Source organism: Neltuma alba, unplaced genomic scaffold, assembly GCF_004799145.2.
Source record: "Neltuma alba isolate B1F8T4 unplaced genomic scaffold, ASM479914v2 tig00010901_pilon, whole genome shotgun sequence".
Lineage (NCBI taxonomy): Eukaryota > Viridiplantae > Streptophyta > Magnoliopsida > Fabales > Fabaceae > Neltuma > Neltuma alba.
In genome coordinates this window covers 920720-992808 of record NW_021635684.1, presented here as the reverse complement: position 1 = coordinate 992808, position 72089 = coordinate 920720, and the positions used below count along the sequence as shown (strand labels likewise).

General features: G+C 32.8%; 2 protein-coding genes across 2 annotated transcripts; one reads left to right on the top strand and one right to left on the bottom strand.

The window, feature by feature from the left end:
- Positions 1 to 22391: 22391 nt before the first annotated feature.
- Positions 22392 to 28777, top strand: LOC114759826 (U-box domain-containing protein 4-like). The gene is made up of 5 exons (XM_028949072.1): positions 22392 to 22483; positions 25018 to 25301; positions 26598 to 26714; positions 26828 to 28606; positions 28696 to 28777. Exons 2-5 carry the CDS (start codon positions 25026 to 25028, stop codon positions 28747 to 28749), a joined length of 2226 nt encoding a protein of 741 aa, XP_028804905.1. The 5' UTR covers positions 22392 to 22483; positions 25018 to 25025; the 3' UTR covers positions 28750 to 28777.
- Positions 28778 to 29516: 739 nt separating this feature from the next.
- On the bottom strand, positions 29517 to 35502 carry LOC114759816 (peroxidase 4). Its single transcript, XM_028949064.1, has 4 exons — positions 35235 to 35502; positions 33708 to 33899; positions 32404 to 32569; positions 29517 to 30091 (listed from the first exon to the last, which is right to left on the bottom strand). Exons 1-4 carry the CDS (start codon positions 35457 to 35459, stop codon positions 29691 to 29693), a joined length of 984 nt encoding a protein of 327 aa, XP_028804897.1. The 5' UTR covers positions 35460 to 35502; the 3' UTR covers positions 29517 to 29690.
- Between the last annotated feature and the right edge of the window lie 36587 nt (positions 35503 to 72089).

Sequence of the window (72089 nt, the reverse complement as noted above, 5' to 3'; positions counted from 1 at the left end):
CAAAACTTACGTGTTGATGACACATTTTATTTCACCACTTGGGGGATAACCCAATGAATCAAACCGGTAAAAGACATTATCTATGGGGCAAGGAACGCACAACAACCATTGTCCACTGAAATATAAAAAGAAGCAAAACCAATAAAGATTCTTTAAAAATTAAATATATGGATATAACCTACTTACTTTTCAATGATTAGGGTAAAATAACAAGGTAAATGAGTGTCTCCAATGGTATTATCTATGTATTTCATCCGCCTATCAATAGTATTCCTTAAAGGTTGCAAAGTAGAAGGACACATGAATCCATACAAGTGTCCCTTTCTCGTAGAAGCGCACAAGATGTGAAAGTAGCCATCATCAATTTGATATAAGACAAAAATTAGTTCATACATATAAGTAAAAAATGAGTAATCAGAAAATATAAATCATAAAATAGAATCACATTATTACTAGTTGAATCCATGCAATGTCTAACTGATCTAGAGATAGAAAGTTCTTGAGATCCTTCAGGTCCAATCCAAAATAATATGTCATTTGTTCCCCCATAATCCCAATAGGTATTTTTATGTTGACTTTGTTAACAGTCACATCCTGCCAATTTCAATCTCGGGAATGTGAATAATAAATTAGACAGAGGGTCAAGTAGTGAAGTAGACTAAGAGGTGAAACAACTTTTGAGTTGAGATCCAACTCTTGTCTAGACTGATATTTTTGAAATTATCGGTCCAGAAAGGGCAAAATTGAAAATTTTGAGAAAAATTCTATAAAAAAATTCATGAAAAATAGTAAAAAAGGTAAATTTGAGGTTTTAGAATCTTATTTGAGGCCCTAGAGGTGGAAATAACACAAATAAATTATTATAGAATTTTCTATAAATAGAGTTTTTTGGAAAAAATAAAAAAAAATTAGCCCGAAACAATTATTTTAAATATGTACAGGCCTCAATAATTCTGGGAAAAAATATGTCACATCCTGAAAATTTCATCTGGACACAGGGAGTTAAAAATTGGGATGAGGGCTAATATAGAAAGTAGACAGAGGGATGAAACAATTTTTGACATGAAACCCCAATAGGACTTGGGCTGGCAATTTTAGAATCATCAGTCTAGGAAGGGTAAAATGGAAAAATTTGAGAAAAATTATAGAAAATTCTTGAAAAATGATAAAAATATAATTTAGAGGTTTTGGAACCTTAATTGAGGCCCTACAGATGAAAATCATGAGGAAATGAATTATTACAGAATTTCCCAAATACGAAGGTTTTTTGACAAAATAGTGAAAAATCAAAGAAAAATAATTTTTTTAATTAGTTAGAGGCGTTAATAATTCCATAAAAAATATGTATTAATTGTATAAATATTTTTGAGAATTTATAAAATTATTTTTAGGCCTTGGAAGCATAAGAATTAATTTTAGAAAATTTTGCAGTTACACTGATAAATGCCTAATCTAGAAAAATTCAAAATAAATAGTTAGAAATTGAGAAAAATTCTAAAAAATTTTAGATCATATTCTTATATGAAAAGGGATTTTTTATGAATAGAAATGAATTTTTGGAGGCGTAGAAAGATTATAGAATGTTACTAGTTAATAGTAATCGGTAAAGTTTCAAAATGGTTTGAGATTGTGATTTAGTTTATGGGCCATCTTTTTAGGCCATTCTAAACCATTTGTGGGCCCACATTGGGCCCAAAGAAGGCCTAAATTCGTGCAGTTTTTGGACCCTTCAAATTAATTAAGATAAAACCTATTTTTCACATAATTATCCTGGAATATTCTAGTGGATGGACACTTGGATGGATCTGAATTTTTTTGCATTTAATGGTAACCAAGTAACCCCCCTTAGGCAGCATTTTAGGCATCCAAACATGAGGGAAAATGGCAGAAAATTTTGCCTATAAATCCCCCCTCAAATTACCTAAAAATGGTGGGAAAATTGGAAAACTAAGGGGAGGTTCTGCTCAACTATTTTCCAGACCTGTAAACTGAAAATTGTGAGGTTATTTGGGCAAGAAATCAACAAGCTTTTGTCAAAGAATCATCAAGGTATGTTTAAGCCTTGCTATAGCTAAGATTAAAGCTTGTTTTGGTTAGATTTTTGCATGAAAACTCAAGGAAAAATGCTGCACAATTTCGGTTTTAATACTTGAACATTAGGGAATGATAGAAACCTTAAAAAATGATGTGGGATAAGTATATTTAAGTGGTGTATGGATTGACTTTTGGAAGAAAACCAACTTAGGGTTCAATATACATTAATTTGGCCAAAGAGACTTGTTGGTGCAGGAGCTTGTTTTAGAATGATTTGATGATTCCAATGGGTTTAAAATGTGTTTTTGGTATGGGGATATGCTAAAGAGAAGCGTTTAAAATCATTGGAATTAAAAATAAAATTTTTGAAAAACCTATACCCCTATTCGGCCAAAACAGTTTGAAGGGGAAGGAGTTTGATTTTTATAAATCTAATTGAATATTTAAATTTTACATGAAAAATTGTGTAGAAGTGAGCCAAGAGATTATTGAATTCAAAGGAGGAACAATTTTGTTAAAAAATAAAAAAGGGAGAATTTAGTAGGTTTATAGTTAAGTAATGTATTCAAGTTGTATAATTGCTAATGTGGATTGCAATTATACTTGAATTAGTAGGTTTTGTAGGAAGAAAACAAGTAGAGGCTAATTACATCAAAGAGACTGAAAATATGCAAGTATTGAAAGGTAACATTGAATTATAATTTGATTGTTTATCTTACTTGTTTAATGTGTTGTGTTAATTGCTTTGTATTGAGAAATCTATATGGTGGAATGGTTGATTTAATGATGATTGATGTGATTTGGCCAAATACATGACGACATGTTAAGGTGAAAGTGTGTTGGATTCCTCTCTTAATTGAATAGCATGAAATCACATGATTTAAGGATGTCTTGAAGTGCTATTGCATAACACATTATGTCTTGCTTGATGAACATGAGAATTGTAGTTCATTGTTACTGATATTTATATGAAATCTCATTCCCTCCTATGTTAAATTATTTCTCAAATAGGAAGTGGCTTATCCATGGACAAGGGCAAGGAATTAGTGTTGGGATAAAGGAGCAATATGAATTATGTAATGTTATATGATGCTATATAATATTTTGATAACTTTACAATGATGTTGTAATGGATTTTGGACTATTATTGCCTTGTATCTATGTTTATATAATTTGCTTTGATGTTAAAAAATATAGACCATGAAATGCTCAAATGGTATGACACATGGAAAAAGGAAAGGTGATTCAAGAAATAAAGGATTAGGGGATGAAAGTGCCTAAAACAGGGGCAAACTTGTGCCACATAAAATAATAAGCAAATGGATGAATTTGGACTTAAAATTTGGTAGGCTTATAGATCTCATTTTTAGCTTTAAAAAAAGTGGTAGATCACTAAATTTGGAATTTTGTGCTAAGAGATATGTCCATCTAAAGCTGAGCTAAAATATTGAAAATTCAAAAATTGATCAAATAAGCAGTGTAACTTGTCAAATTTTTTGGTTCTATTTTAGATGGATATGAGGCTAATGAGTTCCCCCCCCCTCTTATAGAAGGCATAACAAGCTTCAAATAGAAATTGAAACCACTCAATTTTAATTTTCTTACATTTAGTTATGAATTTTTAAAGTTGACCTAAAATTCTATGAACAGTGTACGAAAATCCGAAAATAAAAATTTTAAAGTTGAAATTTTTCCATCCTTAAGCTTTGGAAAATGACTTTAAATGGTTCCAATAGATATACAATAAGGTAATAAATGAGGTGTGACAAATATTAGAAAATTATTTAATGATTTATTTGAGTTTATGAAATTATTTTCAGGCCCTGGATGTGAAAGGATTATTTTTATAATATTTATTTCTGAAATCTTATTGATAAAGCCTAATTTTAGAAAAAATTCAAAATAAATAGTTAAAGGTTGAGATAAATTTCAAAAAATTTTAGGGGCCTTTCCTATAATAAAGTATATTTTTTATGGGAAGAAATTAATTTTTGGAGATCCAAAAATATTTTTGAAAATTAGAAGGCAATTTTAGTTGATACGGCAAAATCGAGTGAAAAAATATTTGGACATGCGACATGATATTTCTTCCTTCTTTCTCCAGCCCATTGAACATTAATTTGGGCAAGGAATGAACAGTAATTTTGTGGCTCAAGTGCTGCACATGATTATGGAATAAAATAATGCAAAATATTATATGGTTTTATCTAAAACCTTATTCTTTAAGGGACACTTGTATACTCTCATATTGTTGTAGCATCTAAGGTGTCCACATGGCCATAACATTTCAGATTTTTAAAAGACACATGAAAGTAAGAGAAGGCCACATTGAGATCTATAAATACCCCTTTTTCTACCTTTAGTTTTCGGTTTTTAAAACACTTGAAGGGGGAGATTTTTCTACAGAAAACTGACTTTAGCAGGCCAACTTCACACAAATTTTAGCTAAAAATTATCAAGCAAGAATCAAGGATTAATCAAGGTATGTTCAAGCTTTAATTTGGCTATGATTCTAGCTTTGTTTCAAGTGGAACTTGTGGCAAAATTCCCACAGTATCTTGATGTCCAGATTTTTGAAATAATGAGGAATATTTAGGGAAGGATAGAGACCATGATTTAGAGCTTGGAATAGCTTGTTTGGTTGATGTTTGGATTGATTTTTGGAAGAAATTTCAAGTTTCCCTAATTATACAATGGTTCGGCTAGTATGAAATTTGAAGGTTAGAGATTGTTTCAATGTAATTTACTAATTTCAATGAGTTTAAAAGGTGTTTTTGCATAGAGAAACACCAAGAAAAGTATTTAAAATCATTGCAATCAAAAATAAAAATTTTAAAATATAATACCCTACTACTCAGCCAACATCATTTGAAGCAGAAGGAATGTGATTTTGTTAAATATGATTTGATATTTGGATTCTACATGAAAAATTGTGTAGGAATGGATTAAGAGATTGATGGAAACAAAAAGAAAATAATTATGTCAAAAATAAAGGAAAAAGAATTTAATTGAGTTTTAATGTTGCACAAAAGTGTTATTACTTGGATTATTGATAATTTGGCATGTGTTTATGCTTCGATTGATAGGCATTTGTGCAAAATATGGCAAAAAGGGGCATCAAGTCTTAACAGAGGCCGAAATTATGGATTTAAAGAGGTAGCATGGAATTTATAATTTTGATGTTAACTTGCTTCGTTGTTACATGATATGATTCCTTGATTTTATGCCACATGGTATTTGAAATTATTTGATGGTAATGTGGTTGATTTGTTTGCATGGTATGCCTTGGCATAATGCATTAATATATTGATTTGGAATGATTTGATATGGTCTTTATATGGCAAAGAGGTAAAGAAATGTTTTATGAATTGATTGTGACATATCTTGCATGTTTAACATTATTATTGTAATTTCTTTGCTACTGAGATTTCTATAAAATTTCATTCCTCTCTTTGTTCAAATAACACCAATAGGACAAGCAAGTAGTGTGGATAAAGGCAAGGAAGTGGTACCTTCATGAAGAAAATTTTATGAATTTTATTTAGAATTATCTTGGACTTTATGTACAAGTTTGTAATATTTTTGAATATATATTTGAATAACTTTTAAAGCTTATAAATTATGAAGAATGAATCATTATATGCAGTGATATATGGCTGAAGCATGTTGGAATGATTGTGGCTTTATTTGGTTAAGTTTTGGCTTGAAAAGGATAAAAGTTGACTTTTTAAGGTCAAAATTTGACCATGTGAGATTTTGAGCAAATGATGGATCTTGGATTTGAAACTTAACAGTCCAATAGATCATGTTTTTAGCTTTAAAACAAATAGTATTTTATAAAATTTGGAGTTTTGTACAAAGAGTTATGCCTTTTTAAAGTTGGGTATAAATCCTGAAAAATTAGAAAAATGACTAAATGAACTATTTGATGTAAAAACTGGGCATAAATTAGCTGGATTCGTACTCTAATTATACTTTTTTCCTTGAAGATCTGATTACAAGCTCTGAGTAGGACTTACAGCCATATCATTTTGCTTTTTTTAGAATTAGTTATGATTTTTTAAAGTTCGAAAAAATTATGGATTTTCATGAATAGACACCTGAGAGAGAAGTTTTAAAAGCTCAAAATTTTCTAACTTAAGGACCTAAGAAATGGTTCTAATTGCTCCCACTTGATATAAAATTAAGTATTAAAGTAAGGTGTGACATTAACTGATTTGTAAATATCATACAGTTGTGCCAAACAGGGAAATTTAGCAATATCTTTAACGTCCTAATAAAAAAATAGAATAAAGATAAGTAATATAAGAAGTATATGAAAGAAAAATAAGAAAATGATGGTGTGTTTTGTACCATTAGAGATATGACGTCAATGAGTCTTTCAGGCCATAAAATAAAATATCTTTTTGCTTGGCCTAGCTTGCCAACTTTGTCACTAGGGAACAGTACGTTTACATCTACCTCATCCTCTCAAACAACTGTAACCGTCACCTTGACCAAGTTTGCTTGAATTTTTTGATGATGAATTTTAAACTCTTATGTGTATTTAATGCATTGGCAACAACACGCATATTTGGGTCATCTAAATAGAGAACACAAGGTTCTCTATCATTTGGTGTGGGACTAGGATTAAATAGAGCTGACGGCACTTGTGGATTAAAGCTCCCTTTTGTGCTTCTATAGGCTGGGCAATTATGAGTACATGGCACAAATGAAAGAATAGAATTAAATCGAAACAATGTTGGTAAAATTCAAAACAATTTAATCTAGCAAATTAAGCAATTTAGAAAATTTAGAAATAAGGAACATAAATTAAAACTTTTTACAAGAAATAAAAGATTATCTAATATTAATTAAGTTGATATCTTATAACTTGATCTCAAACATTTTACAACTGTACTTCATTATTCAACTTAAATAAAAGTATAAGAAGTTAATATTTTGAATATATTTTTATTGGTTACTGCAATTTATCACCCAAAATTTTTTTTACAATAAATAAAAACATGTTTATTTCTATTTAAACCCACCAATTTATTTAAATCTAACCATTATTAATTGTTTCTAGTTCAATATATAGTTCATACACATAGGCATTTCATCAAACACCTAAAGTACAACAATAAAATTTTTAAAACCACTCCTTCTTCATAATTCATGGCTATAATAATTTTAAAAAAACCAAATAACATAAAATTGCAAAACTCAATTCCATTCCATTGCTTATACATAGAGGCATTTCATCAATCATCTAAATTGCAATACAGTCAGAAAACTCCTAATTCTAACGGGTTCAACTACTGCAGCAATACAAGTTATATATACCATCAATCCTTCAACCTAGAAAATATATCTAGCTTACCTTTGAAGTGAAGAATGAAAATGAAGGAGGAGGGGACGCACAACACGGTGAGCTGCAGACTACCCACGAAGAGCTGATCTATAGCAGCAAGCTAGAACTACCCATGGCAAGCTAATCTAGGAGGAGACAAGGGAAGAAAATGTGAGCAAGCAAGGAGGAAAGAGAGGAAGAAAATGTGAAATGGGGGAGGAGAGAGTGTCAACCTCAAGCTAGAAATGGGGTAGGGGGGACTGTAAATCGACCGCGAGCTGGAAGGTGGAAGCTAAAAGTGGGACCGCGAGCTGAATGTGGAAGTTGGAAATGGGGCCGCGAGCTAAAGGTAGAAGCTGGGAATTGGGGGGGGGAGGATAGAGCATGAAACGAAGGGAAGGGGGACAGCTGAAGGTGGAAGCTGGAAATGGGGGGAGGAGTGGGACAGAGTGCGAAATGGGGGGGGGGAGCTGTAACATTCCTTTTTTTTTTTCTTTTCTTTATCTTATTACAGGATTTAGGTTATATGGGTGAGATTAATTTATAATATTTAACATTAAAGCTTATTGAATAAATTGTAAATCATAATTTTTGTGATATACATATAAATTAAATAAATAAATAAATAAAAATTATATTTAAAAATTTATTTTTTTATATAAAAAAATAAACCAAAAAAAATTATATATATAATAAAAAGGCAAGTGCGTAGCACGTTGGCCACCCACTGCCAGCGGGAAGGAGGGGGTTGGGCTGTGGCCTTCTTTTAATTGAAAAAAAAAATTGGCATTTCAAGTGGGGGTCACGTGTACCCCCAATTTCAAATGCTTCCCCCTCCCCTTTATGCCTCGCGTCGTATTCCTTTGGTCCGTCGTCCTGTTCGTCCGCCGCGACAGTGAGTGACTGTGAGAGGTAGTTTGAGTGTGTGAGAAAGGAAGGGCTCTACTTGGGTACATATAAGATATTTAGGTAAGCTATTTTTATCCTATTATTTTTATTTAGCTTTTTCTTTTTATTTCTGTAAGTTTATGGCAGAAAATAAAGTTTATTAGGGCTTGTTAGATTTTTAATTTTTAAGGTTTCTAATTTAGTATTAGGATATTAATGGAGCTTATGTTGTTAGAATAAGAGTCTTATGACTTAGATTTTAGTTGGATGGTTGATTTGAGACAATATAAGTTAAGGTTTGGTTGGGAAATTGTGATTTGTGTTAATGATGATATTAATTTCGAAATTATCTCTTAGTTGAGTTCATTTGAGGTTATATTGAGGATCCAATGCTTAAACTTTGAGGATTGTTGTTGAAATAGTAATGTTGATGATTCTTGGAGAGACTTTAATTAGTGGAAGTTGGGTGTTTGGAGGAAATTGAGGAAAATATTATGAGTTATTGATTCTAATGAATGGGAAATGATTAATGGAAGAAGGGAATAGGATTTTAATAATGATTGAAGGTATAGTTGATATATGGTTATTTTTCTAAGAGTTAAAGTAAGCACATTTTGGAGATTTTTAGATGATTTGAGGGGATTATTCCTATTAATAATGTGAATGAGAGAAATAGAGTTGGGAAGTACTAGAAATTGTCACTTGGAAGAATAGATGAATTATTATTTTTCCTAAAGATAAAATTTTTTAGGTAAGCCAATTATGGGGATTCAGTTAATAAACTATTTTAATGCTATATTAATTAGTCTTTTTATATTAATATATGTTTATCAATTTATTATTGTAGAGCGAGCTTGGTTTGGGCTCTTGGATTTGAATCCTCCTACTTTTAGTTCTTGTGTCAAGAACTTGAGGTAACCACTTTCTAATTGGTTATTTAACATTTTTCAGGCGAGGGTTCTGGTGTTGGTCCCAAGGGGAAGTTGTCCGAGACTTGAGTTTTCCTTTCCACTCTGTATAGCCTCTATTTTGGTATACATGATTCGATTGATGTATATTGTCAAACTTTAGGGCCTTTTTGTTATACTTAACATAATCATAGCCTTTCCGTTGCATTCTAGACTTGTACTACTGGGCGGAGCCCTTTTTGGACATATATGATTGTTATTTTGATTGCAATTGATAATGGATAGTAGTGGTAGTTATTTTGGTGGACTTCAACTGCCCTAGCCCATTTGCAATTGGTCTTAATTGCATTTGAGATTCCAGATTATTGCTGATGGATTTGATATATACATGAAAAATCAAATGTTGATCCTTTCTTATTTGATTAACTATCTTTACTATTCTAGAACAGTAGCTACTACTCTGTTAAAGATTTGGATTGTTATTGACTATGGTAGATTTCTATTTGATTGGGCTTGTCCTTCCTATCATGGTTAGATTTTTAAAGTAATTATCGTTTTGAAAATGTTTATTTACCATGAATTACGGGAGTTGTTACAAACTTGGTATCCAGAGCCTCATGTTTTCTGGTTTTCTTGTTTCATTTTCATTTTGGCATATAGTTGCATTGACAATATACATTGATCATACATGTGCTTCCCCTTTATTATTAGACTTTTTCTAAGTTTCTCAAAGCCTTATCATTTCTTGGTTGGTTGCATCCTTTAGGAGGGGAGAGATGGTAGATACACGTAGGACACAGCCGACTAATAATAATAGCAACCTGGACCAACCTCAAGAGCCCCTGGACAATGAAGCATTCTTAAGGGAGCTAAGGACATTGGTAGTGCAGATCAGTCAGCAAGTTTAGAGATATGAGCAACAACTGAATGAAATGAGATAGGATGAGGAGCCTGTCCAAGAAAATGGGCATATCAATGCTAATGAATCAAGTGGCCATCGTTCCAAAGAAGGTCACCACATTGTTATGGAAACTGGGGATAGCAGTCAGCATGAACAAAAGAAGAAGCAACCTATTAGTGATGTATGGAGGAATTTCAATAGGTGTGATCCGCCAACATTTAATGGCAACTTTAATCCTTCTAAGAGTGAAGCTTGGATTGATTGTTTGGAAACTATCTTCACCTTGGTACCATGCACCTCACATCAAAGGGTGCAAGTGGCGATTGTACAACTTGTTGATGCTGCTAAGAGATGGTGGGGGAGTGTTAGACCATCTGATGGCACTTTCCCTACATGGGAGGTGTTTAAGGAGATGTTCTTTCAGCACTATTTTCCTTCAGCCCTTTAATCACTGAAGGAGACAGAGTTCTATGCTTTTCAGCAAGACAACATGGATGTGGTTGCTTTCATTGCTAAATTTCTAGAGTTGATTAAGTATACTGCTTATGGACAATCTGAAAAGAATAGCAAGTGGATGGCAGACAGGTTATTACAGAAGGTTAGACCGGAGTTTAGACAACAGCTAGTGCCACTCCAGATTGATTCTTTCGATGACATGTGTACTCGACTTTGCCTCCTTGATGCTGAGATTAAGGGTTATGGCTATGAAATTGAGCCAAAGAGGGACTCCCAGGACCGTTTCTCTTCCTTTATGAGGCCTAGTGGTGGGATTGGCAAGAGAAGTGGGTTCAATCCAGGAAGCTCTAGCAAGAAGAGCCGCTTCCAGAACAGACAGTCACAGAGGCCCCCACTTCCAAGGGGTAATACTAGTAGGAGCCAGTCATCATTCAAAGGCTCTACTGCTTCTGCACCTAGCACTGCCCGTTCTCCAGCATGTTCCAAGTGTGGCAAGCATCATCAGGGCAAGTGTTAGACTTGCTTTACTTGTGGCAAGGTAGGACATATCTCTCGCTATTGCACTGAAAACAAGCAGAGTGCACCAGAGACCCGATCTACTATTCCCGGCCGTGTGTTTGCGTTTACTTAAGAGGAGGCCGGTGCATCTCCCAACCTTATTAGAGGTATAATTTCTCTCCAAGGTCACAATATACATGCATTATTTGATTCTGGTACTACACATTCTTTTATTGCTTTTGAATGTGCTAAGCGATTGAACTTGCATGTTTATGATTTGCCTTTTGATATGAATGTTTTGACACCTGCTGGATCTTCTGTAAAAACTTCAAATGCATGCTTGAATCTTGTGCTGGAGTTTGAGAGTCACAAGACAAAGATTGACTTGATTTGTTTGCCCCTTAAGGGTCTTGATGTGATTGTGGGTATGGATTGGCTAACAGCTAATAGTGCCACGCTTGATTGTAAAGCAAAAACTGTTTCTTTGCCTATGTATTGCATGCCTATTGAGGTGCCTAGTGGCCCTCCTCTGTTATCAGCTGTTCAAGTTGAAAGTTGTATAAAGCAAGGATGTCAAGCCTTTATGGTCTTCTTTTCTATGCAAGCTGAGATAGAAGAAGGGATTGATGAAATTGAGATTGTGAATGAGTTTCCTAAAGTATTTCCTAAGGAAGTGTCAGGATTACCCCTTGAGCGGGAAGTAGAGTTTTCTATTGATTTGCCCCCTGGGACAAAGCCTATCTCTAAGGCTCCCTATCGACTGGCTCCTGCTGAATTGGCAGAACTAAAGAAGCAGCTTGAAGAATTACTTGAGAAAGGATTCATCAGACCAAGTGTGTTGCCATGGGGATCACCGGTGCTATTTGTGAAGAAAAAGGATGGAACCTTGTGGTTATGTATTGATTATCGACAATTAAACAAAGTCACCATCAAGAATAAATACCTACTACCAAGAATTGATGATTTGTTAGATCAGTTGGTGGGGTCAACAGTATTCTCTAAGATTGACTTGAGGTCAGGATACCATCAATTAAGAGTTAAAGCAGAAGATGTTCCTAAGACTGCTTTTCGTACTCTGTATGGTCACTATGAGTTTCTTGTGATGCCATTTGGCTTAACTAATGCTCCAGCTGCATTCATGGATTATATGAACAGGATCTTCAGACCCTATTTGGATAAGTTTGTGGTGGTGTTTATAGATGACATTCTCATCTACTCACGGAACGAATAAGAACACTGTGAGCACCTTAGAATAGTGTTGCAAGTATTGAGGGAGCACAAGCTCTATGCTAAATTGAGCAAGTGCGAGTTTTGGCTCAAGGAAGTGAAGTTTTTGGGGCATGTTGTTTCAGCTGAAGGGGTTGCAGTAGACCCTACAAAAGTTGATGCAGTTCTTAAGTGGGAGCAACCAAAGTCAGTGACTAAAGTGAGAAGTTTCCTGGGTCTAGCTGGTTACTATAGAAGGTTCGTACAAGGATTCTCTCAGTTGGCTATGCCACTTACTAAGTTGACCAAGAAAGACCAACCATTCATTTAGACAGAGAAGTGTGAAGCTGCCTTTCAAGAGTTGAAAAAGAAGTTGACTTCTGCACCAGTATTGGTTATTCCTGATCTCGCATTGTCATACACCCTTTACACTGATACTTCTTTAAAAGGTTTAGGGTGTGTATTAATGCAAGAAGGGAAGGTTGTTGCTTATGCTTCCAGACAGTTGAGACCACATGAGGAAAATTACCCAACTCATGACTTAGAGTTAGCAGCAGTGGTATTTGCATTGAAGATATGGAGACACTACTTATATGGTTCACAATTTGATGTTTTTAGTGACCATAAGAGTTTGAACACTACAACAAGATATAGCTTTTACCTCCCTTCTTCTCGTCTGTTTTAGAGAATAGAGGAGAAAAGTTTGTATTCTCTTCTGTTTTGAAAAACAGACGAGAATATATGAGAATATCTGAATATTCTCGTCTGTTTTTTTAGATTCAGATGAGAATGAGTGATCTTCTCGTCTGTTTTTGGAGACGGACGAGAATACCCCCAATATTCTCATCTGTTTTTGGAAAACAGACGGGAAGCATTAATTTTTTAAAAAAATTATTTTTTAAACCCTAACTATGAAAGACACCCTCTCTCTCTACGCTTTCCTTTTGCTGCAACACTGCCTCTGCACTTTCCGTCTTGCTCAACTTTTCTCTCTAGCACCCACACAAACTGCTTGTCCTCCCTTGGCCCCATGGCCCCATGACACATGGTGTTCAAGACGATTCTCCATGAGATTTTCTCCTCCATAGCTCGACGTCATTCACTATGTTCACTATGAGCGTCGTTTTCTTCTCCAACTTGAACGTCTTCTGCTTATTCAGAGCTAGATGTCTTCTTGCTTGCATCTCCTAAGTCGTCTTCTTGCTCACATCTTCGATTATCACTTTACGTCTATGGGTAGCTTTTTTGTTGTCACCTTCTCTTTCTGTGTTTTGTTTTTCATCTTCTTTTAATTTTGGAAACTGCTGATGGGGTCTAAACAACTGAACCCCAAAAATTTTGACTCAAATTTGTCAGCCACTAAGCTCTTCAGCCTTCGCATCAAACTTCACCGCTTTATCTTCTTTTTTATTGAATGTTTCTCAATGTGAGTGTTGCAGAGTTTAATTTTTCCTTCCTCTTTCCCTGTGAAGTGACAGCCATCTGTCAAGTAAGAGAGCAGTTAAAGTGTAAAGTTAACTGAAATTTATTGGTTGTTCAGAGAGGAAGAAGGATTTGAGTTTTCTTTTGCTTTGATTTTAATTTAAATCTTGTTAAAGATGAGAATCAAAAAGCTCTGCAATCACGAAGCTCTGTAATCTCTCTAACTTTGTATTCCCATACTGAGAACAAGTGAGATAACTTTGATTTATGTTGCTTTGGTGCTAGGTGGACGATGCATGTTGAATATGGACCACCATTGTGTTTGGTAGTTAAGTATGTTGGTGGTGTAAACTAGAAGTATTTTCTTCTGTTCTCGGTATGGGCACCCTAATAAATTCGTTACTTTGTGTCAATTAAAATGAGTAGCTAGGATTTCTTAACTGTATTGATCATATTCTGTCTTTAACATTTTGTAAGACTGAGGCATTAATCATGCGATTTCTTTTTAAGTAAAACAGTTGTTGTAGTTATGTGCGTGGAACCTTTATCATAAAACTTCTGGCTCTTACATAGAAAGTGAAATTTACTTGTGAAAATAAGGGGTCGGTAACTTGAAATGGACTTGCTGTTCAAGTGTACCAATTTGAAGACTCCACCATGTGTTCTTTGATTCTGCTTATAGTTCTATTGTAGATTCTGATTTTACACCATGACAATGCTTTAGTGATGCCTACAAAATGTGCATACAGTTTAGGACAATTGCTATTATATATGTGCTTTTGTGTGCCATCAGGATAAAAATTCTGTAGTTTTAGTTTCATGACAGCAGTCTTGCTTTTATAGAGTTAATCATGCTGACTTATTTGAAACTGACAATAACAGAACCAATTGCAAAATTTTTCATCATCTGCAAAATGATAGAAATGATTTTGTGACCCTCAGGAAATTTGTAGTCTTAACTCTTTGACTCGTTGAAAAAGCAAGTTGACTTTTTTGCACTTTTCAAATGCCTTTTTAAATGTCAATCTGTATGTTTGTTTTTTGGAGTTAAATATTAACATTACTCTTGTGAAATTGTGGGGAAAACTTATTTTTAGTCTTTTTTTTTTCTTTTTAACTTAATGTCAGTGACTAGATTCACTTTGACAATTTTTTTCTTCAACAGAAAATGACATCATTCTAATGAATAGTAGGGTTTTTGAGTTCTCTAGGATTATGTATAACTCATCGGTCTAGCGACATTATTATGGATTCACAAGCAACATTAAAAAAATATGGACTTGCATCTGACAAGATGAAGGCCCATGCATTAGGATTAACTTGTTTATTTTTGCTGCCTACAAAATTGCATTACAATACCAAGGCATGAGATCTTTCCAAGTGGTTATTGGTCATGCTAATTAATGGGATGTCTAAATCTGTGGCCCTGTACCCCTATAGATGCCATTGAAATTGAATCTTTCATGAATGGGCAAGATAATAAGTATGATATAGAATGTGATGTTGATTATGACAGTGGTTTATGCTGTTTCAGGGAAGATTAATCAAAGGTGCCTTTTTTGTCCATGAAAAGAGCCCATCGATCTGTTGAGCAATTCTGGGATGGCAAAATCTGAGCAGTAAGTTGAGTGGCCAATCAGATAATTAGATGGAATAGGTGAAGACCAATCTATCTTTCAAATGTTGGGGTGCTGGGAAAGTGAGATTTGTTTACTCTGTTTAATTAGTCAGCAAAATCGTGTCTTGAAACCGCTATTTGATCCTTCATATCAATAGTTTTATTGACTGTTGGATGGTTGATGAGTTCAATCGTTCAACTTGATTTTACTTGTACTGGTATATTTTTGTTACTGTTGTACTTGTAATAGCACTTCTATGTTATTTTAACATGGTTTGACATTATTATGATTTTTAAGTATTTATATAACACTTGTTAATGTACATGTTGTGATTTGTATTATTATGACTTTATTTATAATTCTTTTTTGAGGGGGTATTTATGTAATAATAAGTTAGGCATTTTTATTGGGTTGGAGTGATTTTAAATCACTTCCAATCCAACAAAAAATGCCCCCCCTTTTTTTAAAAAAAAAAAGCACCACTTTTCACCTCTGTTTTCTAGAAACAGACATGAAAAGTTGGCACTTTTCACTTCTGTTTTTCAAAACAGACGTGAAAATTCCCATTTTTCATGTCTGTTCAAAACAGACGTGAAAAGTGGTTTGTTATTTACGTCACTTGATTTTATGTCCTCTAAAAAACAGACATAAAAAAGCCTTTAAAACAGAAGTAAAAAGTATCTTTTGTGGTAGTGGAAGTATCTGGTGGATCAAAAGGAGCTTAATAATCGACAGAGAAGGTGGATGGAGTTTTTAAAAGACTATGACTTCCAATTGAAATATCATCCTGGTAAAGCGAATGTTGTCGCTGATGCTTTGAGTAGAAAAACTGTTCATGTATTTCAACTAAGTCTCTATGAGAACCATTTGTTAGAAAGGGTGAAGGACACTGATGTGCTAGCTGATACGGATACAATCTTGCAGGCCATGCGGATTGAGAATGAATTCTGGAAGGAGCTCAAGATAGCTCAGTTAGAGGATGACTATTTATTGAAGGTTAGGGAAGAACTAGAAGAAGGAGAAGTAAGTGATTTTGAAGTTGGCAAAGATGGAATTTTGAGATTCAAAGAGAGAGTATGTATCCCTAATGATGGAAAATCCAAGCAATACATCTTAGAGGAAGCTCATCGAAGTAGGTACACCATACATCCAGGAATCACTAAGATGTACAATGATCTAAAGCAGAACTATTGGTGGCTTGGAATGAAGAAAGATGTGACAGAATTTGTCTCCCGTTGTTTGACTTGCCAAAAGGTCAAAATTGAGTATCAGAAGCCACTAGGGCTACTTCAAAATTTAGAGATACCGAAATGGAAATGGGATAGTATATCTATGGATTTTGTTATGGGGCTACCGAGAACACCTAGTAATTATGATGCCATTTGGGTGATTGTTGATCGTTTGATCAAGTCTGCTCACTTCTTGCCTATACAAGCTACTTATACAATGGAACAATATGCTCAATTATATGTGAAGGAGATTGTCAGATTGCACGATGTGCCAGAGAGCATTATCTCCGATAGGGATCCAAGGTTCACGTCAGGTTTTTGGAGAGCCTTACACCAAGCTATGGGTTCTAGATTGAAATATAGTACAGCCTATCATCCACAAACCGATGGACAAACGGAGAGAACAATCCAAACCTTAGAAGACATGTTGAGGGCATGTGCCATTGAATTGAAGGGTAGCTGGGACAGTCACTTGCCATTGGCTAAGTTTGCATATAATAATAGCTATCACTCGAGCATACATATGGCACCTTACGAGGCATTGTACGACAGAAAGTGTAGATCACCATTGTGTTGGACAGAATTGAGTGAAAGAACTATCATCAACCCTGATTACGTTGACTGCACTACAGAAAATATTGAAATGATTAAAAAGAAGTTGTTGGCAGCTCAGAGTAGACAGAAGAGCTATGCGGATAAACGACGGAGACCCTTGGAATTTTGTGTTGGTGATCATATATTTCTACGTGTCACTCCAATGACAGGCATTGGAAGGTCTATCAAAGCCAAGAAATTGAGTCCAAGATTCATGGGTCCATATGAGATTCTTGCAAGAGTTGGTGAAGTAGCATACCAGATTGCATTGCCACCACAGCTAGACAGGGTTCATAATGTGTTTCATGTGTCGCAATTGAAGAAGTATCAACCTAATCCCTCACACATCATTGAGCCTGCAGAGGTTGAACTCCGTGAGAATTTGACTTACAGGACAGAACCAGAGCGAATTACCGATGTGAAGGAGAAACAACTAAGAAATAAGACAATTCAACTTGTGAAAGTCATCTGGAAGGGTATGGCTCCTGGTGATGCTACTTGGGAAACAAAAGAAAAGATGTGACAATCTTATCCTCATCTTTTTAATTAGGTACGTAGAATTCCTACTAAACTGAATTTTGAGGACAAAATTCCTATTTAGGAGGGGAGAGTTGTAACATTCCTTTTTTTTTTCTTTCTTTATCTTATTATAGGATTTAGGTTATATGAGTGAGATTAATTCATAATATTTAACATTAAAGCTTATTGAATAAATTGTAAATCATAATTTTTGTGATATACATATAAATTATTAAAAAAATAAATAAATAAAAATTATATTTAAAAATTTATTTTTTTATATAAAAAAATAAACCAAAAAAAATTATATATATATATATATAATAAAAAGGCAAGTGCGTGGCACGTGGGCCACCCACTGCCAGCGGGAAGGAGGGGGTTGGGCCGTGGCCTTCTTTTAATTAAAAAAAAAACATTGGCATTTCAAGTGGGGGTCACGTGTACCCCCACTTTCAAATGCTTCCCCCTCCCCTTTATGCCTCGCGTCGTATTCCTTTGGTCCGTCGTCCTGTTCGTCCGCCGCGACAGTGAGTGACTGTGAGAGGTAGTTTGAGTGTGTGAGAAAGGAAGGGCTCTACTTGGGTACATATAAGATATTTAGGTAAGCTATTTTTATCCTATTATTTTTATTTAGCTTTTTCTTTTTATTTCTGTAAGTTTATGGCAAAAAATAAAGTTTATTAGGGCTTGTTAGATTTTTAATTTTTAAGGTTTCTAATTTAGTATTAGGATATTAATGGAGCTTATGTTGTTAGAATAAGAGTCTTATGACTTAGATTTTAGTTGGATGGTTGATTTGAGACAATATAAGTTAGGGTTTGGTTGGGAAATTGTGATTTGTGTTAATGATGATATTAATTTCGAAATTATCTCTTAGTTGAGTTCATTTGAGGTTATATTGAGGATTCAATGCTTAAACTTTGAGGATTGTTGTTGAAATAGTAATGTTGATGATTCTTGGAGAGACTTTAATTAGTGGAAGTTGGGTATTTGGAGGAAATTGAGGAAAATATTATAAGTTATTGATTCTAATGAATGGGAAATGATTAATGGAAGAAGGGAATAGGATTTTAATAATGATTGAAGGCATAGTTGATATATGGTTATTTTTCTAAGAGTTAAAGTAAGCACTTTTTGGAGATTTTTAGATGATTTGAGGGGACTATTCCTATTAATAATGTGAATGAGAGAAATAGAGTTGGGAAGTACTAGAAATTGTCACTTGGAAGAATAGATGAATTATTATTTTTCCTAAAGATAAAATTTTTTAGGTAAGCCAATTATGGGGATTTAGTTAATAAACTATTTTAATGCTACATTAATTAGTCTTTTTATATTAATATATGTTTATCAGTTTATTATTGTAGAGCGAGCTTGGTTTGGGCTCTTGGGTTTGAATTTTCCTACTTTTAGTTCTTGTGTCAAGAACTTGAGGTAACCACTTTCTAATTTACCTTGTATGCTTGTTGATGTGATTATAAGCATGTGTTGATATTATAAATGTTATCAATATGTGTTATGTTGATTTTTGTATGAAAAGTAATTTATATATCTATATCAAGATTTATATTTCGTTAAATTTATTAGTTAAGTGGGCATGAATTATTTCATCTTATGAATATCTTATTGATGTCAAATTTGATTATTGAATCTGAGAATACTTTATGGATATGAAATTGTGTGGAATTGGATGGTTGGATTGTGCTGTGTTGGTTGTGCTTAAATGTAGTTGTGGGAGGTCTGATTATTTATACCACGTGGTATAGCTACTACTTGGCGCCCAGTGGTTGGCATTAACATTCTTAGGGCTCTCGGTATCACCCTTCCTTTGGCCGGGTCAAAGGTCAACCCAAGGGACATAACACCTTTCCATATTCCAAGGAAAGGGAACCCATGGTCCGATATGAGCTCTGTAACTTTTGGCCGAGTTACACCTCATTATTGGAGAGCTTGGTACAGTCTTGTAAAATAGACGAATCCTGTTATGTGTGAATAGCCCATGGGTTCTGTCAGAGGTTACGAGGAGGTTATAAGGATGGTTGATGAAGTTCTATGCATGCAAGTTACTTTTTGAATTATTATTATATATTGTTTTCTGTAAAGATGTTTAACTTATATGTTATTTGAAATTGTACTTTGCCCGCTTAGCTATCTTGTAATCACTCTCTGGATACTTGTTGAATTGGAATTGTGGTTACTGGGTCAATTTGACTCATCCCGTGGTTATTTAAAATTTTTCAGGCGAGGGTTCTGGTGTTGGTTCCAAGGGGAAGTTGTCCAAGGTTTGAGTTTTCCTTTCCACTCTGTATAGCCTCTATTTTGGTATACATGATTCGATTGATGTATATTGCCAAACTTTAGGGTCTTTTTGTTATACTTAACATAATCATAGCCTTTACGCTGCATTCTAGACTTGTACTACTGGGCGAAGCCCTTTTTGGACATATATGATTGTTATTTTGATTGCAATTGATAATGGACAGTAGTGGTAGTTATTTTGGTGGACTTCAAATGCCCTAGCCCATTTACAATTGGTCTTAATTGCATTTAAGATTCCAGATTATTGTTGATGGATTTGATATATACATGAAAAATCAAATGTTGATCCTTTCTTATTTGATTAACTATCTTTACTATTCTAAAACAGTAGCTACTACTCTGTTAAAGAGTTGAATTGTTATTAACTATGGTAGATTTCTATTTGATTGGGCTTGTCCTTCCTATCATGGTTAGCCTTTTAAAGTAATTATCGTTTTGAAAATGTTTATTTACCATGAATTACAGGAGTTGTTACAGGAGTTGAGGGTGGAAACTGGAGGGCATGACATAGTGCAAAATGTGGGGGAAGGGGGATCAGGGTAGTGTGAAATGTGAAAGGGGGGTAGGGTGTAAATTATTTTCAACAAGGCCCCATACTCATCTGGTACACTAGACCAGACAAGTATACGCCCATATACTTGTCTGGTCCACTAGACCAGAAGAGTATCTCGGCTCATACTCATCTATTATGGCCCAACAGAAGAGTAAGGGGCCCTATACTCTTCTGTTTGGTGTAACTTAGACGAATATATCACCTTTTTTTGTTCTCTGTTTTTAATTTTAGACGAAAATAGGGGACGACAATGGACTTTTTGTAGTAGTGAATCATGAGTTGAAAAAATCCAATTTCAAACTTTACTTTCTAGTCAACACTTGTTATTTTATATTCTATCATATAGTTTGACTTTTTAATCTATAGCGAGGCAAAGTGGGGCCAAAATCAAAAACTTTGTGGTCAACCATGGCTTAGAACACTATTTTCATTCATATTTGGTAAAAGATCATGTCTAATAAAATCGTTAATTTTCTTCTACAAGAAAAAAAACTAAGTTAATATAGACAGCTCAAATTGTACTCTATAATATTTAAATTTGGTCCAATAATATTATATATTAACAGTATAAAAAAATTTATCATATGTTTTAAGTACTATTCATTTGGAAGATTTGAACTTTGTAAATGTGAAAAAAAAATCATCTTTTTTAAGCCGAAATGAAAAAGAAAATCATATTTGATGACTTATTTCTAATTAATCTGATGAAAGTAATTGGTTAATGCAACTCATATTTCATAATAACTAGAGTTGAAATCTTACAATCAATGTGAAGACATTATTAATATACAATTTCGAAAGATTTTTGTAAGTTTTATTTGAATCCTATGAATTGCTAATATTCTGAAAATTTTGAATCCAACTCGCACAAATTTTCTTTTTACAGAAAAAAATCACCAAAATAACATTCAACTAAGAGTTTCTGGAATGATCCCATTTCTAAAGCGGAAGAAGACTATTTTTTTTTTCCCCCGCCAACGAGAAGAAGACTGGTTAATTTGATAATATTGAGCAAAACCAAAGCTGCATGAAGTAAGAAAAATAGGTAAAGCAAAATGTACTTATAAATTCTCTAATTTTTCACAAAATTTGACCTTTATCCCTTAATTTTAGAAAGCGTTTATCAACTTCATTAAAAGATGATATACTACAATTTTAAATGCTAATAAATTAAAACATTCTAAAAGAATTATCTTTTAATTAATCAAATCGTTTTTTATTTTTAAAATTAAATTTAGTATGTCAATATTTAAAAATGTTTTTTTAACATTTAAATTTATAATTTTGACACTTTTTATTGATGAAACTGAAAAGACACATTTCGATTATCTGTATGGGCTTTTTTCACCTCCTCTTTTTGGTCTTACTTGTATATACTTCTTTTCGTTCTATTTGTAAGTTTTAAATTTAAGAGGGAGTGTGGTCCATTTTATAAGTTTTAATTTGGGTTGTTCTTAATATTTAATGTACTTTTTTAATGTTGTCTTTAATTATTTATCTTTTATCACATTTCTCCACACATTCACTTTCATCCTTTTTCTTATTTATTATAAAAGCATATTTGTAAACAAAAGCATATTTATAATCTATTTATTATTTTTAACTAATTTTAATTATTTATTTATTATTCATGAATTAGGTATTTGAAGCTTGTAATAATGACATGAGGAAGTAATTTACATCAACTTGCCCTCCTTTTTGGTCTGACTTGTATATAATTTATATCAACTTGCCAGTCGCCTCTGACTTCTTCACCTTCCATATTTGAATATTTGACCATTTCGAGCGAATCAAAGTAAACGATGAGGCCACCTCAAAAACCCACTATTCTGAAATCATTTTCCATTGTCGGAAGCTTCCTCTATATTGATCTTCTGATGCCGCTGCCGGTAGCCGGAACACCAAGCCAAGTCGCGTTCCTCTTTCACCGGAGCTCGCCGCCAGCTGTCACAGTTAGAAGCAAGCAGCTATTATTTCAATCGCTTCGTCTGATTCTACAACACAGGTTAGCCTTTGTTCTTTTTCTTAATTATTACTCCCTGATGAATTTATTAATTCAAATTTTGATATTATATATATATATATATTGTTATTGATTATGTTCGTTGATATCGTGAACACAACATTGGAAAATACAAATCTGGGTTTCAGACCGGATTGCTTGCCTGAGTCTGCAGTTTTTATAGAGCAACAAACACTACCGGAAAACATAATTTTGTGATAGCAGAAAATATCTAAATTTTATAATCAAAAGGAAATTATTTTTTAATCTTTATTTTTCCAATATTTTTTTGATGATCCGATTTACACCTTTCTGAACTTTTTTCATTTGTCACAAAATATTTTCATGAGAATGCTTACAAAATTTTTTGACAATTGTTTGCGTCTTCTTTTCTCCATATTTTGATAGTTTTGTTCATGGTATTGCCCATGAATTTTTTGGAAAAAATTTCATGCAGAAAAAATCTATGACAATCTTTTGTGAAATTTTTAGAGGAAAAAAATTTTGAGTACACTGATTTTCGAAGAAAATTTTTTATTTTTGTAGTGAAAACTTATACGGTTCCTTTTAAGTTTCCTCTAGGATTCCAAAATTAAAGCCGGCTTTGTAATTTCCAATTTCTTTTCAATTAAAAAAAAACTCCGAAAAAATGCAGAATCTCGGTATCATGGGTGTATAAATGAGATAATATTTTAGTTAGCTTTTTGAAAGTAATCTTATACTATACAAGACAAGTATGTGAGAATATTTTGGCTTTACTTGTGTGAAAGAACTTTTTCAAAGTTTTTTTTTTTTTGAGTTTTCGAAACTCCCCAGTAATTTTTTTTTTCTAGACGCATATATCATCTTATCAGAAATAATTTTGTTCAAGACACTGCCAAGTACTAAATATGAACATCTCTCGCAGTGATGATTTGAATATTAGTTTGCTATGTTGTGAAGGGCCGATCCTTTCTATTGGATTCAACCCCTGTTGCTTATAGTTTTTTCTTTTTTTTCAGTTACGTAAGAGAAATAGCTAGGATGCCCAAACTAAAACAAAAGATTAATCTAAAAGGAGATTGAAGCTCAAACTATCTTTCAGGCACAAAGTCTTCAATTGCTCTGGGTAGTGATCCAGATTAGAAGAAGTGCTTTAATTCTCTAGAAATATGTTGAGTCTTGATTTCCCAAGAAAAGGCCATTAATCCCCATATTTCCAGAAGAACAAGACTGCAAGTTTCCTGTGTCTATTTTTCAGCAGCATATATAATACTCCCTCCGTTCCTTATTATAAGAGACGAATAACCGAATTACGTTAATCAAAACAACAATTAAAATTAGTTAAGAACAATCAATGCGTAAAAGGTATAATTTTTTTTCCAAAAAGGCCCTCATTAATAAGGAGAGAGAGCATGAGAGAGAACAATGGTAAATTATTCAAAGAAAGAGAAGTGGGAAGGAGAGAGAGTGTGAGTTGGAGACAATAAATATGGGTAAAATAGGAAATCAACACAAAAAAATAGAGACAACTTTTAAGTGTCTCTTATATATAGGAACATGCCATAAGCATCAAATGTCTCTTATAATAAGGAACGGAGGGAGTAAGGTCTTAGAATCAAATTCTTCTTGATAACAAACAGAAAAGTTTATGAGTTATATATTGGGAGCTCACCAAGACCAAGAAATACCCCCAAACTGAGGGAGTGCTTATAAACGTACTAGTATGATCCTCCTAAACCTAAAATCCCAAGTTAACTCGAGGCCTCTGAACACCGCCCATTCCTGGTGACAGTTTATTTTGAATTGAATAGCATATATGAGATAAACTGTAACCAAAGTCTGGCCCAAAGAAAAAAGTAACCAATGTCTGGCCTATAAAAGTAGTTAAGTTCGATCCATTGAGCCCAGTTCAAAATATTTTAGGCCTAAGAGCCCAATTCACAGTTAAATTGTCATATGCATTTCTTCGTCTGGGCCTCCTTTTTGGTGGTTAAAGTTAAACAAAGTTTCGGTATATATTTTCCATGTCTGAATATGGCTGTCCTTTTTTCTACTTCAACGATACTAGTTGGGTAATTCTCTTACGAAAAGTCAAAGCAAAAAGTAAGTCTATTATCTGCCTTTCATGGATTTGTTTTCAAGGTAAACTTTTACAGCATTTTTAGTGGTTGAGGAGATTTCATGGGGGATCACAGTTTCAAATACAAATGTTTTCGATCTTCTCTCTATTAGATCTCCAATTCTCCCTTCTTTGCTTCCAATGCTCAATCGCTTCAAGTATTGACTACATTCAAAAAATTTGCAAAGGTTGCTGAGTCTAGCCAAAAAATCAATGCAAGTTATCTTGAAGGACATCCTCTCTTTTTGCCAGTTGTTTTCTGTTCTGGATGTAGTAGTAATTCCTGCTTCTCATTCAATATTTTCTAGATTTCCTTCTACTTTTCCATTGTCTTTAATGTACATATAATATTACTCGTTTTATTAATATTATTATTTGATCTTTTTCATATATATATATATATATATATAACTTACAAATTTTATTACTGATGCAGGCATATCTATGGAGATATCGTTGTTAAATGTACTTGTTAATGTGATATCCTCGTTTTCGCACTTAAGATTTTCCAGAAACGTGAGCTCAGAACTTATGTTGAAGTATTACCAAAAGGAAGAGGAGATACTCAAGCTGTTAAAGCCAACACTTGAAGCCATCACTAATACTGATTTAGCCTCTGATGAAGTGCTTCTGAAGATATTTGAAGAACTGAACCAGGCTGTTCAGGAACTTAGGGAGCTTTTCGAGAGTTGGCAACTATTGTGTAGCAAATTTTACATTGTAAGTCTCATACATAAATATATAACATCTCAATTGTTTATTGTGAATATAACATAAGGTTGGTTCCTTCACGGGGTTGTTGTCTTCATATCGGTTTTTGCAATGTTTTCTCTTTACTGAAACTAGCTAGTTTAGTTAAGCTCATATGGAATTACGAAGGGTGCAATTTAATTAGTTTGGGCCCATTTGGTTATCTACAAAGCCAACTAATAATATATAATCCTCTGATCGTTAATGTAAGACTAATTAACTAATTTGATTATATTAATGATGTTAGCTAAATTAGTCAATATGATTTTTTTTTCTAAAACTCCCTAATCATCTACCTTAATTTTCTTCCTCTTTCTTTTATTTGATTATTGTTGAGGGAATATTAATAGGGTTATTTGAAAAAATTTAATAAATATATGAAATATGTCTTATATATAGAACTAACATCAACTCTTAAATTAGATTCTACGTTAAGGACTAGAGGAGCATAATGTAAGCTTTTATATTATACTCTACCTCTAGCTCTAAATGTAGAACTATATAAGTAATTTTGTAAAGACTAAGAAAATTAATTAAGTTGATTATTTGTAAGAAAATGTGTGTTGGTTTTTCTAAAATATTCTATTTAATCATTTATTTTAATTTGTGTAATCGATTAAAATAGTTTGAAAGTATTGTGATTTGGTTGGCAAAAGTGTAATATATCCTAGCTCTTGTCTTTTAGTGGTGGCATTGCCAAATCGCCATTCACGAATAAGGGGCTTTTTGGTCTGTTTCTCTTATTTTTTTAATTTAAAAATAAAAAATAGGCTAGTTTAATGCTTTGCTATACAGACTAAAGTAATAGTCATCATACTACACGACATTCCTTTACCTAGGTCTCTTTGCAAGCAACCAAATGGGCCCTTCGTGTCCTTTCAGATTTATCTTTCTATATAATTGCAAGTCTTGCTATGATTTAAATATCTTCATAGAGAAGGTGGTGTGGTAATTTTTTTTGTACGGTACTTCTCAGATCCTAAATGTAAGATTCAGTTTATAGTTTAAATTATATTTTATAAAATAGAGTTTATATTTAGAACAGAGGAGAAATTTTACGTGATCTATTAGGTTAGAAGTAGAAAATTTTTATAAGAACATCTGTTTCTACTAGATTATTGCCTTGTACAAAGTAGAACATGTAAAGAATCTTCACGTAGTCTATTAATGAATTCAGTGCTCCGCCCCCCCCCCCCCCCCGGGGCAAAAAAAACCACAAATCTCATGTTCGTTGTGGATTCTGACCACTTTTTTCTTGATCTCTAGGTTCTACAAGTTGAATCCTTGATATCTAAGATTCAGATTATGGCACTCAACATATTCAACCAACTGAAAGCTTCCCATCAATGTCTCCCTAATGGATTAAGTTTTTCACACATAGAGGTATCAAACGCAATTAATCACTTGGCTCAAAGATTTGTTCTTGTTTTGATTCACATGTTTTTAAGATAAGAAATTAACGTAGGGTTTACATAATCAACATTATATATTTGCAGCACTGTATTGAGAAAGTAAAGAATTTGGGACATGAAGAAACATCATTTATCATCAAGGAAGCTATCATGGAACAAGTGGAAGGCTTAGGTCCTAGCTCAGAGGTCCTTGAAAAGCTTGCTGAGAATTTGGGCCTGAGCTCTAATCAAGAGATTCTAATTGAGGCTTTGACACTTGAAAAGTTGAAGGAAAATGCAGAACAGATTGAAAATACTACAGAAGCTGAATATCTACGCCAGATAATTACTCTTGTAACTTACATGCATGAGAGACTTATAATGCTCAAGGAAGCCCAGATCTCTAGCCAAGTTCCAGTACCTGCAGATTTTTGCTGTCCTCTCTCTTTGGAAATGATGAAAGATCCTGTGATTGTGTCATCAGGGCAAACTTATGAGCGAGTTTTCATTAAGAAGTGGATTGATCTAGGGCTTAACGTTTGTCCGAATACACGTCAGACTTTGGTTCATACCAACCTAATACCAAATTATACTGTGAAGGCATTGATTTTAAACTGGTGTGAATTGAACAATGTCAAGCTAGTTGATCCTTTAGTGTCCTCAAACTTGAATCATTGCAGCTCAACTTCAGAAGGTTCTTCTAATGACATGACTTGTAGGCAAAGTTTGGATATTTTAAGAATATCACAGACAAGTTCTGATAACATGTCTGTTAGCTCAGATGAAATCAGGGCAGATTTAGATGACCAAGATTCGTCGTCACAATCTAGAAGGGAATCTTCCAATGCCTTAGGCTTAGAACAATATCAAACTCATGTTAGAACTGATCTTGATTCCACTGCATCTTTGAATGAGAATTTTCCTCAAGAAACAAAAGGTGATGACAAAGTCTTAAAAGCTCAGATGACTCCATCATCAGAGGCAAGGTCTGGAATCTTAAGTATATGGCAGCAACAACCAAAGAATTTAAGGTTAGGATCTTCACTTGTTGAAACTAGACCTAGCCCTTCTAGAATTGAAACCCAAGTTCAGAATTTGGCTAAAGAGTTGAAGAGCTCTTCAATTGATGCTCAAAGAGAAGCGACAGCAGAACTACGCCTTCTTGCTAAGCACAATATGGAAAATAGAATTATGATTGCATCTTGTGGAGTCATTACTTTATTAGTCAACCTACTCCAATCAACTGATACAAAGATCCAAGAAAATGCAGTTACGGCGCTTCTAAACTTATCGATCAACGACAATAACAAAATTGCAATTGCAGATGCTGGTGCAATTGATTCTCTAATTCATGTTCTTGAAACAGGAAGTCCTGAAGCCAAGGAGAATTCTGCAGCTGCACTTTATAGCCTATCAATGATGGAAGAAAATAGGATTAGGATAGGGAGATCACGGGCAATCAAGCCATTGGTAGGTTTACTAGCAAATGGAACCCCAAGAGGGAAAAAGGATGCTTCCACTGCATTGTTCAATCTGTCAATATTTCATGAAAACAAAGGACGGATCGTGCAGGCCGGCGCCATAAAGCACCTTGTGGGTTTAATGGATCCAGCAGCCGGAATGGTAGACAAGGTGGTGGCCCTTTTGGCAAATCTTGCATCAATTCCTGAAGGAAGAACTGAAATTGGTCATCAAGGTGCTATTCCTATTCTAGTTGATGTAATTGAGTTGGGTTCCGCAAGAGGGAAGGAAAATGCAGCTGCCACTCTTCTACATATTAGTTCAAATAGCACCAGGTTCTTGAGCTTAATGATCCATGAAGGAGCCATCCCACCATTAGTAGCATTATCACTATCAGGCACCCCAAGAGCCAAGAAAAAGTATGTCACTATCTTTGTGGTTTCATATATTAGCTGCCTTATATAAATGATTAATTATTGATGAATCTTTTTTTTTTTTTATTCTGTATTTAGGCACAGGCTCTACTTAACCATTGTAGAAGTCAAAGACATGGTAGTGCTAGATGAGGTTGATTTCATTTCTACAACTTCAAAATCATTCTGAAGTTTTTTGGGTCAACTCTAATTGAATATCTCAAATGTGTATATATATTACATGGTTCAGATAAGATATGTACTACTTCTTAATTTCTTGTAGTGGAAGAAACATCTTCATGGAGGGTTGATTCTGTCCTCTAAAGGAAAGCCTTTTATGTGAAGAAAGATTATACTCCTCCGGTCCTAAATGTAAGACCCTTATACTAGTGTGTATAAGGGTCTTACATTTAGAACCGGAGGAATACATACATGCAAGTTCATCTTGTTTCTGGAAAAAAAAATTAGTATCTGTGTGTTGTGTGTATCAGTTTTATAGAACTTGGAAATAGTTGTATTGCTCGTGTTAAAATAATACCATTGCAAGCATGAATAATATAAGTAAAACCTTCTCAACAAAAATTTGGGAAGATGCTTCTTAATTTTGAGAATATCATTTCACATATATTATATAGTCTCTAGATCATGGGGTTTATATCTAGTCCTAAATATATAAGCTAGTTAGGAAGCTGATTTTAAATGTAAAATATTAATATACTGTATCTTATATTTATCATTTTTCCTCGAACTAAATTCATCTAACTTATGAAATGATATATAATCTAAGAGTATTTTAGGGCGATCATGTCAATTTATTTACCTTCCGTAATTTATCCAAATTAATTAAACTGCTATTACATTAATGATAGGAGATGTACTTGACGATTACTCTGCATCGCACAAGAATAGAGGTATATAGAAGCATAAATACTTTCATAATATAGATAAAGTGAACATACATATTTTAGTAAGTCTTGCCATTCTTTTTTTTTTTTAAAGAGATATCCTTGCTTATTAAATACGAAGAAATATTACAAATAACATCAACGCAAGACAGCAAATACTAATTCCACCATTAATTTTCCCCATTGAAATCAAAGAGGCTTGTAATTCACCCTCCTGCAGTTCTCTCTGATCTCTCCATTTGGATAAAGCAAGGGTTTGATCTCTCCCATCCTGATCATGCCATTGACAAAGTCATGATAAAAGGCCCTCTTGTTCAGAGCATAAGTTCGGACCAGCGAATCGGTGGAGCTACCACTGAAGAGAGCTTGATCGGAGTGAAGAAGTCCCTTCTTCTTGAGGAGATTCTTGAAGTAGCCATTGTCAAAATAGTTTGGAGTTGTAACGTCCAAGTTTGCTACAAAATTAGTTGGAGTATTAGTCAGTGGACAGAGGTTCTGCTTGGCCTTGGCAAAAGAAGGGTCAATATTGGTATCGTTATATACGCGCGCTGTGAAAGTAGGGCATCTTGCTTGCCCTATTGTGTGGCCTCCTGAAAGAAAAAACAAGAAAAAAACATGTTGACAAATTAAAGCACTTAATAAATGTAATACTTTATTTATTAGTCCTTATAAGAAAAATTTAATGAAACATTTGTTTTCCATTTTTAAAATTACCTTTACTTTCTTTCACTTCTAGTTTAGATAATGAGTTTAATTAATTTGATCAAAGGTAACTTCATTCAAAGTTCTAAATTTTTTATATTTAAGCTATTTTAATAATTTTCTTAATCTTAATAAAGCAGTTAACATATATATAATACTATCTCTGGTCCTAATTATAAGACCTTGTTTATAGTTTATAAACGAAAATCTTATAATTAGAACCAGAGACAATATTACAAAAAAGGTATTGTCATTAGGACTAGAGGTAGTAAAAAGGATGGGGGGAGTACATGGTGGTCATGTTAGGAGAGAGAAATATTAAAATCACTGATCATAAGTTTATACTGTAAAAGTCAATAATAATAAATTCTTAGGTTAATGTAATCTTTGGTCCTTTAAGTTTGCTCTCATTTTGGTTCTGGTCCCTCAAATTTTAAACCGTAAGTTTTGATCCCTGAAGGGACAAAAGAGTCCAAGTATTATTAGATTATAGGGATTAATATTATAAAGGAAAAGAAACTTGAGGGATCAAAACCTAGGGTTTGAAATTTGGAGATCAAAACTAAAATAAGATAAACTTGAGGGACCAAAGTTTGTATTGTCCTCCTAAATTCTTCTTTGAAAAAATTACTGAGATTCCAAGAAAAAATGTAACTGCAAAAAAAAAAACATAATGATAAGTGAGCATCATGGACTTTGCTATTATTAATTTCTACATTGAAACTTGACTTTGACTTATTATAAGACTTTTTGATAATTACATTCTTTTTTTTAGGACTACAGTGATTTTTCCCTCTTTTTTCACAAGTGCCCTTATTAATGTATTGGAGAGATTATCATATATAAAAAAACTAAAAGTAATTAAGATAAATACTATCTCCTGTCCTAATTATGAGACCTCATTTATAGTTTGTATATTATAAATGAGATCTTATAATTAGAATTACAGGTTTATAAACTACAAACAAAGTCTTATAACTAAGATCGAAAGTAGTATATGGGTTTTAATTGGAGGGCACATAATCTTGAAAAGTAATGATACTCTTTTCTTTTCTTTTACTATTTTAATGATACAAACTAATTTTTTTAATTTTAATAAAATAATTAAAAGTGTCTTATAATAAAGGGGTGGAGTGAGTACGATTAAGGAAAAATGATTTAAAAAAAAAACACCTGCTGAATTTCAAAATAACAAATAGGTGATTGTAATAGATTTTGATATGGCAAAATAAAAATAGTCAAAACTATTATAAAGAGTAATTATGACCTATTTGTCTTTTTAAATTTTAATAAGTATTTTTTAATCATTTTTCCTATAATTAATTAATATATCAATTCAATCTAAAATACAAAATCTTCAATATCCAATATAAATAAAGAATTTATGTTTCAAAGGATACTGTAGCAAAGGGACACATTGAGCGATCATTTAATTTGGTATTTGCTTTTGATGATTTTTTTCACTGTTTGATCCATTAGGTGATTCTGAATGGATTCTAAATCCATTAATAAATTAACAAAGAGAAATTTTTCAGAATATATTGAATGATGAAGAAAAAAATTTAATATTTTAAATATTAAAACTATCATGTATAGATATACGTACTTTTCAACCCTCCTAATTGTGGAAGTGACATGACTACGTGTAGTGGTTCAAATGTCACGTTGGATTCAATTGAGTGCATCTTTTGTATTAAGTTGGCAAAGACATTATTGAGGGGAATTTGGGGGAGGTACATATAAAAATGATGGATTTTTCGGTAATCGCTTAGTTTTTCTTAAAATACTTGTTTCTTTTTTGCCAAAATATTACTTTCTCTAATTCCAATTACAAGTTATTTTTAACTGATTCATGTACAATACAGTTTAAAGCATTAAATTGATTCCTAATGTTAGTCTTATTACCTATGCTAAACTTTAACATTATATTAATTTCTATTATCTCTCATTATTCTTATTAAATATGAACATACATGAAAAAATATTTAATATTCCTTAAATTAAATTATGAAATGCCTTATAACTAAAAAGATCAAAAACACTTTTTAGACGATGTCTTATATATATATGTGGGTGTGTGTGTGGGGCCAGAGGTAGTAATTTTTGTCCTTAGATACAAAGCATATATAGTCAAATGGTTTGATATAATATAATGGAAAAGAAGATGATGGAAAAAGGGAAAGATATAGTTTTATAATACCAGATAAAGCAACCATGTCTTGAGCAGAGAGGCCTTGAGCTTTAAACTTGGAGATAAGAATGCTTAAATTAGAAGAGAAAGATGGAAGCGCATTCTCCGCATGAGACTTATTTGCTGTCTTTGAATCCCTTCTTCCCAATTTAACATCCCAGTTTGGCCCTCCAAGCTGCGCGCACACACATATATCCATATAATTATTACTCCTCTAATCCTTAATACAGGACCCAATTATTGAGTTAGTTTTGATTCTAAATATAATACCTATTTATCATATTTATCAATTTTCTCTAAATTACCCCTATGGATACTCCCTCGATCATAATTAAGAAAATGAGGAAGGAAGGATATTAAGAACAATGATTATGGTATTTTAGGAAAAATGTGTCACATTTCTTATAATTAACTAACTTACCTAACTTTCTTAATCTAATCAAATTAGTTAAATGGGTCTTACATTAATGATCGGAGGAGTATTTGAATCCATTAAACCAAAACAACAACTAATTGATAAATAGATATATCTGCTCAAGATGCCTCTAAAGGAGTGAAAAAAGATATATTGTGAGACCCAAATGATTGACAGATAAGTCTCTAGGCGGATTTGGATTTTTGTAATTCTTTTTTTTTTTCCCCCTTTTCCTATGTCACCATCTGATTAGGTCAAATTTGAGCATTCTTGAGGCTAACTGGGATTTTTATTTTTTTGGTATTTACATGAATTTGAGTTCGACACCTTGTGCTTGAGCGGCTAAAATTTTACTACGATCAATGCTTGTTGATCTTGCGATGCTTTTTATGTAGTGTTTAACTGCTGATCTATTATGAAGATAATAAATCTATTATAATTGGGAAGAAATATATAAATATCATAAAAATATTGTTTTTACAACTTTAGTTTAGAAGGCATACAACTTGGGATCTATTGCCCCCACTGAATTTATTGAAGAACGAACTGGGGGGGTGTAATAATAATCTTAAGCTAAGCCTTATCAAATTGCGTTAAACTATTTTTGATAGAAAAGACAAATCTAATATATACCTAGCTAACTATTTAAAGAATAATAAAATCATTAGGAGAATCTCATGAAAAGAAGTTTAAAATTACTAAATTGCAAATTAGATTTAGTTCTCGTACTGTAATAGGCTTTGACAACATTTTCTAAATAACAACACATTTTTATTAAAAAAAATTTTATATAGGATTACTAATTTTAAACTTATTTTTGTGATACTCTCCCAAAAACAAATCAATTATAAGAGGAATATAATAATTGATGCGTATAATTTAAAGTAATTAAACTCACAAGGACAACAGAATCGCGAGCAGCAACGTAGACAATATCAGCACAAGAGACGACACCAGGGCATACGGCATCCACACGAGACTTTATTTCATCAATCACTTCATAACCTCTGACAGATCCGTTGTTGGGCCCCGCAGTCTTCTCTCCGGTGAACGTTGACGTGTCATCCAGTAATATTGACGCGTCACAACCCTACAGTTCCCACCACATATATAGCATTTGTATCAAATTAATTTGCATCCAAGGTACAAAGAAAAATTGTCACCCAAAAAAAAGAAAGGTACAAAGAAAAATGGCTTGATCATATATAGAGAAATAAGAAAATTATTTTGTAAGTTTCTATATTTTCTTTCAATTTTTAATTTAATACTTATACTATTTTTTATTAGATCCTATAATTTTACTCTGTTAACATTGTTAGTCTTTCAACTTTGCTTTGTTAGTACTACTAGCCACAAACTTACGGGACTAATAAAGTTACAAAATTTAATGAAGAAAAAAAAAGGACAATTGAGTATCAAATTGAAAATTAAACAAAAGTTATAAATACCTGTAAAATGGTTTACTTTAAAGAAATAATTTATTTATATATGAGGCTAAGCCCGCTTGAGATGTGGCTTGCTTGAATTCATTGAAGTAAAGTAAAAAGAATTTTGTTTCAAATGATTCGATTTTCCAATGGTTTTGGTAAATATTGGAAACTTGAACCTATATAATGGGAGCATTGCTATAAGGTCCTAAAAAAGAAAGATAAGTATTAAAAAATCTCATAACAATTAGGCAACTTATAATTATAAATTTCGGTATAAGAAATGACATCATGTTTCAACTTCTCATTTGTCATTAGGACTTTTAAGTAATTATCTTTCTTCTTTGGGATTCCACAGTAATTATTCCTTATTTCATCTCATTGACCAAACAACATTTTTCTTTTTAACACATATCATTGGTAAAACATGAAAATTCATGACAAGCATATATAGAAAAGTCATCAGCAGATAACTTCTACAACACGCTAATTAAGTAGCGACATTGTACATCACATAATATAACTCCCCAAGACATAGGACATTTGATTGATATATTCTTTGCATTTATGATTGTTGAAGTAATTCGTGTTCTTAACAATTTTGTAATTGGAAGGAGATAATTAAGAATGTGACGAAGAAAACATCATTATCCAGCATGGCCAAGTTGCATAGCTATAAATGAACCCTATATATTGTCCTCTCCAGAAAAGGAAAATCAGAACGACGATCTTTGCATTTTCAATGAAATCTAAGAATTGGAGCTTGGAGAAAAATGATCTCCATATAAATCTTTTGAAGAAAAGTTGTATCGTGTCTTTCGTTCCACCGACAATCATGACCCGTGCTTCTAATTAAAAAGAAATATTTTTCACTTAATGCATCGCATGTTTGCAAAAACAGGAGAGAAACAAACCTCAAAGGACAGGAAATAAAGGATTAAAAAGGTAATAATAAGAATAGAGACATATAGAACTAGGAATAAAGGAGAGAGATTTACATTAACAAAACAGTCATGAAAGAAGAGACGAAGCAGACCAGCTCCCAGAACAGGTTCTTTAGAAACAACTGATTTAACTACAGATCTCGCAATAGGGAAAAGTTTTGGACAGATTTTATGATAGAAGTTCTCATGGAGTGTGCAAGCCGAAGAGGGCTCTGATGAGAGAACCAGAAATAAAGATAAGGCAATGATGGCAAAAGATGAAGAAGAAGAAAGAGCCATTTTTTTGGCTCTGTGAAGCTTCACAGTTCTCAAAATATGGTTTGATTAGAAGATGGCATCAGGGCAAGATATATAAGCGAGTCTGCTTGGGATTATAACGGTTTTACGTCTGGAAAATTCGGATTTAAACTTGACGGATTGAAAAAGGGTAAATAAATATAATATCTAGTTGTTAAATACTCCTCCGGTCCCTTAACGTAGGACTTAATTATTGAGTTGATATTGGTTCTAAATGTAAGACCTATTTTTCATATTTATTAATTTTTTCTAAATTATCTTTATTGATACTCTTTTAACCATAATCAAATTAGTTAAATATGTCTAATCAAATTAAGAAAAACATATCATATTTTTTATGATTAACTTACTTATTTAAATTTTTTAATCTAATCAAATTAGTTAAATATGTCTTACAATAAGGATCGGATAAGTATTTATTAGTACATGAAAGTGGGACCAAAAATTCAAATCATGATCCATTGCTATTTATTACACACTATACTGGGCCAAAAGGCTTAACTGGGCATTTAAGATCATCCTGAAACGGCCCTTTTAGAATAAAAAACAATTCCCAAAAAAATAGTTGTTAAATTTTAAAATTTCAAATTAATATTGATTACTACACTTGTAAAAAAAAACTACACTAGAACAATAAATGAGAATATATTTGTATAGTAATTCCTGATTTAAAAATTTAAAATTTAACAATATTTTTTGAGATTTTCCCTTAGAATAATCTTGATGTTTTTAAATTTTTGAGAGACGAATGAGAAACGAGAGAAATTAAATTCTCATATACAATTATACCTTTATTTCTTTCTATTTCTCTTTAAAAATGTTAAAATGTGTCGCGTGTGTAATGAATTGACTACAAAAGTATACGTATCAACATGCATTAAATATAACATACCTCTAATATATGAGTAATCTTTCGTAGGGTAGGGGTAGAAGAATATCGAGAGAATATTCTAACAATGGTTAATAACAACAACCTTAATTAATCTATCGTTCAAGATTGATAGATTTAATAATTAATTAATAGATATAAATCTATATAAATTATTAAAGCATATAGCAAACTGCTGATGCTACGTAGAGCTTTGTATAATATGAGGCTATCACTAATTAAGTTATGAAAATTAAGCATACATTTTTCTTAATTAAGGTTATCATTTATTCTAGGCGAATTATTAAAACTATGATTAAAATTTACTAATAGATAAATTTGAAGAATGAAGAATCAATATTATTATGAAAAAAAAGCTGTTCATGAATGAGATATGATCATAAACTATATGAATATCGATCTGCAACACTGATAAAATCATTAGATTAATGAGCCCGTCAATATCTACTCCGAAAATTAAGTAGGGTTAATAAAACCAAAGCTAGAATTGTTGATTAGAGCTTACATCAATTTCCTTATGAAGTTCTTCAATTATATATATAACTATGTATCCTATTTTTGAAACCTTATTATTTAATAGTATTTAATTATAATTCACAAGAAACCAAAAAAAAAAAAAACACATGGCTATGTGTGATTGGAGAACTTAATAGAATGAGTATAAAGAACTTGAAGAATAATTATTGATGAATTCTTTAGAATCCAACATCTAATACATGTCCTACAAAATTATTATTATTCTCAGAAAAGAAAAAGAAGAAAGGTAAACACAGAAGACTGATTCAATTCAGTATTGAATGAGCTCAACAACAAACAGGCTAGGAGGATCAACATGCACGCTTTTGATTGAGATACCTATTTATTTTATAGAGACATCTAAATCATTGCGGTTAGCAGTTTATATCTTTCATTATTATTTTTCTCTCTTTGCCTTGCTTCACCGCTGCTTCACCACTCACTTATCTTTCTTTTAGTATTAATGCAATGATGTTAATTAGTTTGTGCTTCTTTTAATTTTACTGCATTTTGTCAGGATTCCCGATGGCATTGTTCATCGACTGAGTTATATTTTAAATATGGTCCCAACAATATTGTCATGTGGAATAATAAACTCCATTGGACTGGGTCATATTTTAAATATGGTCCCAACAATACTGTCCATTGGACTAATAAACTCCATTGGACTGGGTCATCACCAGGTTATAAATCTTTTGAAATGAAAGGCTTTAATAACTAGTTATTTGATTCTTGTTATTGTAAATAGAGAGAATGTGATGAGAGTATTGTTAAGTTTTTATTAATATACTTGCATGCTTGCTGTCTTAAAATAATTGTATTTAAAAAATTTAATTTTGAAAAATTAGTTTCTAGAGATGAAAAGTCTTGCCGTAGGGCTCTCAAAGAAAACTAAATCAAGCTAAGTAACCCTACTTAATTTTTGGAGTATATATTGGGGAGATCCAGATTTAGGAAAATGGGTCAAGCCCGTCAAGCGGGCTTGTTTAAGTTGAGGGCCAGACTTATATTTTGAAGCCTTAAAAGGGAAGTCGGGCTTAAAAGGCCACCCCTGTAGGGCAGAAAAATAAACGGGCCAACCCCCACAACCCGTTTAAGCCTGCCAAGATTTTTTTAAAAAAAATTCTATATTTTTTCTTAACTTAAAAAGGAAAACCCTAAAATTTTACACATAGTATACTCTTAGTTTCACTTACCCCAACCGCTCACACAGATAGCATTCACAAAAAGAAAAATACCATAGTTGTTGGAAAAATAACAAAAAAAATGTGAAAATTGCAAAATCTAAAACTAGGTATATTCACAAAAATGTATTGTTATGTAAAAGTTGTCAAAACCTGTTAAAATACTATATGTGTAATTTTACAGTCTTTATTTGTCATTTTTTCATATTTTTTATACTTGAAATAGAATTGGTTAAAAATTTTTTGAATTAAAATAAAGGTCTATTTCATTTTTATAGTTAGAAACAAATTTAGAACTAGGGATGATGGACTCTCTTCTTTTTTGTTGGTAGGACAAATGATTATTCTTTATATATACTATGTTTGTCAGTTAAAATTTTTTTGTTAATCATTTATAATTAAACTAGATCATCCGTATTGTAATTATTTATTGAACTTAGTACCTATTTAGTTGTTTATGTTTGTCCTCTATTTAGTTTGTTTATTCAATAGACTCTATTACACTATGATAGATGTTTAGACATGATGATGTTTATGTTTGTGACTTATTTTTATTTTTATTTATATCTTTTATTAGTAATTTTATTGTTTCATTTTATTATTTCGATAAAAATGAAAAAAAAACTTAAAAATATAACATTTTAGTTAAACGGGCCAAAAGCCTGCTAACCGGCCTGAGCCCATCATCTCAAGGTGCCGGCCTTGGAAAAAGGGTTTATTTTTGGGACTCAGACTTAAACGAGCTGCCCATTTAAGCCTGAGCCCATGACGGGCCAGCCCGTTTTCCCAGTACTGTCAAGATCATTAATCTAATGATTTTATTGGTGTTGCAGATGGATATTCATATTGTTTATGATCATATCTCATTCATGAATAGCTTTTTTTCACAATAATATTGATTCTTCATTGTTCTAATTAAATGGAACACTATCCAATTCTCCTATGATTAAATTATTAAAGCTACTTAACCGAGATAGGATTTTGGCAATCAGATAGTAGACTATTCACTTGGCTTAGAGTAATGATATGGTGAAACCGAATCCTCTATGATGGTAGCTATTTAGAGTTGGGAAAACAGGCCAAGACTATTGAAACCTATTTAAAATGAGGGTCAATAAAAGTAAGTTAAGCTTAAAATGAAAGGGCCAATCCTGACTTTTGCTTTTAGAATTTGGAACTAATATAGCAATATGAATATTATGGTTATATTTATAAAGCCCTATGATAAAAAAAGAAGAAGCAAAACACTTACTCACAATACTTACTCAGTATATTTTCAAAAAAATGAATAAATCTACAATTTTGAACTCCTTTGTTATGGGGTTAACAATTTATGTAAGTCACTTTTTATAAGAAAAATTAAGTGAAAAATTATTATAAATGTAAACTGAAACCATTGTAATCTATTAATCTCACTATAAAATCTATCATTCTAAATAAAAATGAATATTACCTAACTAAGCATGATCTACACACTTCACAGTAAGTAACTAAGTGTAGATTTATGATTCAAAAATTGTTTTTCTTGACTAGTATTATTGATTTCTTTTTGTTATAGTATTCTTTAATTTTAGTATTGATAAAATTTTTAATTTGAAATTAAAAGTAATTTACATTTCCAAATTAAAAAAAATAATATGTGAGTTAGCATCATAACAAACTCTTTTTAGAAATTATATTTTTATTAAAAAGTTAAAAAGAACATGGAAAAAACTTCAAAGAAAATTAATTTTAAAGAAATTTATTATCATAAAATAAATTCAAAGTGAATCACATATCTCAAGAGCTAGCATCCATGATACTAATTTTTTTTGTTTGATTTTTGTAGACAAAATATCTTGGGAGTATCTCAAAAAATACCTTTAAATTCTAAAATTCTAAATCAGTCTTGTTTACTACATTTTAATAACAATTAATAACATTTGAAAAGCAAAAGGCAACACATTAATGTACTCATTCCTAATTTGGGGTTTTAAAATTTTAGAGGTTTTTTTTTTTGAAAATTTTTCCAAATATCTTTAATAATTTTGTCATTTTATTTTTATTTCTTTAAAAATATGTAAAAAATAATAATCTTTGTTAAATGAACCAAAAGCCCACAAGCTCAAGAGTTCGGCTTTGTAAATTAAAAGTCCCTATTTTTAGAATGTGGGCCCACATGGGTTTATCTGTTTTGGCCTGTGGACGTTGAGGGGCTAACTTACTCTAATTTTCCATCCCTATAACTATTAAACATCACCTTAAACAAAGATCAAATCAATATTAAGACCAAACTAAACTCAATTCAAAGCATTAAGATTAATTATACTCATAAACCGAATTTCGTTCTAGAGGTATCAAAATTTGCTTGAAATAGATTGGCTACTAGACTCCTTTTGGCAGGAGTTTCAGAAGTTCTCTAGAAGAATAAGAGGATTCTCAAGGACTCGACTATGAGAATTGGAGATGATTAAGGGCCAAACATTGTGCTGGAAACCTTAATAAGATAATTGCTCAGGCCAAACTTGAGCAAGGACCTACTAATAAATTTAAAAAGTTTTGGGGTGAAAAGGGCGGTGATAGAAACTACACCCAAAAATTCTAGAAAAATGAGAAATGAGGTATTGAGTCCCATATGAGGTTAAGAATAACAAAAAGCACCCCTGGAGCAAATTGATGGAATTCCAAGATTTTGGCTAATTAAGAATATCAGTCAAAATTGAATTATTTAAAATATGAGAAGCCCTCAGATAACTGGAGAAAAATGGGGAATAAATATTTGAGAAACTATCATATGTTTTAAAAATGATTTCATCCTCAGAAAGCAAAGAGGTTGGCTTTAATAGAATTTAAAACCTATTTGTACATTATCTAAGGAAAGTCAAAATAAACCATTTATATTTTGACTTTTGACTTGAAAAAAATTAAAAAAATTCCTTGTGATGAAAAGGTAGTACTAGTACTCAAAGATAGATTCTCAAAATCATAGACTGATAAAGAAAATTTGGTTAAGTTTACTCCTAAATAAATATTATTAAATGTTTTAATAAAAGAACAAGGGAAGAGCACTATTCCCTCTTTAGGCATGTCATATAATATCATGTGAAGTTAATTGTGATGAAAAAAAGATGCCAAAACATGTCCCACGGTTACTCGACAAGTTAAGATGCGAAAAAGTACATGATATAACGTAAAATTATAAAATAGATAGAGGAATAGTCAAGTGTAAGAGGGAGCATGAATTTCTCCCTATTTAATGCAAATTCAATAAAGGGACATTAATGGAATAATACATATTGTTAAGGGGTAGGTCTGGAAGAATGAAATTATGTAATAAAATACTATGTTTTTACACATGTGTAATAGGTGGCACATAAGGTATCTCTTGAGGTCGCATGGGATTGAATGAGGAAGACATCTAAGAGGGTTTATGCAGCAAAATCATAGGGGAAGTGGAGCGAGATCAAACCAAGTGTCCATGGTGAATTTGAAGGATTATCATAAGGTAAATTTGGCATGCATTATAAATACTCCTTCCCCTCCTATATGGCCATGGTTTTCAACTAACACTAAAGAAGAATAAGGAGAGGCCGAAAATATGAAGGGAGAAAGTAGAAGAAGATCAAAACAAACCATACAAGACCAAGCTTCAAGACAAGGTAAAAGCATGGTTTTTTATGTAGCTTGTCCTACTTTATGTTTTGCTAAGCTTAGCCATAGTTTTGATAGATTTTGAAAGCTTGAAACCCTAGGTTAAGATACTGTTCAATGATGTTTAAACCATAGAAAAGATTGATTGAGGTTAGAATCATGTTTAATGGTTTAAAAGGAATGAGAATTAAGTGATTTTAGGATAATTTGCGAAAGATTTCATGGTTTTGTACCTTGGGATATATTTCGGCCATAGCTAGTTCTTGAGGCCAGGGTCGGATTTTGATGAGTTTGATACTTCCAATAAGTTTAGTAAATCAAACCGTGTAGGTATAAGTGAAAATACAAGTTTGGAAGTATTAAAATTAAAAACAGAAATTTTAGATTCCAAACCCTATAATATAAGTTCATATAGAAATGAGTGAATACTTTGTCCATTTACCTTTTATTATCAAAACATAACTTCTCTTGACCTACTAATGAACTTTATCCTTTTTATTTAATAGTTGGTCATCTGAATGACATTTTTATATTTATATTATATAATAGAAGACATTTGAAATGTCTTCCTTTCCTCTTAATCTCAGTTTTTCTCTAAGTTCCACCCTTTCTTAATAACTAGTTATCTTGCCCAAAAAATTGTACTCCTCCGGTCCTAAATATAAACCCCTTTTGTAGTGTAATTTAAATTACAAAAGGGGTATTATATTTAGGATTGGAGGAGTATTTGACTTTTACTTTTAAGAACAATTCATTTAGTCCTACAAGCCGACAAATACACAAACTTTATTCCTACAAAAATCCCAACTATTTAACATTACAAAATATCAAAACATCACTTACTTAAAGCTCTGCGTTATTAAATTTAGATAGCATTTTTCACATTAATTCTAAGCTCTTCAAATCATTCTTCACGCCATACTCAACCAGCTACACACATTGACAATTAGGAAAAATTTCATTTGAGGACTACTGTAGCAAATTAGTATTAGTCAACCCCCAACACATTTCAAAATTTCAATCAAGCACTACAAAAAAAAGTAGAATTACCAACAAAATATTTCTAGCGGTTAAATACAATCGCTACAAACTAAAACATTTCTAGCGGTTTTATCGTAAACCACAAGAAATTCGTAGCGCTTTGACCCAAAACGGCGTGAGCCCCACATTTTGCTAGCGGTTATCGGTAAACTGCTAGAAAGTGACCGCCAGAATCGTTCGTGCATTATCGCGTCAAACTTTTAGCGTTTATTTTCTAGCGGTTCGAGTGAGAGAACCACTAGAGAATGCAAATCACCGTTCCATTTTGTAGTGGTTAAGGGAACCGCTAGTAATGCAATAGACTTTTTAGTGGTTTTAACGCAAACTGCGAGAAATTTTTTATTTTTCCCGAGGAGTTGTAACACGTGGCTAAATACAAGGGGTGGGGTGGTGTAACAGCTAGAAATTTCTAGCGGTTCTAGTGGAACAGCTAGAATTTTCTAGTGGTTCCTATAAAACCACTAGAAAATCACAGCCAGATCTAGATATACCCCCCCACCGCGTCATTTTCATTGTTTGGCCAATTTTGAAGCGGAGCTCTGTCGAATTCTCTCCACGAAGTATATCCAGATCCAGATCCAGTTGCAGATTCATATTTTCAGGTAAGAATAGTATTTTATTTATAAATAATTTTTATTTTTATTCTTTATTTTATTTATTTTATTATATTAACTTTGATAGACTAGCTTAATTTAGTTAGAGTTAATAGAAATTTTTTTTTATTGTAGGCTACTTTTTATAGAGTTAATAGAAGTAGTTATATTTTTTTTTTGATGAGTTAACAGAAAATTTAAATATAGGAATATCTGTTTTTCAATTAATATTATTTGATATTATTATTTAGAGTTAATGGAAATAATTATTATTTGATATAATTATTTATTTTGAATAATTGTTAGTTATAAAATATATTTTTTAATTTCAATTGCTATTTGCTATTATTAGGATGAGTCGTCGACCAGGGAAGGAGCCGATTGATCCTGAGAGAGCAGGACCCAGCAAGGTTCGTGGTGGTGGCAGTCATGATGCTGGTGAGCCATTCCCGAGCATTCATGACTACGATCTAAACGAGGAGAATATCTTGAGCTTTATGGAGCACGATGGTATCCAGCAGACTAAGGAGGCTCATTTTTCAAGGGATGAACAATCCCATGGTGATGCTGGTGAGGAGGAGGAGGAGGAGGAGGAAGAGGAGCAGGTTCAGGGGAATGAGAATCCCCATACTGAGCAACGTCCTGCTCCCAGACGCCAGACCGGTTTTGAAGTAGAATTTGAGGGTAAGTATTTATTTAACTTTTTTAAATTTGGTAACCATTTAATTTATATAGAAATTGTTTTAATTCATTAATATATAATCAATTTCTTAATTAAATTTTTCAGATTTTGAGGGGAACAGGTCTTATAGAAGGCTGATAGCCAGAGAGCTGTCTATGACAACTAGCAGACGAGTGGTTGTGCCGCTGAATGAATTTGGTTAACCGACCAAGAAAGGTGGCAAGCTATATAACAAGTATCTGCATCTTCTTGGTCAGTAGTGAACCCTGTTCCCCATTTATGTGAAGGATTGGAAGAAAATCACTCAGGAGAAGAAGCAACAAGGTTGGGAAATAATGAAGGTAATATAAAATTATTATTTATAATTTTTTAATTTAAGTAAATGAATATATATTTTGTCTTTAAATTATTTAATTGTTTGATTGTAATTTTTTATTTATAACATTTTTAAATTATTTAAATGAATATATATTTTATTTAAATTACTTAATTGTTTGATTATGATTTGTTATTGCAGTAATTTATTTTTATTGATAATATTTTAAAATTAGTTAAATGAATATATATTTTTTATTTAGATGACTTTATTGTTTGATAATAATTTGTTATTTATTTCATTAATTTATTATTTATAATATTTTAAAATTAGTTGAATGAATATATATTTTTATTTAAATTACTTGATTTTTTTATTATGATTTGTTATTATTATTTATAATATTTTAAAATTAGTTAAATGAATATATAGATTTTTTATTTAAATTGCTTAATTGTTTGATTATAATTTGTTATTTATTTCATTAATTTATTGTTTATAATAATTTTAAATTAGTTGAATGAAAATATATTTTTATTTAAATTACTTAATTGTTTGATTATGATTTGTTATTGTTGTAATTTATTTTTATTGATAATATTTTGAAATTAGTTAAATGAATATATATTGTTTATTTAAATTACTTTATCATTTGATAATAATTTACTATTTATTTCATTTATTTATTACTTATAATAATTTTAAATTAGTTGAATCAAAATATATTTTTATTTAAAATACTTAATTATTTGATTATGATTTGTTATTGATATAATTTATTTTTTATTTATAATTTTTTAAATAAGTTAAATGAATATATATTTTTATTTAAGTTGCTTAATTGTTTTTTTTATTTTTTTAATTGCAGAGTAAATTTATACTGGGAGACGAGTTGAGGGCGGATATGATCAAGAGACTGGGGGTGGCATGGCAAAACAGGAGGGCTGACCTGTGGCGGGAGAAGAAAGATGATGGGATGAGGCCCCGGCAGGAGATACTAGTAGATATACCTGGTGGAGTTCCGAAGCAAGACTGGTCGAGTTATGTTTATTTTAAGATGTCAGCTGACCAGTTGGTATGATAATATTGTATTATTTTTTTTATTTTTTGTCCAATTTGAGTAATTTAATTTAATTTTTTTATATTTTGTTTCAGGCTCTTTCCTAGAGAAATACTGGGAGCGTCAGGCATCAGACAATATGTCATAGGGCTAGATCCAAGAGCTTTGATATCAGCTATGACTAGATTGTAAGTATTTGAAAAGAATTTGTTAAATGTGTATATGCATTTAATTTGTAATTAATAATTTCTTTCATTTCATTTACATAGAAAAAAGACGTGGCAGGAGCAGGGATACACGCCCACTTATGGCGAGATATGGCCGATTCTGTACAGACCTCGAGACAGGGCTGCGTCGGATGAGGTTGAGGAGATGGCAGTAAGTAATTAATTAAATATTAATATCATATCGCAGTATAAATATTATTTCATACTAATTAATATCTTTATATTAATTTTGATAGGCACAGATGACTCAGGTCAATGTTGAGTTGCGTAAGTCTCAAGAGTCAGCCTTGGATCCCACCGCCTCACTTTTATCGAGTCATGGCCGAGTGTAGCGTCCTGGTCGAGTTAGCGGGCTCGATCTTGGACCCACACCGACTAGGTTGCCCCGCTCGGGTGGCGCTGTCTCTTCATACACTGCAAGGAGCTCTCAGGCGAGCGTAAGAGCAAAGCGGTCGGGTTCCTCATCCTCAGACGAGCTGTGAGAGGAGCTCAGGTGAGAGATGGAGGCCAGGATGGAGGAGCGTGATCGTTAGTTCCAGTTGAAGCTTGACCAGTTGAAGGCAGCTGCTATGGCCATGCATGATGTAGTGATCACTATCGCTCTAAACATCTTGATTCCTGAGATCCCTAACGTACACCTGCCACCAGTCTTGTCCCTGCACGACCAGCAGTCAGTCCAGCCCTAGCATGATCAGCTGCTTGCCCACCCCCAGCAGTAGGATCCAGCAGCCGACGATCACGATGATGCTGCTTCTGCCCCTCACTCCTGATTTCCCCTGTTTTGCTTGTGTAAGATTTTATTTGGATTTGGATTTTATTATCTTATGTTTTATATGGATATTTATTTAAATTTTATGTTTATTTGTTTACTTTTATTATTTATTTCTATAATTTTATTTATATCAAGTATTACTTAATATATTGTTGCACTATATAAAACATGCTAAACATATATTTTTTTTAACATTAAAATTCATTCTTAGAATATGTATTTCAATATTTAACATATCATGGAATTTTTTAAATTTTATGCATACATATATTATTAATACATTTTAATACCTATTTATTATTTTAATATTTTTGTAAAAGTTAATATAATAAATATTAATTTATTCTAATGGATATTTTGTAGCGGTTTTCAAAACAAAAATGTTAACAATTTCTAGCGATTAATTAACCGCTAGAAAATTAAAATTTCCCTCATCACAGGAAATTCAAATTTCCCTCTTCCCTCAAAATTTCTAGCGATTGTAAACCGCTAGAAAGTAAAAAATTTCTAGCGGTTAATTGACCGCTAGAACATTCACCGAAATTCAAATTTCGTGCTCCCTTAAAATTTCTAGTGGTTATAAATTGCTAGAAAATATGTAACCATTGTCACGGCTTGAGACTTCTAGCGGTTTTAAACCGCTAGAAAATGTATAACCGCTACAAAATGCTACTGAATGCATAAAACTGCTATAAAAAAATTGACCATTATGTAACCGTTGGCAGTCTCCTTTATAAGCTGAAGAACTCCATCTAAAATTCATTTTAACTTCTCTTTGAGTTTCCTATGTCATATGTTTACGAATTTGAGCAACATTAGTGATGGATAGGTCGTGGATCAACTTGCACCGGTCGACTCCGCAATACTTGGCTGGTCTGAACTATTTCTTGGATTTTGCTCTCGCTAATGCCGCCGTAAATGGTAAGATTTAGTGTCCATGTCCTAAATGTAATTTCAAGAAGTGGTATCCCAGAGATATTGTTAGAGAACATTTGATCTTTAAGCCCTTCCGCGAGAGTATGTATTTTGGCAATTACATGGGGAATGACCAGATATGGTTGCTGAGTCAATTCCAGTAGTTTAATGGATGGGAGTTCAAGTGGATGAAGCCGATGCCGTGAACGATGCTGTGCGTGATGCTTTTGGAATTTAGGAAAGTGAGGATCCCAACGAAGATGAAGTAGAGGGGCCTCAACTAGAGTTTCTTAGAAACAAAATTGCTCGAGAATTTTTTGACCTCATGAGCGAAGCTGACAAGCCTCTTTATTCTGGGCGCACAAAGTATTCTAAGTTGTCATTCTTGGCGAGGTTATATCATATCAAATGCTTGTGTGGTATGACTGACAAGGCGATGTTCATGCTGTTGGAATTATTGGGAGATGCTTTCCCTCAAGCTGAATTCCCTCCATCTTTTTATGAAGCAAAGAAGATTATTAACAAGCTTCGCTTGAATTACAAGAAGATAGATGCATGCCTAAACGGTTGTATGTTGTACTGGGGAGATGATGCAAACAAGGAGATTTGTCCGAGATGTAAGGTGTCTCGCTATAAGTTAGTATGGAAGGGGAAAAAATAGAAGAAGAAACCAGCCAAAATTCTCAGGTACAATTTATTATAATGTGTTACTTGTTCCGTCTCAAAATATTTGATATTTGAAATTCTTAATGCAATTGATTATCATGTGTTACTTGTTCAGTATTTAAATATTTGATATTTGAAATTTTTAATACATTATTTCTTTAGATACTTTCCTTTGAAACCGCAGTTGTAAAGAATGTATATGTCATCAAAAATGACTTAGTACATGAGGTGGCATGTGACTAAGGAAAATTCAGATGGCAAGTTAAGGCACCCATGAGATTTGGAGGCGTGGAGAACATTTGATGCGAAATTTCCAGACTTTGCCAGTGATCCTAGAAATGTACGTCTTGTGTTGGCAACCGATGGTTTCAATCCCTTCGAAAACATGAGCACAAGTTACAGTATCTAGCTGGTGGTGTTAATTCCATGCAATCTACCACCTTGGATGTGCATGAAGCAGAGCTCCTTTTTGCTTTCCATGATCATTCCTGGCAAGAAAGCACTGGGAAATGATATATACGTATACCTGTAACCATTGATACATGAATTGATCGACCTGTGGATGAATGGTGTTGAGGCATATGACTCATATGACAAGCGACTATTCAATCTCCGTGTAGCCTTGATGTAGACAATAAGTGATTTTCTCGGTTTGGGAACTTTGTATGGCTGGAACGTGTATACTGGGTTGGCCTGCTCTGAGTGCAATTTTGATTCTGTGCCATGTCGCGTTCCATACAGTCACAAGTGGTGCTTCATATGACATCGACGGTTCCTCAATTCTAAGCACAGATTTAGATTGCAACAAATTTGCTTTGATAGGAAACAAGAGAAGAGAGATCCTCCTGTTACTTTGTCTGGTATGGATATTTTGTGGCAGTTAGAAGATGTTAATGTCGAGTTTGGTAAGAATATAGATCCTGAATGACTGGGATGATGATCTTACATGACATCTCATGCGCAACCTATACAATGGCGGAAGAGAAGTATATTTTTCACTCTTCCTTATTGGGAATCTAATTTGCTATGACACAGTTTGGATGTTATGCACATTAAAAAAATGTGTGTGATAATGTGCTATATACATTGCTCAACGAAGCTGGAAAGTCCAAAGACCATCTCATAGCTAGAAAAGATTTATGGGCCTGGGGAATTCGTGAAGAGGCTTGGGTTGATGAAAATGACAAGTTTCAACCAGTTAAATTCACCTTGACAAAGCAGAACAAGGATATCTTCCTTTCGATGCTGAAGAACATAAAAGTACCAGATGGATATTCTGGCAACATCTCAAGGTGTATCGATCTGCAGGCTCGAAAGGTTACTGGGTTAAAAAGTCATGACTCCCATGTTCACATGCAACAGTTACTTTCATTGGCCTTGAAAAACACACTTCCTTCTGATGTATCAGTGGTTTTGGTGGAATTGTGTTCATTTTTCAAGAAGTTGTGTGCGAAGGTCTTGATAGCAGAAGAGCTTGATCAGCTGCAAAATAAAATAATTCTTACACTTTGTCACTTGGAGATGATATTTCCTCCATCATTCTTCACTGTTATGGTTCACTTGACTGTCCACCTTGTTCGAGAAGCAAAGGTTGCTGGCCCAGTTCACTATCGATGGATATACCCTATAGAGAGGTATAATTGATTATCTTTTATCCCCGGCTTTTACATTGTTATTTCATTTGCTCGCAATTATTAATGGAATATTAACCTGCAGGTACTTAGGAAAATTAAAATCATATGTTAGGAATAAGGCGTGGCCTGAGGGGTCAATAGCAAAAGGTTATTCCGGAGATGAGATCCTAACTTTCTGTTCAAGGTACTTTGATGACATGGAGACATCTTTTAACCACCTGCGTTGCGTAGATGATTCTCCTCCTAGTCCTTCCACGTCAACTTTATTTCCTCCTGTCGGGAAACTAGTTGGAGAATATGAATTCTTCAGACTCACTCCCACAGAGAAACTCCAGGCACACAGACATGTTTTGATAAATTGCAGCCAAGTTGAACCCTTCATACAGTAAGTATTATATAAGCTCACTAACTTTTATACTTTATATTTGTTTCTCACTGACTCTTCCAACAATCACACTTCATTGTAGTGAGTTTAGAAATTACCTTAGGCGGCAGCTATGGGGGCGTGTGCGTTTTGCTGACATTGATAAAAGAGTCCATAAAGAGTTTCCCGGTTGGTTTACACGTCAAATACGTAATGACAACAGCCCATACAAAGATGAATTCAAAGCTCTTTCCCTCAGTCCGTTAGACCATGTACGAAGGTTTATTGCATATAATGTCAACGGCTTCAAGTTTTGTACGGTTGAACGTGATCAGGGATTGCTCACACAAAACTCTGGAGTTTGCAGGACATTCGGGACGAGATGTTATACTAGCAGTAGTGACAGCGATATGCGCTTTGGAGGCGTCACTTACTATGGAAAGCTAATTGATATCATTGAGTTGAGTTACCAGCTTTTCACCGTAAGTTTGTTCAAGTGCTCCTGGGCAAATACGACAACTCCATGGGGACTCGCTATTAACCACTTGGGCATCACCTCTGTTAATTTCTCAAGGTTTATTCATACACGGGAATTTGAAGATGATGAGTCATATATTCTTGCTTCCGAGGCACACCAGATTTACTATGTCGAGGATGAGAAGCATAAAGACTGGAATATGGTCGTTCACCTCAAGCCACGAGATCTTTATGATATGGGTGATGGTGACATTATTTACGACAGCAAACCCTTCTAACCCCTGAATTTTGAAAACTTCTTTCCTCAAGGAGACGATGATTTGGCAATTATCAGGTATATGTCTTTTCTTAAATTATTTAAATATTTAACTACTAATTACTAATTTTTTCTAAATATATTATAATTCTAACATAATTTTTTTAAATGTCTTTTTTCAGGCAAGATGATGATCAAGAATAGTAGTTCCAAAATTTTTTATCATTCAAAAAATTTGCCTTTCATAAATAATTATGCATAAATTAAAATTGGAACACTTTTTTAAAAAGTAAAAAATTACAATTTGTAGCGGTTACATAACCGCTACAAATACTAGCGGTTTTATAATACGCTGGAAAATGCAAAGCTGCTACAAAATGAATCAAAATGCTGCAAAAAAACCGCTACAAATGTCTCGTTGATCTCTATAAATACCATATCACCTCTTCATTCATTTACCACATCTCTTTTGCTTCCTCTCCCATTCTTCTTTATAATTCTCTCTTTTTTTCTTACTCTCTGATGTGGTGGTTTTTTTCTCTCATTATATGGCAAGATGATTATTATTTTATAAGTATTAATATCTTTTATTTGTTTTTATTTATAATTTACTAACATATTTATTTTTCTTTTTCTTTCAAATTTTTCTTCTTCACATTTGTTATACCTTCGTCAACTGATTCAAGCACTTCTCAACATAACAGTTTAGGTTCAATATTATAAACTATCTCATCGTTAATTCAACTATCTTATTAAATTTAATGCACTTCATTTGACACAATCATAACTTAATTACTTATTATTCATTACAAAATTCAAATGTATAACATGTAATACATTAGTAATTATACATATTAACGAAAATTCTCTAATATAATCTACTTAATTGTTTTTAAATTTATAACATTATATTTTTTAATAATCAAACATCTCAATTTATTTTTTTTCGCCTGGAATAAAATTTCTAGCGGTTTTCAAACAGCTAGAAAATGAAAAAAAAAACAGAGAGACAAATTTCATAAAATTTAAATATCCCCCACATTTCTAGTGGTTCATAACCGCTTGAAATTTTTTGGTGCCAATTCCAAAATTTTGATTCCTGGCAAAATTTGATATCTGCCGAATTTTGTAGCGGTTATTAACTGCTAGAAAATTATGGCGCCAAAATGAAAATTTTTGTTTCCTAGCAAAATGAAATTTCGCTCAGAATTTTCTAGCGGTTAATTAACCGCTATAAATTTGTCAGATATTTCTAGTGGTTCGTAACTGCTAGAAATTTCGTATCATTCCCGTTCTGCTACTTGTTTTTTCTAGCTATTATTTTAATCACTAGAAATTTTCTGGCGTTTTAACCACACTGTGTAGTGATTCACGTAACCGCTAGAAATCCATTTCTAGCACTTGATTTTCTAGTGGTTTGTGTAACCGCTAGAAAAGTCATATTTTAACCGCTACAAAATACATGTTTTTTTTTTGTAGTGAAACCCCTTTAGACAAAAATGAAATTAAAATTAAGAGTAAGATTATAATAATACTCCTCATTTTTATTTTTAAAAATAAATATTAATTGTCACTAGAGTTCTAACCATTAGAGGTCAGAGGTCTGGCCACCGTTGCTCAGGTGGCCACCACCATAGGTTGGAGCTTTAATGGCCACCACTATAGCTCCAGTGGCTAAAGGATATTTTTTAAAAATAAGGTGGCCAAGGGAAGGTTTGAACCCCTTGGCACACCAAAAATAATATGACCATTAAGGTAACCAAACCATTTAATCATATGGTGCAAGAAAAATATATATAACAAAACAAATGCAAGTGTCCAAGTGTAAGTGAACAAGTGAAATTCAGCAGTTTACAAGAAAAATTTTGCAATTTACAAGTATCATAATGGAATTCACAACCCTGATTTAGGTGTTTAATTGTGAATGAGCAAGTGAAATTTGAAAATTTACAACAAAAGTTTATGTATTTACAACCCAAATTCGGCAATTCACAAGAAACACAAAAGAATTCACAACCCATGATGTAAGTGTTTGAGTGTCAATAAACAAGTAAAACTCAACAATTTACAACAAAAATTCAGCCATTTACAACCCAAATTCAGTGATTCATAAGAAACATAAATATTATAAAACTAATAAGAGAATTCACAACTTCAAGTACAAGTATTCATAAAAAACAAGGTGTAGCCATGCTTCAGAAGGCAGCTGTAATTTGTATGGAACTAGTCTAGTTCTTTCAATGATATGAACGACCCAAAATAACACAAAGATGGCTTCTGATTACATTGGTCTCAAATGGAATTCTGACGGTATGGTTGAAGGTTGATAAAGACATAATCACTAACTTGAAATTCAAATTTAGTTCAATTTCAATCAGTAAAATATTTCATTCTATTGTGAGAGTTCTGCAAATAGGCTTTCAACTATGTTAATATTGCATCTCGTGACTCCAGTTGGTCCTTTAGAGAAGAGTTAATGAAAAGTGATTGATCAGATCATACTAAGGCGGATTTCTTCCAAAAAGGATTTTGTAGGGAGCCATTCCCAGGAGGTATAGAAGAAGGTATTATAGCAATACTAAGCCCAAGGTAAAATAGATACCCATAAACGAGGTTGTTGATGTACAAAGCACCTTAAATACATCTCCAAGCAACGATTCAATGCCTCAGTTTGGCCATTACTCTGAGGGTGATAAGAGGAACTCATGCATATGAGTAGTGCCTTGCAACTTAAAATGCTGCTTCCAAAAAAAGCTAGTGAAAACTCTGTCTCTATTAGAAACTATTAACCTTGGGATGCCATGCAATTTTAATATATTCTGGGCAAATAATTCAGCCACTAATTATACTGTGTAGTTAGATTTCATAAGAATGAAATGGCTAAACTTGGAAAGCCTATCCATGTCACATCCCAAAAATTTTTGCGTAGCTATAAGAGATTAAAAATTGGAATGAGGGTCAATGGAGGAACTAGATGGGGAGATGAAATAACTTTTAATGTGAAACTCGGAAAAAGTCCGGACTGGCATTTTCATAATCATCGGTCTAGGAAGGGCAAAATGAAAAAATTTGAGGAAAATTCTAGAAAATTCTTAAAAAATGGGAAAATTGTAAATTGGAAGTTTTGGAAACTTGGTGGAGGCCCAGAAGGTGAAATTATTGTGAAAGCAAATTATTACGGAATTTCCCATAAACATAGGTTTTTCAGAAAAATTATTGGAAAATTGAAGGAAAATAATTATTTTAAGTAGTTCGAGGCCTCAATAGATTCATGAGAAAGCTGGATAATTCATCTAAATATTTTTTTGAATTTATAAAATTGGTTTTAGGCCTTAGAAGCTTATGAATTAATTTTAGGGAATTTATTTTCCCTCAGATTTACCGATAAAGGCATAATCAGAGAAAATTCAAAATAAATACCTAAAGGTGGTGAAAAATTTTGAACATTTTTAGATCATATTCTCATATTAAAAGGTGAATTATCATGGAGAGAAATAAATTTTTGGAGGTCTGGAAAAATTATAAAGGGTTACTAGTGAATAGTAACCGATAAAATTTCAAATTTGTTTGAGATAATGATTTGGTTTATGGGCCAGCCCTTTAGAGCAGCCCAAAGCTTTTGTGGGGCCTACATTGAGCCCAATAAGGGACCAATTTGGTGTAGTTTCTAGATCCCTCTATTTATATTAAAATAAATGTGAAATTAAGGGATATTTGTGTGGAATAATCTAGATTAAGGCCACTTGTGATGATTTGATTATTTTGGCACTTGATGACTGCCACATACACCCTTGAGCTGTCCCAAATTTTGGCCAATTAAGGGAGGGGAGGGGCAGATCAGATTTTCTATGAATACCCCCTCCTAAAATACAAAAAAAAGTTGGAAAATAGAAAAACAAGGAGAGGTTCTGTCATTTTGTTTCCAGCACTCACCAACCAAAATTCTTAAGTGTTTTGGGCAAGGAATTACTCAGTTTTTATTAAGAGAACATGAAGGTATGTATGAGCCTCCTTATCCATAAGTGTTACACTATTTTGGTTAAGGTTTTGAGTTGCAAAATAAAGGGGTATATGCTGCCAAATTTTTGGTCCATTCATATGATGTTAGGGAAGGATAGAAACCTTAATAATCAAGTGGAATAAGGAAGATTGAGTGGTGTGTGGATAGATTTTTGGATGAAATCAAAGTTAGGGTTTAAGGGGAGGAATTTTGGTCAGCACTGTTCATGTAGGAGCTGATTGTTTTGGTTTGATTTGATTATTCCAATGGCTTTAAAACATATTTTTGTGTAGGGATATGTTGTTGGAAAGTGTTTAAAATCATTGGAATCAAAAATAAAATTTTTAGAAATAAATACCCCCTGTTCGGCTGGTCCTTGTTCATGGGGGAGAAGTTTGAATTTCAAAAATCTGATTGCACCATTGGGTTCCCCATGAAAAATTGTGTAGGATTAAGCCATGAAGTTATTGATTCTAAAGGAGGAATCATAAGGTTAAAAATCAAAGAAAAAAGGGGGGGAACTATTAAGTTAAAGTTTAAGAGTTGTATTTAAGTGATTTAGGGATTAATATGGCCTACATTTATACTTGGTTTAATAGGCATTATGAGGAGGAACCAAGAGGAAGCTTTGTTCTTGAAGTAACCAATTGGACAAGTGTTAAAAAGGTAGCATTGAATTATAATTTGATTGTTAATCTTGCTTGTTTAATGTGATTTGTTGTTTGCTTGGATGAAGGAACTTGTGTTGTGGCATGGATTGGTCGAATAACATTGGTTTATGCTTTGGCCAAATGCATTGAATTATGCCATTGTGGAAGTGTTGATGTTCCTCTTTTAGCCTGGCATTAAGCATGATTTTATGTGGTTGGTTATGCCTTGAGGTATGATAACATGTCACATGATAACCTGCTTGATTTCCTTGATAATTGTAATTCAAATGCTACTGAGATTTCATGGAAATCTCATTCCTCCTATGTCAAATTATGTCTCATTTAAGAAGTGGCTTAACTATAGATCAAGGCAAGGAATTGGTGTTGGGATAGAAGAGCTTTGTGAATGTTAAATTGTTTTGGAATATTATGTGATGTATTATCCAACTTTATGCCAAGTTTGTAATGGATTACAGATGATAATATGATATAATTATGTTTGTATGACATGCTCAAATGCTAAAATTCTAAATGGTGCAATGTTAAAAGAGTGTAGGAAAAAGGAAAAAGAGAAAAGAATTAAAGGAAATAAAATTACGAGATAAAAACTCCCTAAAAGAGGCTAAACTTGTGGCATATGAAATAATGAGCAATTGTTGGAATTTGGGTATGAAATTTTACAGGCCTATAGATCTCATTTTTAGCTTTAAATCAAGTTATAAATCATCAAAATTGGAATTTTGTGATAAGAGTTATGCCCTTCTAAAGTTGGGTAAAAAATACTGAAAATTTAAAAATTGACCATATGAATAGTGCATATTGTCAAATTTTTCTAGTGCTGTTCTAGATGGAATTGAGTCTAATGATTATTTTTCCTCTATAGAAATCTTAGCAAGCTTCATTTGAAAATTAGAACTATCTCGTTTTGATTTTTCTAGAATTAGTTATAAATTTTCAAAGTTAGCCCATTTTCGGATAAACAATATACTGATAGAATTAAAGGTAAAATTTTAAAGTTGAAAATTTTCAACCGGAAACGCTACGAAATACGTTATAATAGTTCCAATTGACATATAATGGGTTATAAAGAGAGGTGTGACAATCCACAACCACAAAGATATATACCCTTTTGAAGCAAGTAACCTAGTTGTAAAATCCATGGATATATCTTCCAAAACTTGAGAGAGTAAGGGAAGTGGTTGTAGCAGTCCATACAAAGAATGTTGGATGACTTTAGCTTGTTGACAAACTATACACTATCGAATAAAATCCTCAACATCTTTTCTCATCCCCTTCCACCAAAATTTAGCTGCTATTCTTGCATGGGTTCTTACAGTACCTGAATGGCCACCAACTTTAGAGGAGTTGGGTTCTTGTAAGATAATATGCAACAGGTCTTTATTCTCATAGTGTAGAATAATAACTTTCTTATGGAAAAGGTGACCATTAGAGATTGTGAAATCTAGAAAAGTCGAAGGGTTGTCCATAACTTGTTCTCTTAACTCCTGTAACTCAATAGAACTATTAATGGCAACTTGTATTCGATCAAGCAGATCATTAGTGACAAAGGAAAGAGCCATATATGAGCGAGATAAAGCATTTGCAGCTATATTTGATTTACCAAATTTATATTCAATTTTAAAGTCATACCTTAGCAACTTTGGAAGGAAGGCTTCTTACTCCAGAGTTTAAATAACATGGTTTGCTAGGTGGCGCACACTTTATTGATTAGTCTTGATAATGAAAGGATGACAGAATAAATAATGACAAAACTTAGAAACTACTTCAGTTAGAGCGTAAAGCTCACAAACATATGCAGAATGTTGCTGTATTTGTTGTAATAACTTCTTGGAAAAATAGGCAATGGGATGTTTGTTCTGACTTAAAACAACCCCAATACTCGGCCCTAAAGCATCTACTTTAATAATAGAGGGCTGTGAAAAATCTGGTAATAACAGAATTGGGGCAGATATAAGAGCCTCTTTTAATTTGTTAAAAGCATCTGAGGCATCCTGAGTCCAATAAAAAACATCTTTTTGGAGTAAGTCAGTCAAGGGAGTAGTAATGGTAGCATAATGCCAAATAAAATAGCAATAATAACCTATCAAACCCAAAAAACCTCACAACTGGAAAATAGATTGCAGCACCAACTAATCTTAAATTGCACTAAGCTTAGAGGGCTCCATTTCCACTCTTCTAGCTAAAACAACGTGGCCTAAGTAATCAATACAATCACAAGCAAAAGAGTGAATAATTTGGCATATAATTGGTGGTCAACCAAACAATCCAATACTAAATTTATATTATGCAAAGGAAGGGCTGAAAAATATCATTCATGAGAGATTAGAAGGTGGCTAGAGCGTTTGTGAAACCAAACGGCATGACAAGCCATTCATATAAGCCCTGATGTGTTCTAAATGTAGTTTATGTCTATCCTCTAGTTTGACCAAAACTGATAGTAGCCAGAATGTAAATCCAACTTGGAGAAAGATCAAGCTCCCCATAATTTATCATGTAATTCATCAATTATTGGGATCGGATAAGAATCCTTTATAGTGATTGTGTTTAAAGCTTTGTAAATAGTACAAAAATGCCACGTTCCATCCTTCTTCCTGACTAGTAATACTGGTGCTAAGAAGGAACTCATACTAGGCTGTATGATTCCTTGCTCAAGCATTTCATTCCCCATTTGCTCTATGATTGCCTTGTGTCTAAAAGGATATATGTCTTCGTTCTAGTGGTAACCCCTAAGGCACTTGAAAAACTTTCTCATACTGTAACATCCCAACTTTTGGACCTAAAAGTACTAGAATTAGCCTGAATTCGATAGACTACAAGACCTTTTATGGCAGGAGACCCAGAGGCTCCCTGGAAGGACAGAGTGATTTCCAGGAACTTAATCACAAAAGAAAGTTTTCTAGGATTAAGAAAAGATGAAGTCAGAGACTTAGATGAAGTCTCAAGGCCCAGAAATGAGAAATAAAGATGAATATAGGCCAATAATTATGTTGGGGTCTCAATGAAATGAATGTTGAGATTAAGCCAAACCAGGGACAAAATTGTAATTTTGCAAACTTTTGGGCTAGTAAGGGTAAAAATGGAAATTATGACCAAAAATCCTAGAAAAATCTCAGAAAATGAAAAATGGTAAGTTAGGGCATGAACACTTTAGAAAAATTTCAAAAAAATGGGAATAAGGTTCAGAGGCCTGTATGAGGCTAAAAATGATGAAAATGCCCCTGGAAGGAATTTATGGAATTCCTAGGGTTTTGATTGATTTGGAATATTATTAAAAAAGAATTATTTAAAGTATAAGGAGGCCTCAGATAATTGGAAGGAAATGGGGAAAGATACTTGAGGAATTATCACAGGTTTTAAAAATAGTTTCATCCCCAGAAAGCGAAGAGGTTGGCTTTAATAGAATTTAAAGCCTATTTATACATTATCCGAGAAAGTCAAAGTCAAGGGTCTAGAGGTTGACTTTGGACTTAAGAAAAATTAGAGGAATTCCCTGTGATGAATAAATAATATTGGTACCCGGAGATAGATTCTTGAAGTTGTGGACCGGTAGAAAGAATTCGGTCAAGATCACTCAAAAATAAATATTATTAATTATTTAATTATTTTAATGGAAGAACAAGGGAAGAGCATCACTCACTCTTTGGTCATTTTATATAATGCCATGTGAATTTATTTGGGGTGAGAAAATGGTGCCACAACATGTCCCAGTGGTCTCGGGAAGGTTAGGATCCCAAAAAGTACCATATACGGCACAAAATGGCAAGATAGGTGGGGGAATGCCTAAGGGTAGTATTTTGCATGAATTTTATATTAATTTCTTTCCTATTTTAATGCCTTAATAATTAAGGAAAATGAAAGAGACAAGTGTACGGTTAGATGGGAAAAAAAGGTATTATGTGTACGACCGGATACAAGACACATGTACGGTTGGATCAAAGGCATGTGGATTGATGATGTAAGCATGATGTCATGGGACACTTGTCACCACAAGATTAAAATGGAAAATGGACAGCCCAGATCAAGCCACGTATTTTTAAGATCAACGGCCCAGATTCAGTCTTGTTTTCTATAAATACCCCCTCCCTACCCCTCATTTCATCTAAGCTCATGGAAACCTTGGGGAAGCTTTAGAAAAATGGTTTCTAGAGAGAGAAAGAAGAGGGAGAAAGAAAGGCCAAGTGGTCCCATACAAGATTAAGCTCTAAAATAAGGTATGTTCATAGTTTTTGATGTAGTTTTCATTACTCTTGTTGTTGTTGAGTTTCCTTATGGATTTTAATGGTTTTTGGGAGCTTGGAATCCTTAGGGGACATGCTATATGAAATTGTTAAGTGTGAGAGAGGATGAAATTGATGTTAGAATAATGTTTAAAGACTTGAAAGAAACACAAATCAAGTGGTTTTATACTGAAATTGGTTGAATTTCATGATTGTGTAATTTAAGAAAATGTTTTGGCTAGACCTGGTTCTTGTGCCTAGGATGTGATTTTGATGATTTTGATGCTTCTAATGTGTTCAAAATGAAAAATTATGTAGGGATAAGATGAAAGAATGCAGTTCGAAGCATTATAATCAAAACTGAAAATTAAGTGGCAGATTTCGTTTTAGCCTAGAACCAGGGGAGATTTTGATGTATGATGGACAATGGCTGCATGAAGGAGAGCATGAGAAGGAAGGAGAAGAAAGTAGAGAATTATTCATGTTAATGATTGAAGCTATTGGTTAATGTATAATTCTTCTATTATGTAAATTATGTATATGAATGCCAATGATGTAATGTATTTGTTTAGAATTTTTATGGCATAAATGGAAAGGTATAAGAATGAATGGGAAAGGATAGTGCCAAGTTATGCATGCCAAAACAATTAAAAGGATTAAAGCAAGAATTGTCTAATGAATAAAACGTAGTTGTTGGAGCAGTCAACTTCCAGCTCCAGTTTGACTTGTCAAATAAAAGAGTTAAGCTATGAAGTTTGGCAGACATATTGTATACATCCCAAGCTTTAAAATGATAAGCAGAATACCTCAATTGGATGTGTACATAAGGAGATACGGATTCTCAAAGTTGAGGCATGGAATCTGAAAGTTCCAGATTTTACCAAATGAATAGTAACCTAAGTAATTATGTTGAAATTTTAAATCCATAGGCTTGTGTCATGATTCGCTTGAACCATAATGCTTATGAATGCGTACTCTGAGGGGTAAAAGTAAAGATGTTTCATATACTGTGTTAACAAGCTCAAAAGATCTGAAGGTAAGGAGTCTGGAAAAGAAATAAAAGAAGGCTAATATGTGGGTAGACAAACTACCATAAATAATTCTTAAACCAAATTAGTAGCTTGGATTCTATGGAGCTGATAGAATTATACTGGTTCTATTGTAGGCAATTGATTGCCCACCAATGTGATAAAAACATTATTAAATAAAATTTAATGGTAACAATACTATAATCCGTAATGTGTGGACCCAAGGTAGCTAGCCAAGAAGACCCCATCACCAAATCAGACCCAGCAATAGGCAGAAAGTAAGATGTCATGGCCTTGAATATTCACAACAAAATCTTTAACAATGCCCTCTTCCTTCATCAGCTGCCTGTTTCCAACCATAACCTTATCATTAGAGAAATACAACGGTAATTTCAAATGGGAGACAATCTAGGAGTGAATAAAATTGTCTAAGCTTCCATTGTCCAACAAAATTTGAACATTTATGCCATCAATTGTTCCAAAGAAATAGATGGTAGTCTGAGTGGATGACCCATAAAAGGTATGAAAGGAAACATACGGCACAGTAGCCTCTGAAATATTTTCCAGATCCCCTCTGAAGCTAACGAAATCTCAGTTGTAGAGTCATGGTGACTTTTATCATCATCAACAATCTAGAGTAGCAATAATTATTTGTTTTTACACTTGTGATTCCAGCTAAACTTTTCATCACAGTTGTAGTACAAACCCTTTTCTCGACGAACTTTTATTTCTATAGCCGTGAGGTGCTTAATCATAGTAGCGGGTTTGGTAGCTGGCTTAGGTAAAATACCTGCGATGGACCTAGGTGTAGCAGTAGATGAAGCCGTTACTAAAAAAACAAGCTAAGATGTGACAGATAAGGCTGAAGAAATAGACCCGAAATCCTTAGAAGTAGCAGTGAGCCTAATAATAGATGTTCGTTCATCAAAAAGGTGGGCTAAAGCTGTGGCATGATTTAAAGTGTGGGGCTCTTGGGCTAAGATTTCACTGCGTAGATTTGGTTTAAGTCCACTAAGGAAACAATCACGTAATGCCTTTGGAAACAGTCTTTCGACTCTGTTAGTGGTCTCCACGAAGGAAGTATAAAAATCAATAGTAGACCTAGTTTGAACCATATTAAATAGCTTAATCTGGGAATTTTCAAACTACATTGGACCAAATTGCGAATCATTAGCCATGACCAAAGAGTGCCATACAGGAACTTGGTTTGTTTTCTATAACATCTGAAACCAAGGCACAACAGAACCATCAAAATGGACTGAATCAACCATAATACGCTGATCATCAGGAAATTGGTAGAAAGAAAAATATTATTCAGCACAAAAGAGCCAGTTTAAAGTATCAATGCCATTAAATTGAGGAAGGTCGGTTTTGATTTTGCAGCCAAAAGTATTTTGTTGTAGAAGAGCATTTGGTGGTACCCCAGTTAAAGAGGACTCAAGAGAATAAAATTCCGACCACCCTTCAAAACTTCTTGTTAGTGCATCAATAGAATGCAAAAGCATCGTAATGGAATGTTTGAAGCCATCAAGCTTTGAAGTATGAGTAGTCAATAAAGACTCATGAGACAACTGTTCTTTCAAAACCCCTTTAAATTAAATCAAACAATTTATTCGAAAGATTAACTATGATAGAAAAGAAGAAACCTTAAAATTTTAAAACCACTATCATGATTAAAAGAAATAAACTTATATTACAAGCAACATCAATCGTTAACTTGGGCCTTAGACTTCCAAAGTCTAGAAATACCATTAAATCATTAGCCCAAACCAAACTCATATTTTCACACATATGAACTAACAAATCATTTTAATACAAGTTATGGAACCCATTAGTCAAAAGTCAATATTTTTAAAAGAGCATAACATGCAATGTCTTAAAAACCTCTGACCTTCCAATAGCCCCCTATATCAGATAGTAGTAATTAAAAGTATTAGTTTACAAAATTAGAGTAGATGAGCCCTATGTGGCAATATATAACAAATCAGCACATATAACAAAAGTTGGGAGGCTATGCAAGCTATAACAACATATTATGTCTCCTAAGCCTTCTCTGATAGGCCACCACCTGAACTATCACCTGAAGATAGTAGAAATCACAGGGTGAGACAAACACCTTAATAGCCAACTTTCTAATTCATCATAAATACTAACATGTGCTTGTGAAGTGTCAAGTGGGATAATTATTAAATCTCAAGAAATATGGATATATCAATCATCCAAATCCTCATTATGAGAGCTAACACACAAGGCACATAAGTCCATCCCTCAAGATAGGAGATCAATAAGACATATAGGCCTATCCCATACTTTGGGGGATGAATAAGAAGTCACAAAGATCTATCCCTTACTATAGGCCTATCCCACACTTTAGGGGATGATAAGAAGCCACAAAGGTCTATTCTTTACTCTAGGAAGTCAACCAATGTGCACCAATGGCGGTTTTACCACGTGGTAGGATAAAACTCAATCCAAAATCCAAATAACAATCAATAATTCACAACATAATGAAAAATGTCTAAGTCTTTTCTTAGTATAACTCATAAGATATAAATCATATATTTTTTAAAATTTCTCAATCACAATTCCAAAAATCCCACAAGACAATTTTTATAACTCAAAAAGTATAACATATGTACTCAAGTTCTAAATAACAAATCATAATACTAAAATAGCAAAATACTCACAGACAACATATTAGCATATATAACAAGTGGAAAGTGGTTACCTCTCTCCAAAACAAAAGTAAGGATTACCACAAGGTTAATCCTTTGCTCAACCAATAATTAATTTACACAATTAATATAACCACATATTAATATAAGCTACTAGTTAAATTTATAATTTGATTTAATTTTTATTCTAAATTCCCACAACTCTTATAACCTAAAATTAAGTACTTTAGAACTAACTTATAATTTTCTAACAACCCAAATTATTTATTTACATCGTCCAGATTATTTACTTCAATAAAAAGAATGTTTCAAAATTTCTAAATATGAACTTATTATATTTTAAATTCTAAAAATCCCATTTGAAGTTTAAACATCAAAACTATCAAAAATTCAATAGTACCTCAAATATTTATATATAAATAATCTAATCAAAATTTTAATAGTATAACTATCATATGTGTGTGTGTGTTAACAAATAATAAACTTTTTAGGTAAAATAGTTATTTTAAAACCTCCAATCATCCAATAAATAAAACTAAACCGATTAAAATCTCAATAATATGTTAAATACCTCAAGTAAATTATTTCACTTAATTTTAATTGGTAAGAATATGATATAAATCATATATAACAGATTTTCAACTAGAAAATTAATTTAAGTACTAAAAACCAACAAATGGACACAACTAAATTGATTAAAATTAACAACTCATTTATCTCTAAATTTTTATAGTAATCTATTACCAAAACTCAAAACTTATCCCTCATATAAGGCTCAAAATGTTCTCTAATCACAATAGTAATACTATCATTATAAAGCTCAAAATATATAGAAAATATTCATGAAAAAAATTTGATAAAAAGAAGTATATTCGTGTACTTAAATGATCCCCAAAGCTTGTATTACTCTTCAAAATGTTAAAACTTTTTTGCTCATTCTCTCTTTCTTTGATTCTCATTCTCTCTCTTTCTCTTTGCACTCGCATTTTCTGCCCCCCCAACACTCTTTTATTCTATCTCATTCCGTCTTCCAACTGCCTATCTGTCAAATTTTCTTCTTCCATTAACTCTTTCTCCCCTAAATTCTTCCTAACATTAAATATGGCCTCCTTTTTCCAAGCATTAACTTTCCACGTGTCAACTTTCAACTGAAGTAAGTGGAAAACTAGTTCTTCTTCTTTTTTTTAATGTTAAAATATTATTTTTATTAAATCCTAACATAAAATTTAGGATATTACAACTCAACAGTATCCAATTGAGCATAGGCAGCTTTCTCCGATTCAGACATAGCCTTAGAAAGACACTGACTCTTTGCGTTCATAGTCTACATCCTTGTATTCTCTGTCATGGCAACAAGAATGGAAGCACCAAATGATATGAATGTGGATATAGGTAAATAAAATTCACTAAACTTCTCTATAGTATTATTAATGCTTTCGGCAATGGTACAGAGAATTACAAATCAACTGAAATAAACATAGCATTGAAAGGAAAATTCGATAGTCACAACTATTGTCACACAAAATCACAAAGTACAAACCATAGGAAATAGCAAAAGAAATCATCAGAGGAAATCAGAGAATATCATAGGGAAATCTTAACAAAATTCTTTATGTCTGTTCCCCCACCATAAAGCCTCTATTTATTCTATTTTCTCTGTTAATTTCCAAGTGGTCTTACAGATTCTGTTACTCCTACATGGCACTATAGGCGCTCCTCCACTGGGTCCAGCTTCACCATTGGTTTCCCTTCATATTGGGCCAATCTATTCATGATAATCTCCTAAAAGATACCAAACAAACCCCTTAAAATAAAAGCTACAAATTCAACACCATCCCTCCAAAATATCATATAACATAATTTGATCTCCTTGATTATAATATTTAAACTTCCATTCACTTTTTGGATATGAAACCCAACACTACAAGGAAACAAACAGGAACATTGGGTTTAAAAACGTGCTATAATAGACTAAACCACATGCAGTTTCAAATCTACATGAATCTCATTATTTCTCCTCATTGTTCATTAGAACTTGATACCATTTTTCCTTTATTCCTATTTTAGTTTTCACATGATAGAGCCAACCTTTGACATACAGCAACAATAATCAATATGCAACACTATACTTCATCTATATAAGCTTTAATCTACACTCCTTTATAATTATTTCATCCATTCCAATACTTTTTCTCAATAGAACCAAGTTTTCTATCATTGCCAACACCCTAAATAATCACCAATTAAAGAAAATAAAGATGGACGGAGCTTTAAGAGACTCACCTTAGTCAAATTCCATCGATGTATGTTGGAAATCAACCTCTAATCACATCCTACTCCTTCCTTTTCTTCCTATTGGCTTCACTCCCTTCCTCTCTTTCTTTTTATTGAGTTGCAGATGTGAAAATAAGAGGACAAGAAAGTTTTTAGATGTTCTAAAGGGTGGGCAACACGTGTGGTATGTGAGGGAGTGATGAAGAGCATTATTATGCTATGCCTTGGGGTTCTTAACAAACAATTTACCCAAGAGATGAAATATAGTATTCACTTTGAGGAGCCTTTATTAATGTCCTAGGAAATCCAATAAAATTAGGTTTTGGTTTTGAAAATCAAATTTAAACTATAATTGGATACAATGAAGCTAAACCCAAGCTACTATATTTTTGGTATTTTTGAATAAAATAATGATGGAATGAAAATGGATGATAGAAAATCTCTTAAAGATCATTTTAATGGCAATCATAGTTGAAACATCCTTTCTTAAACCCCTTTTAGTGCATGTTCAAAAGCATTATAGTTCAAGCAGATCATGAAACAAGCTGTAGATTGAAAACTCAAAAGTTAATTGTTAGGTTACTATTCACTAATTAATTCCAGATTTTTTGTCCAAGTTTGAAAAATCATAACTAATTAAAAAAAATAGTATTAAGGTGGTTCAAAATTCTATTTGAAGTTCTTTCAATTCTCTATAGGAAAACATATAAAATTAGACTTAACTCTTACCAACTTGTACAGTTTATTTGTGAAAGTTTATTGATCAGTTGGCAAAAACTGTACTTTTCATATTTTCTACGCTAACTTTGATTAATCATAACTCTTAGTACACACATCCATTTTAAGTGATCTATCACTTGTTTTAAAGCTCAAGATGTGTGCTTTAACGGTGATAGATTTAATGGGTAGATTCAATTATTTTCTTTCCTTCTACTCTGCCACAATTTTTTGGCTCATTTAGGGATAACTCATCCCCTTACTTACATTAATAGGTCATCCTTAATTCTTTCCATATATAATTCCATTCCATCAATCCATAAATCATTCTTATACATCATCATAGTCAATTATACATGTCAATATCATTATACAATAATTCACACCATCCACAACATGTTTGTGAATATATTATCATGACATATTACATAATATAATGTAATATTTATTTCTATCTTCTTCTCTTTATTCTTGCACTTCTACTTCTTGGTTTCTTTTCCCATGCTCTTTGTACCTATTATGGTTGGTATAAGGGAGAGTGAGATTCAGGAGAATCTCAGTAGCAAACATTACCATCATGTATGCAAGATGGATGCTAGTGTATGACATGCTTACTTATAACATGTTCTCATGCTTAATGTTTCACATTAACATGCATGGCCATGGAAAACATAAAAGAAACAGAGCATCATACTTGCATTTACTTTATATTATCATCAAATAACATAATGCACATCAACACACAAGCATATACACATCAAACACATAAGAAAGATAAGCTCACTACCTTGTAACCTTTAAGTTTTCCTCTTGCTCTCTTTGCTTCCAACCATTAAAATTACTTGATCAACCTCTTCATCTCTCTTAGTGTCTCATGGCCCTAATTAACATCAACACATCATGCCAATTACTCATTAGAGCCAGGATCAAAAGTAACATAATACTTTACTCTCTTTAAGTCATAATGTCTCCCAACTTTTAAACTTGATTTCCAATCTTTCTAAAATTAATTTCACATGTTATTCCCACATAATTTTGCATATAGAATCCATTTACAAGCTCAAAATCAACAAAATACAACTCCTTCCTCATGACAAGCCTTGGCTGAAACTAAGGATTTTAGGGTAAAAATTCCATTTTCAATTCTAATTCTTCTAAACTTGTTTTCTCACCTTTGCCCTACACAATTTTCATTCTAAACTCATTGGAAGTATCAAAATTATCAAAATCCAACCCTCAAATGAACCATAAGTCTGGCAAAAAATTACGCAAAGTTAAGGGAAGTTAGATTTCTTGTAAACTCATCACAAAACCACTTGATTCTTATTCCTTTCAAGCCTGTGAACATTATTCTAACATCAATTTCATTTTTTCTTACATTTAAAAATTTTGTGCAGCATACCCCTTTAGGATTTCAAGCTCCCAAAAACCATCAAAACTCATAACCAAGCTTAACAACAATAAGGGTAATAGAAACTACATCAAAAACCATAAATATATTTTGTTTTGGAGTTTGATCTTGCATAAGATCACTTGAACTTCCCCTTCTCCTTCTCCCCTTGCTTAGTTCGGTCCCCCCCCCTTCTCTTTCTCATTTGGCCAAAATTAGCCTAAAGGGAGGGTAAGGGGTATATATAAAAGCAAGCTTAAATCTTGGCCATTGATCTTATGCATGTGTTAGTCATCCACTTTGCCTCTTTGTCTTGTGATGACGTGTCCTCATGACATCATCCTACATCATGCTTACATCATTAAGCCATGTGCCTTTCCCTTATATCGCAGCTTCCATCCAACCGTACACGTAATAGTATCTCCTCCTATCTAACTGTACACATAACACCTTCTAATGGAGGAGCATGGTGTGATTAAGAGCAAAGACAAGGAGCCCAAGCAAAGAAGTCCAACATTCTAAAAGATCCATTACAGGGCATTGGAGGCCCAATGACAAGAGTAAGAACCAAAGCTATGAAGGAGGTCCTAAATTGTCTAATAAGAGAGCTAAAAGAGCTAAAGCTCATTTATTTGGAGGAAGCACATTTTAGTGAACCTAAAAGGAGTCCAAAAATAATGATCACATTGCTAGAAGCCCAACAAGATGATGTACAAGGCCCATATGGGGTTCAGATTGAAGAATTCACTTAAAAAAACCATGTGACAAGCATGTGCCTTAGACAAGGATCATAAGTGACGTCCAAGAACCTTCAAGAAGTATGAAGAAGGCATCATTGTGAATTGATTATGATTTAAATTTTTTTTTTTAGTCAAGGATTGTTCTAGAAGATCATGTTTTGATCTACTTTCCTATTTTTTAAATAGCAGACTTGTTCTTGAAGTTTAAGTTATTTCCTTTTATTTCTATATAATAAATGGTGCCTCCCATAGTCAAACAATCATTAATGAGGCATCATCCTTAGCATTTATGTTTTAAGATGCTAATTCTAGAGTGTTCTATGGTTACCTATATATAGGCTACTTTTTTGCAATTAGATTTAGATTTAGATGAATGAGAATTAAGTTTATTTCTCTCTGTGTGAGCTTTGTTTGCATCCTTGTATTCTCATGTGAATACTCGATAATATCAAGGGATTGATCAACCTAGTGGTGTCTTCATGGCTAGGGTTGTAAGAGAAAAGTTCTCTTAAGGTCCTACTTAGATCAACCGTTCGTTCGTTACTTGATTCTAGCTAGTCTGTACGTCCCCTCATATCACCTTCCCTTATGTCCCTTCATCATTTTGGCATTAAAATAGAGAGAAAATTAATAAAAAATTCGTACAAAATACAGCACCTAGATATTTCTCCATCTATCTTGTCATTCTGCACCGTATCGGGTACTTTTTTGGGTCTTAACTTACTTGGTACCACTGGGACATGTTCTGGTACCCTTTTCTCATCTCAAATAAGTCCACATATAGTGTCATCTTAGAGGAGTATAAAAAAAAAAGTTAGCTCTATTGAGAAGCTACTTAGTCTTACTAAGTTACGCAGTAGAGATTTCGTTGTATCTGTAGGCAGAGGAATGTTTAAAACATACCCATACTGTGTTCTGATTTTTCTACTGTCCATGAATATCTTTTGGTGACTTAACATGCTAACTCAAAGGTGTCATAATTGTGACAATGCATTTGGTCACTCAGCACTCTGACTAAGTACCTTCATGATTGTCTTTAGATATTTTTTTTGATTTTGTCTCCTATTTAACGGACAAAATTTATTTATTATTTTACCGGAGCATTTTATTCTATCCAAAGACTCAAAAATTCATCCAATCCATACCATAAATTTCCTTTAATTCTAGAAAAAAATTTATGAATTTTCTTAGACCATAACTCAACCCATAGGTATTTATTCTTGAATTTCACGTAAAATGCCCTTAAATGACATAAATAGGCTTTGAATATTTTTAAAGCCATACTGCTGATCTTCTAGAGATGGGATTAATTTTATAATTTTCTACAGCCTCTTAACTCCTGAATCCATATTTTTAGTTACTTTTTTAAGGCCTTCTTAGGGCTCAAATAATCAAATCTATTTGTATACCTCAAAATGGACTATAATCTTTAAAATTCATTTAAAGCCAATTCAAGGGCATTTATGTAATTTTCCTTCACATACAAACCTTAACATGCCATTTTTTATTTTCTGGGATTTTTCTAGAATTTTCTGGCATAATTTTTATCTTTGTCCTCTTCGGCCTAATACTTTGTAAAATTAAGATTTCGCCCTTGGTTCTAACATAATCTTGGGCCTACATTCATCTTTATTTTTCATTTCTGGGCCTTGAGACTTTACTGGAGTCTTTGATTTTCTTTGATCTCAGTCCAAAAAAAACTTTTATTTTGCAATTTGGTCCTTATCCCTTTAGGGAACCTCTGGGACTCCTGCCAAAAAGAGTTTAGTAGCCTACTCTTTTTAAGCTTATTCTTTACTTCTAGCCTCAGAATTCAAAATGTTACAATAGTTTACTTAAGATAATGGGAGTTTTATAAAAATCATTACACTTTCTTAATTAACAACCTCAATGACCTATTGAGTCCAATATTTAGATCAATGAACCTTATTAATAAAAATATTGGTAAGCTCTCTGAATGAGCAATTTGGGAATGGTCAATGCAATTGGACCAATGTAACTCAATACCTAAATAATAGAGAGTCACAATGAAACATATATGTAACCACATATATTAAAGCACAAAATTCAACATTGACCAATCTAAATTAATCCAAAGCATAGTTTTTAACTTAAGAAACTAAGGTTTAGTCACAAATTACAACCATCCAAAGTGGACAATCATAAATCTGCAACTAAACAAATAGATCAAAACAAAGAACACCCTTTGACTTTGAAACTAATGACACCATTACCATACTCAAGAGTTGGGCACTGTAGCCATGCATAGCCTCTAAAAAGGCACCAAGAAGGATGAAATATTCTGCCATTGTAGTTGGGTATGGTGAAAAGTGAGTAGAAATGAAGGAGGAAGAAGATGGAGATGGAAAGACAAGAAGAGGAGTGAAGAGAAGTGTAGGATATAAGAGAATGGATTGATTATTCAAAAACAGGATTTCTAGAGGCTTGAGGAGTCAAATTGTGAGTGAGTGCTCTATTTTTCTACTTTAGATCTGAATATGGCTTTTTTGATATGAGGGGTTTCACTGTGACAAACCCATAGCATATGGAATAGAGACAAGTTGGCTGTGAGTTCACGATGGTGAACCCACGGCCAATGACACACAAAGCAATTTCTTGGTTCTTGTGTTGTGTGATCTCTTGGTCTTTGATCTTGGCTCTAATTCTTAAGTTTCTTGCAATGAAAACCAACTATTTGAAGTATTAATTATCCTAGAATTCAATTGAATACAATTAATAACTATGATAATTTTAGCCCTAAATTAAGCTTAATTCCATGCAAGCACTCTTAATCCAAATTATGCACAATTCCACACAAAAGAGCCAATAACTCATAGTTAAAGCCTTTAAAATGATATGAAATAATATATAAGAATTGGGTTCAATCAAGGAGTGGAATATCTATTTTGACCTTCTATCTTTCATTGTTTTTACTTTCATCCTTTCTCTATTTTTCTTAGATTATGAAATAGATTCAAATGGTAATGGTGCTGTTCTAATACAAGAGTCTAGGCTTATTGCTTACTTTAGTGAGAAATTAAGTGGAGCTTCTTTGAATTACTCTACTTATGATAAGGAACTTTATGCTTTGAAAAGAACTTTAGAAACTTGGCAACATTATTTATGGCCCAAGGAGTTCATTATTCACTAAAATCATAAAAGTCTCAAGGTAAGCTTAACGAGTAGCATGCTTGCTGGTTAGAGTTTATCAAGACTTTTTCAAATGTGATCAAGCATAAGCAAAGTAAAGAGAATATTGTTGCTAATGCTCTTTCTAGGAAGTAATCTCTTATCACTTCTCTTCATATTAGGTTACTTGGATTTAAATCACTGAAAGGGTTGTATGACTCTGATTGTGATTTTTCTAAAATTTGGTTTTCTTATGAAAAGCATAGGGTGAATGACTTTTATAGATTTGATTGGTTTTTTTTTTTTTAAAGAAAGATAAATTGTGCACTCTCAATTGCTCTATGCATGAATTGCTTGTAAAAGAAACTCATGATAGTAGTTTGATGGATCACTTTAGGGTTGATAAAACTTTGGCTCTTTTACATGAACACTTTTATTGGCCTCATATGAGAAAATATTTTATTTTTGTTTGTACTAAATATATGACATGTAAGCATGCAAAGTCTAAGGTTCAACCTTATGGTTTGTATTCTCTGTTACCCGTGCCTT

Coding starts and splice junctions, on each gene's coding strand:
- LOC114759826 (XM_028949072.1), top strand. CDS start 25,026: ATGGAGATATCGTTGTTAAATGTACTTGTTAATGTGATATCCTCGTTT. Junction 25,302..26,597: donor TGTGTAGCAAATTTTACATT/GTAAGTCTCATA, acceptor CTTGATCTCTAG/GTTCTACAAGTTGAATCCTT. Junction 26,715..26,827: donor TAAGTTTTTCACACATAGAG/GTATCAAACGCA, acceptor ATATATTTGCAG/CACTGTATTGAGAAAGTAAA.
- LOC114759816 (XM_028949064.1), bottom strand. CDS start 35,459: ATGGCTCTTTCTTCTTCTTCATCTTTTGCCATCATTGCCTTATCTTTA. Junction 33,900..35,234: donor TTCATGACTGTTTTGTTAAT/GTAAATCTCTCT, acceptor TGGGAACTGTAG/GGTTGTGACGCGTCAATATT. Junction 32,570..33,707: donor CTCGCGATTCTGTTGTCCTT/GTGAGTTTAATT, acceptor GTGTGCGCGCAG/CTTGGAGGGCCAAACTGGGA.